Source organism: Phragmites australis, chromosome 12 (assembly GCF_958298935.1).
Source record: "Phragmites australis chromosome 12, lpPhrAust1.1, whole genome shotgun sequence".
Classification (NCBI taxonomy): Eukaryota; Viridiplantae; Streptophyta; class Magnoliopsida; order Poales; family Poaceae; genus Phragmites; species Phragmites australis.
Genome location: NC_084932.1, coordinates 29,260,012 through 29,331,435, shown reverse-complemented (window position 1 = coordinate 29,331,435; position 71,424 = coordinate 29,260,012). Strand labels below are relative to the sequence as shown.

Genomic DNA, 71,424 nt, shown 5'->3' with positions numbered 1-71,424 from the left:
TCTTTTACAATATAATACTTAATGTCGAATAAGTTCGAGACTAAGAAGCTCTTGTGTGATCCTACTGACATCATTTTTCGTGCGCAGACACGGTGAAGCTCTGGAGCTGCGCTCCCTGCCTACTGCTCTTCACGCACCTAAAGAAGTTCGAGACTAAGGCCGGGAGGGCAATCACCCCGTAGTGATGGAGGTCGGGTTGGTTCGATAAGTAAACATGTTGGTTGCTTGATTGATCCTGATGCCTTGCATGCTTACTATAGGACACTCTAGTCAAGTGACCATATTCTCTGGAGAGAGCAAACATAGTAATAACAGATTTGTGTCTGCACTCCATGAATCCATTCTTCCACCTCTCTGAAGTCGCGGCTCTTTTTCTGCTTCACCATCTGGTCTATATATAGGCCAAGGGATTCATACTGTTTCGCTCAAAGCAATTGTTCACCACGTGCATTCCAGCCGAGATAGTTCCTACTTCTATAGCATTACTGCTTCCACTTTACAAACAAGATCTGAAGAGATAAAAGAAAGAAACTAATTGGCAGGAGACTCTGCATTCAGAGGAAATACAAGGAGACCTGGTAGCATGTCAAATAGCTATTGGACACTACGTGAAAATAGAGGAAAAAGTCCTCCAAAAGCTTAATATTTGGAAAAATGGTTTAATGTCTATTGGTGGTAGACTCATTCTCGTTCATGCTAGTCTTTCAAATGTCCCCATTTACCAGATGTCAATATATCAAATGCCAAAAACTATCAAGAAGAAGTTCTTTTGGCAAGGTGGTGGAACTAAAAAGAAGTACCATCTAGTCCATTGGGACAAAATTTGTTTGCCTAAGGAAAAAGGGGGGTCTTGATGTTAAAATTCTTTCTAAACTTAACACTGCCCTTCTCTGTAAGTGATGGTGGAGACTTGAAAAAAGGGGATGAGATGTGGCAGTCTATTGTCAGGAAAAAGTATCTTTAGAACTCTTCTGTTGCTAAGGTTAAACACAAGTTTAGTGACTCTCCCTATTGGGTAGACCTATTCAAAGTTAAGTGTGTTTATCTCCAAGGGAGGAAGGTCCTAGTGGGTAATGGTAAGAATACAAGATTTTGTGAAGATGTTTGGCTGTCCATCCACAAACTCCATTGCTAAAATGTTTTCCGTTCTTTACTCTATCTGCAATAAAAAATGTATTATTGTCTTTGAATGTCACAATATGCGGCAGTGCCTTGAATTTAGAAGATGGTTAACTCTGGATCTTCAATCCCAATGAGATTTGATCCTTATTTGGTTAGCAAATGTTAATCTTGGATGTTTTGATGATGTTGTTTCTTGGTCCTGGGATAAAAAATGTGCTTTTAGTGTCAAATCCATCTATGACTAGATAACTAGGGATGCCCCTCACCAACCTTTTAAGCATACCTGGAAAGCTAAAACCCTCTGAAAATTAAGCTATTCTTATGGCTTATGGAACATGATGCCTTGTTAACTAAAGATAACCTTCAACCTATGACTATTAAGAATATGTTCTTCCTTTGCCCTATTGCCAAGGTGGCCTGGAGTTCATTGACACTTTTATTGGTGCTCCTACAATCCCTAATTCTTTATCTCAATATTATAAGTTGATTGATGACTACTTTTCCAATAGGAAACATTTTGATACCACTGGCCTTGTTGTTGTTTGTTGGTCTATTTGAAAGGCTCGTGATAGGGCATGTTTTGACAAGAAGCTCTTGCGTGATCCCACTGACATCATTTTTCATGCTTGTTCCTTCTTGACTACTTGGGCAGAGCTTCTTAAAGAGATGAGTAAGGACTATCTCTTGCGCGGTGCTCAAGGTTTACCGGAAACAATGAACCAGTTGTTGTCTGCTCGGTGTCAAGCTCATCCTCCTCCTTCCACCAACCAACTGATGAGGCTTCCTGGTGATGCCCAAGCTCCCCCTCCACTAACCAGTTGATGCGCTCCCTGGTGTACCTTCCTCCTCCACTAACCAGTTGATGCATCTCACTGGTGTACCTTCAATTGAGGATGAGCATCCATCTGATAAGGAAGACAAAGATTGATCATGCCCTCATGATGTTCCTTCCTTCAGTCGCTCTGTTGATGATCTAGATATATGCTATATGACTTGAGGATGGCTCTCCCTGTTTCAGAACTTTATTGTTATTCTGCTGCAGTTCAGCCTTTCTAATATGCTTTAGCCTATTTTGAGTAGTTATGACTGTCATCTCGATTATGCTCTCTCTGGTTGTGTCGGTGTTCCTTTTGCTTATAAGCTTTCCTCTCATATCTGGTCCATAATAACTGTATTGAACTATTTCATTGTAAAAAAAAAAAAGAATATAACCTTTCATTATCAATAGAACTGAGAAATGGTTACACAAATAAAGCTTTCAGGAAGTTCAAGCATGTTGCAGTTTAAGCTTGTGATGCGTTCTTTGAAGCGAAACTCAGGGTAAACGTTCTGAAACTCATTATCTGTGTCAAATCATCTCTTTTAATGTCTGAAATTGCATATGCTACATTGGTATTACAGGATCTAGATTAAGAAAAGTACATGCAAGGTATATGAACTGGGAGAACGCTTCCATTGTAGTGTTACTTTTTAGTCAGCATATTGAGATTTTGAGATGCTTAATAATGGCATCGAGGGTATTACCGTATTAGTTCCTAGACATCACCTTCATCTTTTGCAGAGCAACAAAGTGCAATGTTATCTTGTCACTTTTTCATAAGAAGCTGAAATATAAATAGTTCAAAATCTTGATTCTCTGCAACAGGATGTCAGCATGGTGCGATGTACTTGATTTTGCAGCATCACGGAGCCGATTGACAAACCATATCTGTAGGTTTTATTCAGTCTTTCTGACGAATATGTAATGAGGGAAGAATGGCTTGTTAGTTGGTACTAGAAGGAGACCATGGTCTCGCACAGGTGATCCTGATGCCTCACAGACCTACTACAGGATCAAGTGATTCTGTTCTTTGGAAATAGCAGCCATAGTAAGAAAAGATTGGTGCTTGGCTGCAATTCATGTTCACTTCTGCCTCACGTGATTCATTTTCACTACAGGATAAAGTGATTCATGAATCCCATGTTCACTTCTGTCTGACGTCGTAGCTAGCTTCCCCATGTTCTCTCTCTGTATATACACCAAAGAAGACCACATCCTACCAGGTATAGCATGTACAATGGGTGCTTAGAGAAGGTGCTTATGAAAAAAAAAAACACTGCAGTTGCACAAGTGTTTAGACGGAGGGTAAGTTGCTTACTTAAATACCGCCGCTTATACTTAGTGCTATCAAGATAATTAACTATATTTAAGTATATGTAGTCTTGGGGAAGACCTAACACCTCATAAGGTGCTAGCTATCGTCTCCTCGAGCTCTGCAGCTAGGCTGCATCTGGCTTAAGTGGAGAGACTTTGGGCGGCCTGGGTGCCAAATGGAGGAGGCAGCTCGTCGTGGTCGTGAGGCCCTTTCTTCATCCATCCATGCGGTGGTTTGTTCTTCAACAAGACCATGGGAATCTCATGGTGTGGAACATCCCTCGGGGAGATTCTGGCTCTTGATGGGATCTCTAATTCGGAGGATGAAAATGAGTTCGACTCGCCGGAGTTGGTCCGGGAGGCCTTGGCGGCGGGTTTCACAAAAGAAGACCTGATGGCTGCGGAGGCGGATCTGCCGTCGTCCTCTTCTACTGCAGTATCTCCTTTGTCTGTGTATGCAGGGATGAACAAGGAAGGAGCACTGGCGAGAAGAATTGTTGGTGCGATTGTGCAACGAAAGGTGGGTGTTAGGCCATGGCGGGGACGTCTATCGTCACCTCGGGTCTCACTGCCTCTCACGTTTGGTGATGTTCTTGAGGCTGAGAGCTCAGGCACACGTCATCGTCGCTTGATGCCTTCGTCTCCGGTGCCGGCAAAGGTCGATCAATCTGGGAAAACCGGCAATCGGGTCTCACAGCCTCTCATGTTTGGAGATGCGCTTGAGGCTGCGAGCCCGGCTGTGCACCGTTGTCACTTGATGCCTTCGTCTCCGGCGCCGGGAAGGGGAGCTCATCTGGAAATTCCGGTGCTAGGGCGTCTTTGCAGGAGATTTCAAATTCAAATTTAAAGCAAGTCGGTCCGTTGGTTCCGAATTGCAAGCCTTTGGTTTGATCCACTATTCCTTTCCGGCCCACCTTAGGCATGGTTGCGCTCTTCTCAAAAACAGGGAGACACCGACGGGAAAACCCTAAGGTGTCGTATTCCTTTCTGCCTCCTTTACGAACGAGATCGTACGCTGAGGTCGTGAGAGCAGGCATGGAGCATGGAGGGGTGAACCAGGGAGCTCAGCGTGCCAAGGCTCCAATCCGTGGCTTGGCTCGGGGCAATGGCAGAGGTCAAGCAGGCCTGGTTGGTCGAGGCGGTTTTCAACCGGAGTTTCAAGGCTTTCATCCCGGTCATGGCGGCAGGGGGTACCGTGGTGGCTAAAGGGGGGGCTGCTACCCCTACGGTGGTCGTGGAGGTGGACGGCACCTACGTCATCATCGGGGTCATTTCGGCGGATACGCCGGCCGCAACGGTGCTTTCTGTGGAGGTCCGAGTCCGACTACTGCTTATGGTGCTTGTGCTCATCAATGGCACATGGGTGCCTCTGCCGCGGGAGCAGATGCTTCAGCACCTCCTCATTTGAGTGTACTGGCGGCGGTGAATCCTTTGGGCGCAGCAATCGCTGGTGCTGGTCCAGCGATTCCAGACGTCGCGGCACCGGCTGCTGCTGGGTTATTGGTGATCATGGTTCCTGAAGGGACCGGGGGTGTCACAAGTAAGCCAGCAGCAGAAGTGTCAGCAACAATAGTTGGCTCGGGAGCTAAAACTGGTGCAGCTGGTGGAAGTCATTTGGCTGTAGAGATCCCTGACTCTTCTGCACTGGGACCACCAAAAGATGGCAATGGCAAATCAAAACCCTACTGTTTCTGCTGTTATACAAAAGGTCATGTGCAAGATGAATGTCCCACGATTTTGTTTTGCGACATTTGTGAAAGCGGGGAGCATGTAACTTATAGATGCTCTCTCTTGAAAGCAGTCAAACCAATCGCTGTACCTTGTGGCTATGCAGTGGATGGCCTTGAGTTTTACTATATACCACATTCATCTAGCCAGAAAACTAAGAATGAATCTAAAACAACCTTGGTCAAGGTGATCGAGGGTTCCTTGTCCGTTGCTAATGTCACGGCAGAACTCCAAAGGTTGATTCCTGGTAGATGGAAGTGGGTAGTGGAGGAAAACGATAATAATTCGTTTCGAACCATCTTTCCATCCAAAGCAGAATTAAAGCGAATGGTGGAATAAGGTGTCATCCAGATTAAGACACAAAATGCTAAGATGGTAATTGAGGAGAGGGGTGCAAGTGAAGAGGTGAAGTATATTATACCAAAGGTTTGGCTACAGTTCCGGGGATTGTCGAAGGAACTGAGGGACTTTCTTATCATTTGGTCTGTTGGTTCCATTTTAGGAGTCACACAAATGGTAGGTATGAAATTTACAAGAAAGCATGATATAGCTTGTATGCAAGTTTCTGTTCTTGACCCAGTCTAATTCCAGAATATGTCGATGTGGTTATTGGGGACTATTTGTATGAGTTGCAATTCAAAGTGGAACCAAACGAAAATGATGCAAATCCGGCCCCTTTATTTATGGAAAATGCAGAAGATGAGGATGACAAGGGTGAGAAAGGTGAAGACACTTATATAACGGATTTAGAACCGGCCCTTAATGCTCAAGGAGGTTCACGCACCACTTCTCAGGGTCCTGCCGTTGGTGATGGAAAAACCGAAATCAGAAAAAAGGTTAACGAGTTAGAAGTGATGGAAAGTCTCAATATCATGGATGAAGACCACACGGTGTCTCTGGGCACGCAAAGGGCTCGGGAGGACACGCTTCTGCTGACGCCTTTGGGCGGTCTGTGCACTCAGGCGAATGGGGCCCAGTCAGATGTCCTCTGACGGTGCCGCTCGGTGGCCCGTGTGCTCGGCCAGAGGTGTCTAGCGTTGGGCCAACGCCTTCTCAGAACATGCCAGGCGAGCGAGCAGAGGTGGCTCGGACGGCGTCACTGGGCATGATTAGTGCCCGGGTGGATGCGCCTAAGATGGAATCACTAGGTGAGATGAGCACTCGGGCGAGCGTGGCTGGCGCTGGGCCGTATCCAGCGGTGCTTGCTGCGGGAGAGCTGGCGGCAATTCCTGAGACTGCTTCGTCGTACTCGCGAAGGAGCAAGAGACAGGCAGCCTCGGTGGACCAGGAGGTGCTGTAGCGTGCCTCAAAACTGAAGGCAAGTTACAACATGCACAGACTGCTACAACAGATATTATTCAAAGGGGACTGCAAAGGTGTGACGAAGATAAGGACAACATTCGATTTGCATGTCGTGCTCTTGAGACTATGGTGATGCAAGTTTTCACCAATCATGAATAGAGATTTAGTAATAGGATTACTGCTTAATAAATCCTCGATATCCAAACTATGTTGGTTTTTATTGGTTCAAGTTATTCCACCATCACATGTATGATGTAGCAGCTTGAGTGTTGTGACTCTAATAATTACTGCGGCCGGACGCTCTCATGTTGAAAGCTGGGATATTCCATTCTATTATCTTAAAAAAAAGCATATGTAGTCTTTGTTTGTATTAGAAATTATAATTTTTATGTAGATGTTTAACACTCTCTTTCCTTAAATACTTAGTCATCTGTAAGCGCCTAGTATTATTCATGCCGTTAAAGTCGTTTCTGGATCGTGTGTGCTCTATATAACACGGCATGACAAAAATGCATATTACAGATTATTTAAGCATGCAAAATAACGAAAAACAAATGTTGGGGCCATGCATGGTTCTTGCTGCTGATAAGTAAGAAGCATGCATTGCGTCACCAGAGTGAAGTCAAATTTTCATCTGCCCGGCGACTAGTGCTCGAGTCACTCAGCGTCGGCAGTAGCAGCATGGGACGCCCGACCTTAATTTTCTTGGATTCACACAAGATGATAAGAATGCTAAGCTGTGTAGAGATGATTTCTTGGATTCAATTTGCAGGCTGGAAATTTTCCAATCATCCAAATAGAATGGGGATATGGAGATAAATGAGCCTTGGCCATGCCAAGAAGCCCATGTTTATGTGCTCTCAGGCACGGAGCAGAAGCAGAGCATCCTCTTCACACGGTCAGCCGTGGTCACCAATTTCTATGCCCTCGTCAGAGTCAGAGGTGGAGGAGGTAGCGACCATGAAGGTCTCCTCCAATGAGTCCTTCTCTGACTTCTCCTTCGATGAGAAGAAGGCCGGAGATGAGGACCTCAAGGATCTCTTGTGGGAGGTCTCTTCCGCTGCAGGGCTGAAAGGATCGAATAGTCCAAGAGGGAGGATAAATTAGGATATTAAATAAAACTTTTACCGCTTGATCAAATAAAACTTAAAAGAAATACAACTAAGAAATTTAACTAGCACAAGATAACTAACCAAGCAAAAATTCACCAAGAGAGATAATTCTTAAAAAGAACTTGCAATAATAACAAAGCTCAAAATAAGATGCAAGAAAGTAAATAGTTGGAGAAGACAACACCGATTTTTTCCCGAGGTTTCGAGAAGTTGGCACTTCCCCCTAGTCCTCGTTGGAGCATCTACCAAGGATGTCGCTCTCCCTTGAGTCACCAAGGCTCAAGTGCTCCCTCTTGATTACCCCTTCTCCATCTCCGGATTGGCGGGTATCAAACCAAGTACACCTTCTTTTTCCGGGGCTCCCACAATTCCTCCAAGAGCTCACCGAGAAGTCCTTCTATTATCAAGACTATCTAGGTGTTGCCAACCACCAAGAGTAACAAGCCTCAAGCTTCACTTGACAAAGACCAAGCCTAGACAACAGCTAGATGCATACTTGTTACTCTTCAAGCACTCAAGGAAGTCCTTAATCCTCAACTAAGAACTTAGAATTGACACAAGTACTCTCTCTCTTGCTTCTAAATGACACACCAAGTGTATGAGCTGCTACAGGGTCGCAAGAGGGCAAGAGAGGTCCAAATGGGTGGGTATTTATAGGCTAAGGATCGAAAATTAGCCGTTGCCTAACAACTCAGAACTTTTTCTTAACGCCGGAAGGTCCGGTGTGAATAACACGCTTCACACCGGAATATCCGGTGCCAATACATCTGACAAAATAGCCGTTAACTGTTCCATTAGCCGTTAAAACTCCGGTGATTAATCCTGGCCTACAGCGGATCATCCGGTGCATTGAAGTGGGCCAGATGATAGTTTACAACCTCTCTGTAAAAATTCATCCGGTGATCATATTTTGCTACGCCGGACTATCCGGTGTATAGAATTAGTTCTGGACTTCTTGGCTTTCTATTTATCCGGTGATTTCACCTATCGAACGCCGGACTATCCAGCGTGGTCTTCAACAATTTTTCAAGTCTGAACTCTTAGGAATTTACTCCGGCGAACTCACTCTGACATCAGAGGATCATCCGGTGAACTGAAATTTCGCTGATTTTATCTATTTCAAAGCAATTTTGAGTTCTACCTTCGAGATTCGGAACCAATGATTTTTCTAAGGTTAACTTAGTAATGGAAAGTCACAAGTGTGCATCGACTATGTCTAGACTCTCCTAAGTCAAGCTACAACTCTTAACCCCTCTTTATAGTACGGTCAAAAGACTAAGAATAAAAAGAACCTATACTACTCTAAGTGTCATTCATCTCCTTGTGACACTTAGATCTAGAAGATCCTTATCCTTCACATTTCGGTCCTTTGATCATCACATAACTCTTTTAATGGGCAAGAGTGTAAGATCACCATTGATAATTAAGTCTTCCTTTGTTTCTTAAAAGCTAAAATGTTAGTCACAATGATATGGTTGTCATTAATCACCGAAACCCTTACCTTTTTCTTAGGGGTCTAGATGCTACAAGGGCCTAGAGGAGGAGGAGGTGGAGACGGGCATCGATGATGTGGAGAAAGAGTAGGAGGAAAAGGAACAGAAGGAGGAATATGAGGAGGAAGAGGAGAGCGGCCCCGTCATGGAGGAGGAAATGAGCAACAACTCGCCCTTGGATCACGAAGGCTGGTGGTGAACAAAAGGCAGAGGGTGAGGAAAAGGCCGCGGGTGAGGGAAGGAGGAGGTCAGCGATGGCGAGGTCGACGATGGCAAAGCCGAGGCTGAGGGTGATGGCAGCGATGACGAGGCCGAGGGAAATTGTGGTGATGGCAATTCTGAGGGTGGCGGCAATGGAAAGGGCCATGATGTTTGCAACTCCGGTGACAGCAGTGCCGCCAGTCCCTTGTTCACCATTAGCCACTCTGTCGTCCTCAGTATTGGGCCAAGCAAGAGGCATAGGCTATTTTAGGAGTAGTTAGGTGTAGGTGACACATACTAATCTGAATGTAGCAATTCAGATTTAGCAACCTGCTTCTGAGATTCATATTGTAAGATTTTGTGTCAATCTGGATCTTTTGTTGTGACTGATCTTGCTTTAGTGTAAATTCATGATAATATTAGTTAGCAGCTGCAACAACGATGTTGAAGAAGGTTAGGATGGTGTAGAGGGCTAAAATGTAGTAATCTTGTTCAGATCTTTTCTGTATAATAAAACAATCATTCTTAAATTAAATTCTCCTGCGTTACAATTCATTCTTCTGTTTAAGTTTAATCTTGTGTTTAAATACACTTCATATGTAAACATGCGTCTACATGCCTCATATGCATTGTTGTATTAAATTTCTCTTTGGTTTGTGCAGTTTGGTCTTGTGTTTAAATTTGTAAGTGAATGTATGACTTAAATTTGTTCTTGCGTGAAATTATCTTGTGTTTAAATTTTGGCATCAACTGAAAGTAGTAATAGCGGGTTAAAAGGATTATATCATGAAACCCTGTCATGAAACACAAGTCAGCTCAGTTGATAAGAGGGTTTTGTCACGGGTATGTTCTCTGATAGAGCAATCATGTAAACAGTAGGAATAAGAGGTATATTAAAGAACACCATGGTTCACTTCTCTCAGTTTACAGGTCTTCTGCTCCGTATCATCGTATGTGCTCTATAAGAGCCTAAGGAGGTGTGAAATCCTTATATGTACTATTTGATTTGATGCAATGCGATCATTCACCCCATGTATTCGAGTTCTCAGACTATGCCCACCGCTATAGGTTTTTTTTTTTGTTTCACTCTTTCTGCAAAACTGGAAACAAAAGATAGAAAGAAATTACTAATTGTCTGGGAGGCTCAGTAAAAGGGAAATGAGTTACAGATTGTGATTCAGAGAGAAAATAAATTAGATAATTTGGGCAATCAAATTCTCTGGGTGCACAAACTTGTAGGGTACGAGGCCAATCCAAGTTTAGTCTAAATAATGCCCACTTACGGCACATTTCAGCTCTGGGTGGTAGGAAGAAGAACAGTCCAAAAATTCATTTCAGCATTGTGATCTCAAACACTTTGAACAGCTCAACCATGAGAAAAAGTATTGCAGTCTCACAGATGGAATGAGGAAATCTAACATAATCGAACCAAAAGTATTGCTGATCTGATTTCCACATATTGCCTATGTCTTCCAAGCCTACTTGCATGCAAGAAGCAATCACATTTACTGTCATTCTGAATTCTGAAAACACAGAACATGAAGCCATCCTACTACAGTGTGTACCCTCCATTTACTGTCGTCCAGTGAACAGCTACAGTATGTGACCCTCCCTTTGTTGACAGTCTTTTCCATGTGTTCCTGCAGTACTTTCTATCACCATCAAGGTCACCTATTGTGTACCTTGCAAAAATTTTATTTCTAAAATACGCACGATAACTATTGTGTACCTTGCATTAAGAACACAAACCTCCAGACCACCGCTCCATCTGGTCTTGTTCATTTAGACTCTGAAAGATCCGGTGACCATTTTCCTCCAGAAAAGAAAGATTACGAATACATCAAATCAAATGTAGGGAAGTTTTCTGAAATGCGACGTCAACACTCCAGTGATTTATAACAGTATGGCTTGCTGGCTGCTGCCATCACTATAAGTGCTGCGATGGAACTGTACCGACAATCCAATCATGCACGTAAATGCTTAGACGGAGAAGGCTCGCCACCCCACAGCTCTTGTAAAGACATATTTGTTTTAGATTATAGATTAGGATCACAGTCTGTAAGTTGAAATAAATAGATTAAATTATAAAAGCTAGATTGTACAATTCAGTTCTCAAATCGTAACAATCTAGCAACCGGAAGCTAAGCGGGCTAAGAAAAAGACTTGATAAAATGAGTGGGGAAGAGTTGTTTTTTACCATTCACAACTAAAATAAACATATCCTAAACCGATCGCATCCCCTAAGCACTAGGGTTTCTCCGCTGCAAGTGCATGGAGCTCCTCCTCGCTGGAGGCGGGCCAAATCTCGATGAGTGATCCTGATGCATCTCAAGCCTACCCACAAGCCACTCTTGTGGAGTGACCTTGTTTGCTGAAAAAAGAGAACAGAGTAACAACAAATATTCATGCCTACACTCCATGAATCACTTGTCCACTTCTCTATGAAGTCGTAGTAGCTTTTATGCTTCCTTCCCTCATCTGTTCTTATATATGGGAGGAGAAAGAAGACATACATCCTACCAGATGTGCACGTATTGTTCCATTCAATGCAATTATTCACCGGGTGCACCGTGCATCTGACTAACAGCGGGCAATGCCGTGGTGCGGCATGGAACCTGGCGCGAAAGCTGGTGCCCTGCCTAGGTGGTGCTGCCGCCCAAGCTCGCCCCAGTGGTGGATCCGCCCCTGAAATACTGTATTGATTTATGAAAAATGATGTTTACTGAAAGATACTTTCGAAATATTACAGCAATTTTCTAAGATTTCTCTTGTACACAATCATTGTGACATAACATGACTGCAATTCGTAAGTCTTGTGCATTTATAAACGGAGGGGTAGCTAATATCAACTGAGAGTCTAATACTTCAATGCAGGGGCCACTATCCTCTGCTAACATGACAATTTTCTAGCAGCATTTTTACTTTTGATGTCCTCTAGTCTGCTCGCGTGCGTGTCCTATTAATTGCAACAAACTATCCAAATTAGAATACATTATGTGACAAACTATCCAACAAAGGGTCATAGAATACGTTCTGCAGTTAGGTAAAACAGATTGAATCGAACAAAAAAAAAAAGTAAAACTTATTGTCCAAGCTGTAATGCAATTCCAGCTTTCTAGATTAATACTGAAGTAAAGATTAATTAAGATAAGCTTGGAGCTCCAGTAAACTCATGGACGAGCGTGGTAATTTGCTTCACTAATCCTCCGCTCTACCTTGTCCCGGTGGACAGAAATGTCCATTAACAAAAGCTTAGTGCAAATCTACGAAGCAAAGTTCTACTGCACCCATAAGTTCGATGCATGACTCCTCTACCATCTTAAGTCCAAAAGGGTGAAAACGGTCGAGCTACACTGCTTGAGTCTCCCCCTTCACTCGTACTACTTGATAGCTCCATCACCAATGAACCATTACTTATGGGAGAGATTATGAATCCCAAAGCTCTCTTGTTAATGTTCTAAATAAGAATCAAAACAAATCTGAAAGGGAGAAACACGATTCACCCGATTAATAGAGAGATATGATTAGAATTACAGCTTCATTGTGCATGATCGTGGGGATCCACTTAACCCTGTCTGGTCCTGCTCCGCAGCACGGATTGATTCTACGCCGAGGCCACAAATACCAGGAGAAACGATCCAGGTTTCAGAGCAGGGGAAGGCTCCGAAGAATCCGGCTCTGTCTAGCCCAGAAACCGGGACGAGCAAGGCATCATTTTTGGTGGCTTCGGTGTCTCCTGATCACCCTCTCAACTGGGTCAAGGTGGGATGGAATCCGCATTTTGTAGCATTACTGCATTTTGTAGCATTCGGTTTCTTCAGGGCACGGATGCATGAAGTTTATTTGTGTCATTCTGATCCCTATTCCCCCCAAGCCTACATGCAGTACTTTGCTCTAGCTCTACATGGATCAAAGAGAGAAAAACTTTTAGACACCTTTCATATATATGTATCCTGTCACCAATCTTTTTCTTTCTAAGCAAGCCGTTTCTGGTTTGTGTGCTGCATGACCATCGTTCATACAGCGTCGAACTAACTATATGCTGATATCTTAAGGCACTCGTAGAAAGATGAATATATTATGATAATTGTGGATTGTATTATTGAGTTTCGTGGATGTGTTTATATAGAGTACATTATTTGTATCGCAAGACAATCCTAGAGATAAGATCAAACTATATCAAACAGATTACAATCAATTCTAATCAAATCATATCCTATCATAACAATCGGATATATTCTAGCATCCTCCTGTAGTCATAGCGTGAGCATCATAGGTGCTCAGACTAGTAGATTATAAGTGAACGAGTTTGCTCAAGTGGATGAGTTTGCACATGAAGCCACATGCGCAAGGAGGCGCCATGTAGCCGGGTCGCAAGAATGCACCTAGAAAGAAGACGGTCACGTGATCGAGGCAATTATGAAGGAAGAGGTCGATGCCAAAGGCGATGGTGTCGAAGCCATCGAAGACGAGGCACCCCACAGATTTGCCAAACCCGAGCATGTGTCATGGACGAACACACACATCAATGTTGCCAGTACCTGACGTGCAAAGAAAGGGACCATCACGAACCGTGTGCCAGTGTTGGGGGACTAGCAGAGAAGGCCTCAGAGATGGTTGCGGCGTGCAGAGCGGCGAAGAGGGATGTGTTGATGCAGCCCATGGTTGTCAGAGTAGACGAAATGTAGTCGGGGAAGAGATCGTGACTCTGTTGATGAGTCTGAAGGTGTGGCAAAACCAATGACATGAATTAGTGATGTTGATAGCTTAGAGAATCACGGCAGTGAGGCTCCATGCTCGCGGATGACGGGCCGATGATGATGATTCGGCGTGATGACGACATGGAGACGGGGTGCTCGAAAGGGCATAGAGAAGGGTCCACTACGTGAAAAAAAGTTATTAGTGACGAGTGATAACAGGTATTAGTGATGGTTCCTATACTCTTCACTCTTATCGCGTTACTAATAATAGGTCATTAATGATGGATGATGACCCGTCACTAATGACCGATGAACAATTTTCGTATTTTCAAATCAGACATCAACTTCATCGCTGGCATGCAACAGATGCCAATGGTATCTTGTTACTCTCTATAATAAATGAAACACAGATAGCACCACAAGCTAAGCTCGTTGCTTGAGTGATCCTGATGCCTCACAGACCTATCACAAGCCACTGTAGCCGTGGTGACCCTCTTCTCTGGAAAGTTTAACCAAAGTAACAACAGATTTGTGTGTGCACTCCACGAATCCCTTGTTGGTTCACTTCTGTCTCAGCTCAGATCGCAGCTCTTCTTCTGCTTCCCCCATCTGCTATATATGGGCCAAAGGAAACCACATCCTGTACTAATATGTGCTGCTTCACTTAATGCAGTTATTCACCACATGTAGTCCAGTTCAGAATGTCCCTACTGCTGTGGTTTTACTTCTTTCAGATTTGAAGAGAAAAACAAAACAAATTAATTGCTAAGAGATATTTTTCCTTTGGGGATGAAAACCATAGATCTTCTGGTTATCATTAACTATCCGGCACTTCTGTCCATAGAGCGAAGCAAGAAATTACATGGAAGGGCTTGCCCTGCTAATATCAGACTTGGAAATTCTATTAGAAAGGACAACTAAGCGAAATGAATTATTGCTAGATTGATCGGTAGGGATTGATGAAGAGTGAGCTGATAATGGAGTTTTTCTAAGATAAATAGGTTATCTTGGAGACATGGAAGCATGTCAAATGGCTATGAATTGTGACTAGTGAGTTGAGTTAGGGCTGGGAAGGGTAGTGCAAGGAGTTAAAGTCCATGGGGACAAAATCTTGCATGGACAAGAGGCCCGTTCGTTGATCAATCTAAGAGACAATTTTTTAAATAATAAAGCTTAGGGAAATAGTATCTATTGTGGCATGAAACCACTGCAACAATGTGCTCTCAAGCTTCCATGGAGTGGGAGCGAGAGTGTGAAGGTGATAGAGGGAGAGTGTAATGGTGGAGAAAATGGCTCAATCAGTTTTTTTGTTGAGGTCATACCATCAAAACCGAACCGAATTGCTCTTATACCACTATTTTTTTTTCATGATTTCAGATTTAGCACTCATTTTCATTCCGTTCTTGCCCCGTCTAGCATTCCGTCTAACAACCCCGGGGACCCCTTTTGATTGGCCTAAACCGTTTTGACTGGGCCACCTGCATTGTCTTCAACCTCTCGCTCAGCTCCTTGCTGCGCTGCGCATCCCTCCCCTACAGCTCTACTCCTCCATGTCACGCTACTCTTCCCTTCACTCCAACAGCCGCACTGCTCTGGACTGTGCTCCCTGTCGCGCTGTTGTGCCCATCCCTTCCCTTAGTCGCCATGAATCGAAGCATTGGATCGTCTGCGACTTCTGCGCAACGGTTGGTGCCGGAGCTGCCACTTGTGAACTGCCTCGACTGTGGGATTCAAATGCTAGAGGCCAGGTCCTGTAGCATTGAAAATCCAGGGCGGATTTACTACAAGTGCAAGAATAATCGGCAGGTTAGCTCTTTGCTCAAATTTTGGGAATTTTTGGGTACCCTAGTTCATGTCTTCATCGTTGTAGCTTGTTCTCATTTAGGTGCTTGGTAGATGCAAACAGTTCTGGTGGAAGGAGGACTATGAGGATTATATTAATGATTTGTTTCGGCGTGGTGGAGTTCTTGGGGCAACACCAAAGGAAGGAAGGCTTGTTCGGGTGGGGGGGGGGGGCGGTGAGAAAATGGTTGTTCAGAACAAGAGCATCGATAAGAAGCTGAAATTGACAGAAACAAGAGCATCGATAAGAAGCTGAATTTGACAGAAACAAGAGCAATTGAAAGGATTACTGATGGCAAACATCGACAGAAAAAGAGCAATTGAAAGGATTACTGTTGCATTGGAGAAGTTGGTTGTGTTTGTAGCCATAGTGGTTGTTGTGGTTTGCAATATGGCTATGACACTATCGGAAACGATATGTATGCCGAGTGCCTACGTGTATGCCGAGTGCATTATATCGGACACTCGGCAAACAACCACCTACGCCAAGTGCCCGACTAACGCACTCGGCAAACAACTAAGCACTCGGTAAATACCTCAACAAACACTCGGCAAACAACAGCACTCGGCAAAATAGAGAAAAAACACTCGGCGAATTTGGGCACTCGGCAAACAACGCGCCACGTGTCCCTCCGTTCGGCGGTTGACGGCGAGTCGCCGTCTAACGGACACTCGGCAAACATTTATGTTTGCCAAGTGCCCGATATGAAGCACTCGGTAAAAGATTTTTTTCTTTGTTTTCTTTTTGGTTTCCTTTTGTTCTCTTTTCTTTCTCATAATAACAACCAACCAAAGGCCACCACACATCGATTCCGGTACTACTACAGTATGGTTTAAGGATGATATTGTTATGAACTTGGAGTTAGAATTCAGTCGTGCTTCAAGATTGAGATGCAGCAGATGTGGACTCCTGGGAGCGGCCCTTGGAATCAGTTGTGCTCTGAAGGAGAATGACAATTCTTCTTCCTTGCCTTAAAAAAGGAATTTCTCTACTATATACTATCATTCCAGCTGTCATCCAGACAAAGAAGGAATTTTCAATGCTTGCCAAGTGGAAGAAGCAAAAGCAGATCAGCTTGACACACCAAGCTGCCCTTCTGATCTATGGGTTTTGCTTGGTTCATCATTAAGTGCATCAGAGAAGGTAGCTGGTAGCATAGTGAGAAGTGGTGGAACAAAAAAATGACTTCATTTGGCGATTCTTGGATGAATAACATGTTTGCTATGTTCCATCGAAATCTAACTTTATGGACAACTCTTTTTCATAAGAAATTATTTGATGGATATAAGTCAAATTTGATCTGCAAGTACATAAAATAACGAAAAAAATGGGTAGAAAAACATGAGACTTGCCATAGTGTCATGATATGATACGTAGAGGCTGAGATAAAAAATTGAGAAGGTTTCGCAAAAGTTGTCACGTACGATGCTTAGAAACCAAAGCATCTCCGAGGAAGAATCGTGGTTTCGAGAGGGAACGGATCAGATTTGAACCCAAAGTGACGTTTGAATCGTCGTTTGACCTTGAAACTTTTTCTACACTCAACATACAACATAGCATATTCGATGTTAAAATTTGGCATTTTTCTGGGTCCGTTTGCTATTTTTAATTCATTAAGTGCATTTCTAGGCTTTTAATGGATATAAGTCAAATTTGATCTGCAAGTACATGAAATAATGAACAAAAATGGGTAGAAAAATCATATTCATGTTGTTGAGTCTATTTTTAGGCCTTACCCAAGAAATAAAAAGAAATTTGAAACATCTGGGCGGCAACACTCGACCAGCAACATGTAGCTTATTGGTTTTTTAATTCCAAAAAAAGCAAACGAAGTCAGAAAAACATGAGACTTGTCATAGTGTCATGATATGATACATCGAGGCTGTGATAAAAAATTGAGAAGATTTCGCAAAAGTTTTCACATACGATGCTTAGAAACCGAAGCATCTCCGAGGAAGAATCGTGGTTTCGAGAGGGAACGGATCAGGTTTGAACCCGAAGTGACGTTTGAATCGTTGTTTGACCTTGAAACTTTTTCTACACTCAACATACAACATAGCATATTCGATGTTAAAATTTGGCATTTTTCTGGATCCGTTTGCTATTTTTAATTCATTAAGTGTATATGTAGCCAAAAAAAAATTCAGGTGTTTGCCGAGTGTTCTTGCTTTCACACTCGACAAAGTCGACACTCGGTAATTTACCGAATATAGGGTTTCCCCACCCCGCGCGTGGGGACAGATCGAAAACTATCCCGCGCGCGACTCCCCTCCTGCCGCCGCCGCCTCGGCCCGCCCCCGCCCCCCCCCCCCCCCTCCGCCGTCGCCGTCACCGCCAGCGCCCCCACGCCCCTGCAGGCCGCCGTCGCCTCGGCCCACGCCCCTCCGCCGCCAGCGCCGCCGCCCCCCTCCGCCGCCGCCGCCACGGCCTCGGCCCGCCGCCCCCGCCGCCGCCGCCGCCAGCGCCCCCGCGCCCCTCCGCCACAGCCTCGGCCCGCCGTCGCCGCGCCCCTGCGGGCCGCCGCCGCCTCGGCCCGCGCCCTTTCACCGCCAGCGCCCCCCCCCTCCACCACCGCCTCGGCCCGCGCCCCTTCGCCGCCAGCGCCGCCGCCCCCCTCCACCACCGCCTCGGCCCGCCGCCGCCGCCGCCAGCGCCCCCGCCCCCCCTCTGCCGCCGCCTCGGCCCGTCGCCGCCGCCGCCGCGCCGGCCAGTGCCACCCCACGCTGCCCCCCTCCGACGCCCGGGTACAAGGTACCGCCACACGCCATGCGCCGTTGAAGCCATGTGCTCCTCCCTCCTCCGGCCACCCCCCCTCCTCCAGACAGTATTGCCATAAGGACTTCATATGTGACTCATGTCATTGTGAGCATGTGTTGCTGGTAGCACATGAAGTAGATCATATGGAGTCCTCGTGGCAATACTATCCGGGGAATGGGTTATGAAAGTTGATTCATATTTCAGTCTGGGTTGTCCTCTAATTAGTCTTTAGATGGTTGTATCATCCATATTTGTCATGACTGTGTTGTTGTGTTGTTATGCTTGTGTTGTTATGCCAGTTTTGCTATTTATTACAAAGGAGGTGCCGCCGAAATTTTGAATTTTGGCTAATTTAGGCTTTAGGATGTGCATGTCGCGTAACCTATGCGTCTCCCCTTTGAAAGAGTTATGGTTATAAATATGCAAGTCTTTGCATATCTATAACTGTAACTGTTTCGAATTATCCACATTTTTTGGACAGCCCAAGGATGTGTAGATTGGGTTCGTTTCAATGCTCTACTCCGATCCGAGACAGAGTTTCGGCAGCGTCTCCCCGTTGTTCTCCGGATACACATTCTCTTAGCTTGTTGCCGAGACGTGTATTTGGAAAACAGCGGGGAGGTGCTGCCGAAATTCTGTCTCGGATCGGAGTAGAGCATGGAAACGGCCCAATCTACACATCGTCGGGTGGGATTAGGACCTATCTTTACCTATTAGATAGTTTGATGCATGCCGATTCCCTCTTATGGTAAAACACAAATATTTGATGGAAATAATTAATTGTATAGGTAGATGAAATTGATTTTTATATTACTTGCTGAATAAAAAATATTATATGTGTATGTTTCCCAATATGTTAGAGGATGGATGATCGTGAGTGGATGTACACTGGCCGCTCTAGTCAGGGTTTTTTGACCAATGAATGGATCCAAAAGACCGATGCATTCTTGGAATTAGCATTTGCTAGGCCTAAGGGACCTCGTGGAACTTGGTGCCCCTGCAGTATTTGTGCAAACGCGCATCAACAAACAAAGGAGGTCATGGGTCAACACCTTTGTAAGAATGGGTTTATGCCACACTATACCCGGTGGACCTACCATGGTGAGTCCGAATGTGCCAGAGAGGAGGTGGTGCGTCAATGCACCAACGACTATGATGTCGGGGTCGGAGACATGCTAGATGACTTTCATGACGCACATTTTAATGAAGCACGTATGGAGGAAGTGCCGGAGTCAACCGCAAATGACTATGCCATCGGATGCCTAATGGCTATCAAGTCCCAGTTTAGCTGCAGCCGAGAAACCTTCGATGCAATGCTGACAGTTGTTGGTAGCCTTCTCCCGGAAGGTCACATTCTGCCAAAGAGCATGTACGAGTCGAAGAAAGTCCTCCGTGCACTTAAGATGCCATATGAGCAGATACATGCTTGTCCAAAGGGATGCATCTTATTTAGGAAAGAACACGCGGACGCAAAGTACTGTGTGAAGTGCAATTCCTCTAGGTATCTTGAGGTAGACTCTGGTGATAGTCAGAAGAAGCAGCTCGCAATCCCCGTGAAGATCCTTCGGTATCTTCCATTCGTACCGAGAATCCAACGGCTGTATATGACTGTGGAATCTGCTAAACAGATGACATGGCACAAAGATGGGCGTCGATGCAATCCTGACAAGCTGGTACATCCATCGGATGGTGAAGCATGGAAGAGGTTCGATCTGATTCATCGTGAAAAAGCTCTAGAGGCTCGTAATGTACGAATTGCGCTCGCAACTGATGGGTTCAATCCATATGGTATGACTTGTGCCTCATACAACTGTTGGCCCATGTTTGTTATTCCCCTCAATCTCTCCCCCCCCCCCCCCCCCGGCATCATCTTTCAACGACAGAACATATTCCTGTCGCTGATAATTCCGGGGCCTGAATACCCGGGGAAGAATATGAGTGTGTACATGGAGCCGCTGATGGATGATTTGGTCCGTGCTTGGGAGGATGGGGTCTGGACATACGACCGAGCTACAAAGACAAACTTCAAAATGCATGTTTGGTACCAGTACTCCCTGCATGACCTACCGGCGTATGGGATATTCTGTGGCTGGTGTGTGCATGGGAAGTTCCCATGCCCAGTATGCAGGGCGGCTCTGATGTTCATTTGGTTGACAAAGGGTGGCAAATATTCTTCCTTCGACAAGCATCGACAATTCCTTCCTCTTGACCATCCATTCAGACTAGACGTGCAAAACTTTACGAAAGATGTAGTTGTCGAAGGCTCAGCACCACCTAAGATGACCGGTGCCGCGGTTCGTGCTCAGTTAGATGCTCTCGAGGCCAATGCCCAAGGAGATGGATTTCTGGGATATGGTGAGCAACACGCCTGGACTCACAAGCCATGCTTGTGGAATCTCCCCTACTTCGATGATCTCCTTCTTCCACATAACATTGATGTAATGCACACTGAAAAGAACGTCGCTGAGGCTATTTTTGGCACAATCATGGACATTCCTGAGAAGACGAAGGATAACGTTAAGGCTAGAGTCGATCAAACGAGATTATGCAATAGACCAAAGCTAGACATGGCCCCTCCCAGAGGCGGAAAATTGTGGACGAAGCTAAAGGCCAATTTCGTTCTTACAAGGGCCCAAAGGAGGGAAGTACTTGAGTGGTTCCAAACCTTGATGTTCCCTGATGGGTATGCAGCGAATCTGAAGAGGGGAGTGAATTTAGCTACTTTGCGAATCAACAGGCTCAAGAGTCATGACTATCACATATGGCTTGAGCGGCTACTGCCGGTGATGATTCGAGGCTATGTCCCCGAGGATGTTTGGCTAGTGCTTGCGGAGTTGAGCAATTTCTTCCGCCAGCTTTGTGCTAAAGAGTTATCTCATACCGTGGTAGCAGACATGGAAAGACTAGCGCCTGTGTTGCTCTGCAAGTTGGAGAAGATCTTTCCACCCGGCTTCTTTAATCCGATGCAACATATGATTTTGCACCTCCCGTATGAGGCACGAATGGGGGGGGGCCCATGCAGGGCCGTTGGTGCTACTCAATTGAGAGATTCTAAAAGATTCTTCGAAATAAATGTAAAAATAAATGCAAAATTGAAGCATCCATACTCGAGCCATACATCCTGGAGGAGGTGTCAAACTTCACAACAAAATACTATGCTGACAATCTTCCCAGTGTGCATAATCCACCCCCTCGTTACAATGCTGGCAACCCCGAAGATGAATCAAAGCTTAGCATCTTTAGAGGGCAACTTGGCAGTGCAAGTGGTGCGACTAACAAGACCTTGCAACATGAAGAGTGGCGCACTATTATGTTGTATGTCTTGACCAACCTATCCGAAGTGGAGCCGTACATGCAGTAAGTGCTCAATACATTATTTCTCAACTAGTCACAAGTTTGTGTCCAACTCCGCTTCTTCTCATTGCTATAGGGAATTCAATGAGCAATTCTGGCATGAATCAAGGGAACCTACCCTCGAGGAAGCTTCGGCCCTTCTTAGAGATGGTGTGGGAAATGACATGCCCGATTTCATTTCTTGGTTCAAACAGAAAGTACTTTCTAACTTGGCTATTACACCAACTTGATTTCATTTCTAACTTGATTTCATTTCTTACATGCGACTAATACACCAAGCTATCCCGCTTAAACTTGTAGGGAACAACCGACGAGTCTATGAGTGCCGACCAAGCTATCCATACTTACCATTTCTGTTTACTTTCAAATGCATACTTCTTAATTAGCATTTCTGCTCCTTAATTGATGCAGGTTAAGGTGGTAATCAAGTGTTGAGTCCGTTACGGCCTGCTACATTTTCTTTTTGTTTGGACTATGTTTTGCTATCTTATCACGACAATTTGTCATGTTTGTGTCACTTGCGATAGTTTATGCGCTGTTTGTGGCATATGTGATGTTTATGCGACGGTTTATGTGATGTTTGTGTAATATGCGATGTTTATGTGATGTTTATGTAATATGCGATGTTTATGTGAAGGTGGTAATCTGTGAAATATATATAAATTGTTTTGAATTGCAGCGACAGTTTTGAATCTGGTATGGATCAATTGTCGATCTGGTAAATAACAGTTTGCCGAGTGTAACACTCGGCAAACACGGCTATGCCGAGTGTTACACTCGGCAAACCGGACACGTGTCGCAAGGCTGTTCAATCTGGCATTTTGGATGCCAGTTTGCCGAGTGTGCTCCAATACACTCGGCAAAGAGTGCCACGTGTCGCCAAACTGTGCTATCTGGGCGCTATTCTGTGCTCACTTTGCTGAGTGCCCTCCAATACACTCGGCAAACGTGCCGTGATTTGCCGAGTGTATTCGACGGACACTCGATAAAGTCGGCAAACTGCCCAAAAAAAGGGACGATGTGCGAGCGCCATGTGTCCTCTTTTTGCCGAGTGTATCCCTTAGACACTCGGCAAAAAGACCGTTAAAGCCCTGTCGCCGTTAGGTCACTTTTTTTTTGCCGAGTGTCGTATTTGGCTCTTGGCAAATATGTTTGCCGAGTGCGCGATATAAACACTCGGCAAACATCTGTTTGCCGGCATTGTGTATGCCGACAGTGCTTTGCCGAGTGTTTTTAGGCCTTTGCCGAGTCTCGAAATCCGGTAGTGTGAATGTCAGGCACTAATATGAATGTAACCTAATACATGTTTTGCCATATGGCTATGAATGCCAGACACTACTGTGAATGTAAAATAGTGCATGTTTGTGCCATATGTATGTGATCAATGGAACTCAATTTGTGTTTTTAGAATTCTCATAATTGCTAGTATGCATGCAGCCAACAACACAGTTCATGGAGGGTTAAAACTTGGCACATAGAAGAACAGTCACACACATATGTCATCCAAGGTTTGAACTGAGAACAATTTGTCTTAATTTGGCACACACCATGACATAGTCTTACACAAGATAGCATGACATAATCTTACATAACATTTCTTAACTAATTCATCCCTTCTTTGGTGTGAGAGATCCTATCTAGCTTCTAGTCATTGGCTCTGGGCTACATGCAAGAGTAGAGCTGCTAGTTGGCTTTGTAGGTGTTGTAGCAACAGCAACAACTACTTTCATCCTTTTCCTTGGTGTTTCTAGAGCAAAATTGCCCCTTTTGGTAGGTGTAGCAGGTGCAGCCTTCTTTTTAGCTCTTTTCCTACAAAGCAAGCATTGGAAATTATAGTCAAGCTCTTGGCTAGTTGCACAAATAGTCAATTGAATTTCCTACCTTTATGGTTTGTTTGGTGGCCAATGAGGCAAGGTGTTAGGATGTGCCATCTTGTTATTGCATCCTCTAGCAATGTGGCCATATTCTTTGCACCTAGAACACACCCTTGACTTCACTATTGGTTCACTATGTGATCTGATTCTTTTCTTCTTTGGCCTTCCTGCAGACCTATCAAGTATGGGTGGCAACATATGAAATCCAGGATCCACCATAGACCAACTTGACTTATTTGTCATAAGTGGGAAAATACATGATAATGTTTCTCTAAAGAAATCAGTTGAGTAGTGCACAGAAACAAAATCTTTAATATTCAAATTTGGTTTGGAGAAGATGACTGCAAGTGCATGAGTGCAAGGTTTGCCAGTCAACTGCCACTGCCTGCATGTGCAAGTTGCTTCGAGCAAATTGACAACAACTCTCCAACCTTTCTTGTCTTTGCTCATCCCTTATACCTAAGCAGCACAATCTGATCCAAACTCTACCGCATAGTGTAATCCTTTGCTCTTCTTATTTAACTCCGTGATCACATGTGGTAGAATACCTCCTTCTAGATTGATTGCAATCTTGTATCTGCTTGCAAGCTTGACCATTATCATTGTTCTAAGGGTGACTAGAACCTCAACTAGTGTGTGCTCCTTGATCTTTCTAATCCAATTGTTGAAGCTTTTAGCCAGATTATTATTGACATACTCAACCTTTCTCAAATCAGAGAGCATGGATATGGACCAAAGATGCTTGTGGTTCTCTTGCAAATATTGAATAGCATCAGGTATATGTCTAGCTATCAAGTCCATATACTCAATATGCTTTTCCATTGTATATGCCCATGTTGCTGGTCACATGTGCTGCAGAATAGTGCCCTTGAACTTTTTCTTGAAGTTTGCTAACAAATGTCTGAAGCACTCTCTATGCTCCACCCCAATGTTGAACACCCTCAATATTGCTATCTCCAATCCCTTATTTGCATCACTACGAATTACTAAACCATGTGGAGGGTTGCCGATGCACTTCTTTAATTGAAGGAGGAACCACTCCCAATTGTCTATAGTTTCCTTGTCAAAAATAGCAAAGACAACAGGAAACATCCATGTATGTCCATCAAGTGATGTGGTTGTAGCCAACTGTCTAGTATACCTTCCTATTATGTGAGTTGAATCCACTGCCAGATAAGGCCTGCATCCATTCATAAATCTATCAATACATGGCTTAAATGCCACAAATAATCTCTTGAACTACACATGGTCTTCTTCCTTTTCTTCATCCTTACACCTCTCCACTTCTATTTCTACCACCCTACCAGGGGATTTCGACTCCACCTCTACCTTGAAACTCCACAAGGCTTGAAAGCTATCCTCCCAGGCTCCTTGTAGCTCAACAAGAGCCCTTGATCTACTCTTCCAAACCATATTGTAATCTAGCTTGATGTTGTATTGGCCTTCTAACTCTGCTTGTAGCTTCTTGGCATCTAGATTTGGACCTTTCCTCAATATATCCATAGATCTCTCTGCATCCTAAGCTTGATTTGCCATTTTCTCTATTTTCTTGTTGGATGATTCACAATTATGAGCACAAGGTAGCCTCTTTATCTGCATAGGTACAAAATGTGTCAACATGAAGTACAAAAACAACAATATGAAATAAAACAACAACATGAAATACCTGAAAAGTGCTTTCAGGCTTCAACCTAGAAGCATGAATTCTCCACTCACACAGCTTGTTAGTGCATTTACCTCCAAACCTATCACCATCACTATATTCTGTGTTAAATTCATACTCCTCCTTTATTGCATGTTGTCTCAAAGCTAGAACAAATGATTGCTTGTTTGAAAAGGTAGCCTTCAACTTGATCACATGGTTCTCTTTGTCATGTGCAAAATCAGGAAACGTAGGATTATCATTGTCATGCTCATCAATCTCATCCTTAAACTACTCATCCATAGGCTGCTCATCCACAATCTCCTCTACCTCAACCTTATTCACCTCCAAAGGCTCTAGATCAAATAATCATTTGTATTGGCCCTCTTCATTAATGCCAATTTGATCAGCATCATCAGGTGCAAACTACCCTAGTATCTCAACACCAGCCCAGCATTCATCTGGTGGTGGAGGTGCTAGTGGGTAAGAAGATGGACATTCATCTGCTACCTCCTTTGGTGTTACTTCTTGGGCAGAAGCTTCCTTCGCTAAACCTTTGAGTGTATCTTCTTTTGGAGAAGTTTCTTTCAGTGAAACACTTAGTGGTGCTTCTATTGCTGCTACTTCATATGTTGGGTTTTTGTGTACAATTATCACCATAATAGACACAACATGGGTGCCAAATTTGAACTGTGTTAAGTGCTTATCTGTTAAAATGCTCACCATTTGCCCACCTAAATTACCCAAATACGCTAGTTTCTGATCTGAAACCTAACTGAAATTGTCTTCCACCACTATATCAAGGTTATTCATTGTAAACATGCGTGAAATCACAGACCAATCCCAAGTTTTCCCCCTAACATACTGCTTCCTTCCATTGCAATTCACAAAATAAGACTCCATGGACATACTAACTTGTAATGTTGTTCCTTTTCTAAAACAACAAAGTTAGCTCAGTGTTAGGGAACCACTAATAGTATTTAGGGAGTTACAAATGCAAAGAATCAATATCCTAGTCAAGATTCACACTTCAGCTTCCTAATCAGTGCCCCTCAACGAAAAATTGCAACAAAAGAGACAAAGGATTGCATACCCATGTTGATCTTGCAGGTTGGGATCCATCTTCCCGTCTGATTTGAACTTCAATCGGGGGTGGCGGCAAGGGCACTAGGAGGATCCCTGGAGGAGGGCGTAGGGGGAGGGAGCAAGTCTAGAGCTGCAGCGGACAGATGCACGATAGGGAGGCGTAGAGCTACAAGGAAGAGCAACGTGATAGGGGGTGTAGAGATGCAAGGGAGGGATGAATGAATGATCAAGAAGTAGCGCGAGAGGTTGAAGACAATGGAGGCTCAGAAAAAGGGTCGTGAGGGGGTGTTTCACGAGGGGGTGTTAGATGGAATGCTAGATGGGGCAAGAGCAGAATGAAAACGAGTGCTAAATCTAAAATCGTGAAAAAAATAGTGGTATAGGAGCAAAATGGTTTGGTGATGGTATGACAACAATTTCTCCTCTTTATAAATGTAAATGGCTAGCCAATTACATGTTTGCCCTATTTGGATGTTACGAGAATGCCATCGGTGGCTCACCAAGCCAGGGGCATGGATGTAACTTCTGAGAGGTCACAAAGGATATTTACAATCATGCCTTTATTAACTAACCCTAATGCTTGGGACGTGAAGAGCACTGTAGCCCACATTCCGAATCTCTCACGCAGCAGCCCATGCTATCGCTCCATGTGGGAGTCAAGATGGTCGGGATTCGTGGTGTGTCCTCTAGCTTTAGCGAGTCCTGAGGAGCGATGGAGTATCTAGCTTCAGATAGAGGAGCCTTCAAGGGCGACTCTCGAAGCCAGGCTTTGCCATCAAGGCTTAAGTCTAGTCCACCTTCGCTTGGGCTTCCGTGTACTACCCTTCAGAGCCCCTTACAAGACCTCGTGGGACCCTTGCATGAAGGGGGACGAAGGGCTCTCACCTTTGTCACGAGCAAAGGCCTTAGAGCTTAGCTTGGGGGAGGGGGGAGGGGAGCTTCGCTTACACCTGTCATACCCCTGAAGGTGGCATCTAAGGGGTCACCCTATGGCTGGGGGATGGCGAAAATCCATCTCCCCAACAATAGCTCCTTACGAGCAAGGGTACTAGCTTTGTAGAGCTGAACCCGCGAAAACACCTTCTAGGTTTGGGCCTTGTCATCCCCTTGGGCCTATGAAACTCTAGCAAAAGCTTGCCACATATTTCCATCCCCTTGGGCCTTGTCACTTGGCTCGATGGGATGTCATATCGCACTTCGTTCCCACCTCAGACATCATTTCTAGGGCATCAGACGTGTTCATAGCAACCTGTCATGATAATAAGGGTCTGATTCCATTGTCCAAACAAATAGACAATTAAATAGGGATATTCTGCACATTACATATGTGCATACTTAAATAATAGGTTGTTTGCGGTGCTTCATAGCATTTTCCTAAGGGATGTTTTCCTACTGCAAATCTTGATCCAATTACGTACACATCTTGATGTTGATCAGCAAGAGCATGAAGCCATGAAGCTTGACATCAAAAGTCATGCCATGGGAAAATGGCAAAAGACGAACCCTTTCTGTTGCTTGCAGTTCTTTTTAGGATCCTGAAGGTAGAGAGGCACTTCTTTCGTGTTATCCTCTCACTCGAGCTTGGGCTTACTAACTTCAAGGCAAACTTAGCCCTTTTTTGGATGCTGTTTATTAGTGTACGTGCTCATATGATCCTGAACTATTTAATCTTTGTTTCCCATCTTGCTATGTATCATGGTTATCTGTTCTGTGCAACACTTTATTTTTCCTCAAGTTGTGATCATCAATGCAAAAAAGGCATCAACTTTGATCATAGAACATGATTGTTTTATGCCCAAATAGAGCCCATGTGATATAGTTAGTTTCTTCTATAAACTTCCATGATCTGCCAGGTGGCAACGCCACGGGCTACTGACTAGTTTTTCTTGGATTCGCCCGAGAACGCTAAGTGGAGCATCCGGGCACTAGCCCGTTGGCAAGGACGACGCTCGCACAGCATGAGCGCTTGAGCCAACCCGTGTTTGAGCCCGAGCGCTCGCACGGGCATGAACGGAGCGAGCACGTATGGAGCGGTCTTGCTCGACCCTGCCTCCAAAAAAAGACCGTAAAAATGGATCCCACTGTTTTTTTTAAAAAAAGAACGCTAAGTGGGCTCTCACATTAGTTTGCAAGCCAGCAATTTGACCGCCCAATTCGATTGATCTCAAATGGGCTAACCTGAGAGCCCGCTTCGTCATTCATGGGCCTTTTCCACCCCCACGTAGCACAATATTACTACTACAGTACCTAAGGAGATTTCTTGTCACGGCCTTGTAGCAGCGACCTGATCGGGTAGGAGTGGGCAGTAGCCGGCCTGTCTTTCACCGGTTTTCTACCCGTGATGTTGATGGAGGAAACGCCTAGGGCGTCAGCTGGATGGAGACGATAATAGCAATGGAGATGAGAACACAGAGAATTGAAGATGAGATAATAGAATTGTTTATTGCTTGCCTTTGGATACACAGCTGCAGCCAAATCTCTTCTCATCCGATTACAACTCAATATCTTAACTAAACCGGATTAGACTCTATCTTTTATTTTTAACCGAGCAAGCCTACTTTAAATTGCCTAACTTATATAACTCTGCCAATGGAAACTCCACCGCCACCTTGATTGCCTTCCTTGGTTGCCTTCCTCCTTCTATATGTAGTGTCGATCATAACATCTCTCCCCTCCTCTGGAAACAGCTCATCCTCGAGCTGAAAATCAGGATATTGCTATTTGAATGTTGGCACATCCTCTCAAGTTGCATCTCCTGCAGGCAATCCTTCCCACCAAACTAAAATCTGCCAAACACCTCTAGTAAATCTGCTGCGAATCACTTCAGATGGCTTCGGTATGGCACGACCATTAAATACTGGAGGCAAGCGAGGTTGTTCTGTAGGTGGCTGCCCATAAAATTTCTTCAGAACACTGACATGGAATACATCATGTATCTTTGTTCCAGCTGGAAGGCGCAAACGATACGCAACATCTCCAATTCGTTCCAACACCTGAAAAGGACCATAAAACTTTGGGGACAACTTCCCTTTGGTATGCGAAGGCAAGGAAGCTGCTGGCCTATTAAGCAATTTAAGCCAAACCCAATCTTCGACGTCAAATGCTACATATGTGTGCTTAGCATCATAATAAAGCTTAGCATACTCCTGAGCTTGAAGCAATCATTCACGCATGTCTTGAATAAATTCATCCCTTTCAGATAAAGACTGATCTACTGCCGCCACTTTAGCTTCACCTGGTTCATATGTCCACAATGATGGAGGTTCCCAACCATAAACTACCTTGAAAGGTGTATCCTTTAAGGCAGAGTGATATGTCGTATTGTAACAATATTCAGCCCATGGAAGCCAACGCAACCATTGCTTAGGCCGATCACCAGTTAGGCAACGAAGGTACATAATGATTACCTTATTAGCAGCTTCGGATTGGCCATCACTTTGTGGATGAAAAGCAGAGCTCATGTGCAGTCTTGTTCCTGACAATCGAAACAAGTCTTTCCACATATTGCTAGTAAAAACGACATCACGATCACTAACAATAAAAGCTGGTAAGCCGAACTATTTCATCAAAGAATGCTCGTGCCACGGAGGTTGCTGTGTAAGGATGTCCCAAGGGGATAAAATGAGCAAATTTGGAGAGATGATCGACCACGGTAAGAATTACTGACTTGTTGTGTACCCGAGGAAGGCCTTCAATAAAATCCATTGATATATCACTCCAAATTTCGGTTGGAATTGGCAAAGGCTGCAGCAGTCCAGCCGGCTGCAAATGAGTAACCTTATTTTGTTGACATACTGAACACTTCCGCACATAAGTTTGTACTAAGGATTTGTCACCTGGTATTCAAAAATTCGCTCACAATCGCTGCAGTGTACGTTGAACGCCTTCGTGACCCATATCATGTGCTTGCGCAAGGAGCCGTGATACTGATGGGATGAAGATGGCACATAGACTCGGCGACCCATCATAATTAAGCCATCCAGAACTGTCCAAGCCGGCCCCTTTCGGCCATCAGAAATTTCCTTGATCAATTGTTGGAGTTTAGGGTCTGAAGCTATCTCTTGGCAAAAGTTGTTGAACACATCAAACACCAGAGAAGACAAGGCAAAGGTTGTGGCCTCCTCAACATCGCGTCTAGAAAGGGCATCGGCCACCACATTCGTATGACCGGGCTTGTACTGGACCTCGAAATCAAATCCCATAAGTTTGCTAATCCAGCGATGCTGAGAGATGGTAGAAAGCCGTTGATCCAGAAGAAACTTGAGACTAAAGTGATCGGTCCTGATGATAAACTGTCGTCCCCATAGATATGGACGCCAGTACTTGATGGCCTGACCTAACCCAATAAGCTCTCCTTCATAGGTTGCCAAACCCGCGTGACGAGGTGCCATGGTACAACTGAAAAATGACAAAGGGCCGTGGACCTGGTGCAGCACGACGCCCATGCCAGAGCCTGAAGCATCACACTCAACAATAAACATTTGCCGAAAATCTGGTAGCTGTAGAACCGGAGCTGAAGATAATGCTTGTTTGAGGGCGTGAAATGCCTGAGTCAACTCTGTAGTCTAGGAAAACACCTCTTTCCTTAAAAAAAAACTGAGGGGGACCAGGAAAAAGAAGCAGCACAAGGTCCTCTAAAAGTAAAACAAAGAAGCAGAAGAACAGCATCTATTGTCTTGCTTTTATTCGAATGAACGGAGGCAAGTTCAATAATGCTTAACTAATTATATAAACTTCATTTTTTTTCCAGGAACAAAAAACAATGCTAGGTCAGCCCAAGCAAATCTATGGAGCAAGTTCTAAAACAGCCCAAGCTTAATGGAATGCTAGCCCAACGGCTGTGCACTTCAAAACATTCGCAAATAATTCTGTGATGTCCTGCATGTTGGAACATGTGAACATGCAGAACTCTATACAAAAATTTATGATCATATAAGCACTAGATAAAAAAGACTGTTTGCGTTGCAACAATATTGATGTGATATAACAGGACTTGCTGGGTAATGCCACCCCCACAAGGGTTCTTCCGACAAACCAATGAGATTTCAGAATGAAGTCTTGCACTCCAATTCTGATTGAACAAACCAGTCCGAGTTCAGGTTGGATCTTCCTGCTGTCCTGATTATTGACCTCATTCTGCAAGGACAAATTGAGGTGCAACCGTAAGGACTAGTTTTTAGTTTTTACCATCTCAAGCTCTAAAAAGGTAACAACCGAGTATTGCCTGTTAGAGAAAAAATGGTTAAGTCTTCCGCAATGCTGCCCCAGAAAACAACAAGAAAGCAAGTAATATTGCTATAGCAGCTTACCCAATTGATGATGTTATTAACACGGCTTTTCATATAATATTTTAGGAACTGAGCCTAACTTAGTTAGTTGAGGGTGTAGATGGATCTCTAGACCATCCAAGTTGGTGTCATTTTTGACGGATTTTAAGTGTCTATTTTTTCTTAATATCAAAGCCACCTACTTCGACTTAGGTTGGTTGAATTTTTTCCATAGAATATGTTAATTGACTGGTGATACAATGTCTAGTGACTGTCACTTTCAAAAATTTATAATTTATTAAGGTTAAAATCATTGAAAATAACAGTAAAATATTTAACTTGATAAACGGAGTAGCTTCTTATATGAACTGATATTTAAATAGGATGTTGCAGCGAGCACTATCCTGACAAGACAACTAACCAAAATGAGCAGTATTTTTGAACGCTAAGGGTAACAGATAAAAAGTAAATCATGTGTACTTTCATTCGAAGAAACAGCATTACGTAGATAGTCACATATTCGAATGAACAGTGTTCTGATAAAAATAAAATTATGTAAAATACAACCAGCAAGGACCTATTCGAGAATTATATATTGTCAGAACTCATAACCACATACAAGAGAAAAATATGCACAACAGAATATTGAAATATCTCGTACAAATTTTAGGTTAGCAAATAAGAACATGAAAATGGAGTGTAGTACACATTACTCAATATCTTAATTAGACGTCTTCAAGAAGAACTAGGCCGGGGTTCAAAGTTGTTTCTCGACCTCCTCGTGGCCCTGACATGTTGAAGAACCAGGCCGGGGCAGAAAGGTGCTTCTTGTCCTCCTCGTGGCCCTGCTTCTCTATTCCTGCATCATTTGTTACCATCTCTGCAACACCAAATCTGTGTAAAGCATGTTTAGGATGGTTAGGAAGCATGCTGGTTCCAATTCGGATAGCAGCCTCTAACGCCTCCACCTCTTCAATCCTTGCACCTTCACAGTGAACATTGACAACGAGGTTCCTGAGGGCGGAGAGGTGGCAGATGCCGAGATCGGGGGGTCCAATTCCGCATGCAGTTTGTACCGCATGTGCTATGATTTGAAATTCAAGGGTTTCAAGCATTGGCATGGCTCGTTCTTCAAACATCAGATTTACCCAACCGACAAAGCTAAACTTCTTCAGACATTGGAATCCATTGTTGCTGACGACAAGGCACCTTTCTACGGGGCCTGCTGGGTTTGAGCATAACTTCAGGAATTGTAAGGCAGGGAAATCCCCGAGGATCTGGAGTGTTTCCTGTCTCATTTTAACCTCAATATCAAGGTAGGAGAGGTTGGCCAGTGAGGCCATCCATACTGGAATGTTACTGAGATACCATCCTTTGATCCCTAATTCCTGAAGGAGGTGAGGCGGTGGGGACCAAGAATCCAACAAGAAGTCTAGTGACCAGGGACTGATGAGTGTTAAATATTGAAGGTTGGACCTGCCAAGTATGTCAAGCGACGAAACAAAATTATCCGCATATGTTTTTCTATCCCTGTGCAGGGCACTGATGCGCCAATCCAATCCAAGAGTTCTCAATTTGGTCAAGCTGCCCAGCTCTTGTAACAAGGTTATTGAGGTAGTGTAGTCCACAACTATAAGTGAAAGAAACTCTAGAGCTTGCATGTTCCCAACTCCATCTGGCAAGTTCACAGGAGGAGCAATTAACCATTTCAAATGCCTAAGTTTAACAATACTTGCAGGAAGTTCACTTAGACCAGGACAGTTTAGAAGATCGAGTATTACCAAAAACCGCAGCTCTCCTATCTGTTCTGGAAGTGTGATATTACTTGCTTTAATCCTTAGGTATCTCAAATGAAATAACTTCCCTATATCTTCAAGATAACTGTTTTCCAAATTCTCATTACCATCTAGATCAAGCACTCTCAGGGCCCGAAAGTCTGAAAGAGGCATTTGTTCAGAGTATCTAAATATGTTCAGAGTTCGAACATGAGTGGGAACCATGGAATATGCTATCACATTTTCTTGACCATGGTGGCCTAGTGAGAGTCGATGAACCTTGTCTTGTGAGACCAACATTTGTTTTCTGTCAGTAAGGACAGTGACAAAATTTTCTTCAACTGCCTTGCATACAATGAGATCAAGAATCATATCATGCACCCGACATGCATATACTCTACCATCATACTGGAAATCTACTGGTTGGATCAAGCTTCTGTTTATAAGTTCATTAAAGTAGCATTCCCCTTCATCCTCTAAACTTCGTCCACCATGCAAGTTGATGAATCCTTCTCCTACCCACCTTCTTACCAAATAATCCCTATTGATCACATAATCTTCTGGAAACATACTTAAATACAACAAACAAGTCTTTAAATGACGAGGAAGATGATTATAACTCAGAGATAATATCATGTTCATTTCCTCCACATCCCAATTTTTTTCGAGTCCTGAACCAATTGAATTGCAAACCTCTACCCACTCAGTCCTCGCGTATGATTTAGTAGTCAACAAACTAGCCATAGTAATGATTGCCAATGGTAAACCACCACACTTCCTAACTATTCCAATTGAAACCTCTTTCAGTTGGTGAGGGCATTTATCCTCAGAGCCAAAAATTCTTCTGAAGAATAGGCTTTTAGAGTCATCTTCACTTAGCATGCTTAAATCATATACAAGATCGTGGCGAGGGGAGGAACATAACTTGGCAACAGTACCAATTCTTGTTGTCACTATTATTCTACTGCCACAAGTATTCTCAAGCAAAGCACATTTAACTATCTTCCATGCTTGGGTGCTCCATATGTCATCAATTACAATAAAATACCTATAAAATGAGATAGAGTTGTGATTCCACTGAAACCTATAAATTGATATATGCACTATATAATGCAAAAACGTGTGAAGAAGCCTCTTATCACACAGCTCAGAATCTAACCTGGTATGTTTTGCAGAAGTTAATTTCTAGTGTTTCTTATAATTTATTTCCTGTTAGGACAGAAGTACTGATTTCAGGAAAGTCTTCACAATTTGATGTACAGTTTCATATCCGGCTTTTCATGATAAGAAAAAGTAATTCTAAGAGCTGGCAGCTTGAACTGATGTGTCAATGCAGAGTTAAATATAAACTATTGATTAAAAGAAACAAAATAGTTTATTTCAAAAAATTGTAGGTTAACTTATCATAATTAGATACCTCTTGTCTTTTAAGAAATCCCTCAGTTCATTGATGAGCTGTTCCTTATCACATGAGCTGGTGCTGTCACACTCATCCTTCTTGACTTGCGATACTATGGACCGAAAGATCATCCCCATGTCAGGATTTTGGGACAACGACACAAAAGCTTGGCAATCAAATTGCTTGGCAATTTTTCTGTAAACCTGATTAGCAAGTGTAGTCTTTCCTAATCCTCCACACCCCACAATTGACACCACCTTCACCATCTGCTCCCGATCATCCACTAACTTGATGAGCTCATTTATCAGACCATTGATACCGACAAGGTCCCCCAACTCCGCATAGAGTGCTGGCAACCGACGGTCAACAGGAACCATGCTGGTTCTACCAGAATTTACTGCAGAGTCAAGCTTGTACCTCTTCCTTCTATGGTTTGCCTCAACAATGCGAGCCTTAAGCTCTTGAATCTGCTCAGCGATCTCATGGCGTGTAACAAGCTCCTTCACTTTCTGCACATAGCCTAGGAAGAATCCCATGACTCCACTAGGCCTCTGTGGCTCATGGCGTAGTTGGCGCATGTATTCGTCAACACAATCCTCAATGTCGTAGGTCATCTCCCTCACCTGGTTCCTCCACTCCCTCGTCTGTGGGTCGAGCGCCTCCGTGTCGGCCAGCCTCTCGAGGAGAGAGTTCATGCTGCTCAGCTCATCCTTCAGGAAGGCTATCTCACGCCTCATTCCCTTCTGCATCTGGTAGTCTTCTCCCAGCAGCGCAGCGAGCTTGGTGAGGAGAGAATTCATCACCCCTGTCACGGCGCTCGCCATGATCCCATTCCCATCCATCTCTTGCCCTTTTCTCGCGCAGAATCAATGAAGCGCCAAGCAATCGTTTGTTGCTACATCAAGCAAGAACAAACGAGGTGCCAATTAACTGCTTTCTGCAAACAAACTTGCTTGACGCTGGCAGTAATTTGCATCTTATCAATAAAAATTGCATACTTCGACGGGTCTGCAAATATCGAAGTACTCTCATCAGAAACAGAGAACCCCCTTTTTCAACAATCTGCTTGACGCTTACTGCGATTGCAGAACGCTGACGACACATCAAATATCCGCAAATCAAACCGTATGCTAATCCATGAGAAACCACGAATAACAAGTATGCGTGCCTCGTTACGCACCTTCCTGACGCCGTGGCCAAGAACGGAACCCGCTCCGCCGCCGCCTTCCGTCTTCTTCCGCGCCGCGCAGCGAAAGGGATTTGGAGGAGGAGGCGCGCCAAGAGGCGGAGAGAAGGAAGAAGAAACCCAACCAAATCTTGGTCACCGTTGGGTCAACGCGGGTACGTGGCGGCGCGAAATGTGGGGCAGGAAGAAAAATCAAACCCGCGTCTGATTGAGTGTTGGGGGTGTTGGGATTGGTTGGGAATTTGGGAAGGGGAGCAGACGAAACTGACCCGGCCGCTGCACTCGCCCGCGCGCCGGCGTGGAGCCGAGCCCCGCCGCTTCCTCCTCTTCGCGTGGATGCCGCTCGCCATTGCCACTCGCCTCGCGGGAAGACGAGCGAGTCGTGGTGGTAGTAGGTTGCTAGACTACTCTACTGGTACGAGCCTCGTCTCCAAGGAGGGACTGCCATGTGGGCCCACCTTGTTCCGTTGGGCCCACACGAGTCGTGGACCCACTGTCAGTGATAGTGGCTCCAGGGAGCTGCATGTGGGCCCCATCTTGATCTGTTTGGCCCACACGAGTGGTGGACCCACTGTCAGTGATGGTGATAGCGTTCAGAGGTGGGAAGGTGGGTGGGGGCAACAGCCACTGGAACAGCGCCGCGCCTTCTTCCCTCCCCTTGGAACATCTTGGCAAAGGTGAGTTCGTGATCCGAGCTTTTCTTCGTCCTCTATGTCTTGCCCTCAGAATCATGGCACCCTTTTCAGATTTCATCCGTCAAGCTGGTCGCATTCCACTCTGTGAGTTGCCGCGCGCGCGCATAAGGTGTTCGACGGTTTGCCTCACCGAGCACGAGCACACTCAGGAGCGCGTTCTCGCTGCCGTCTCTAGATCCAAATTCCATGCTCTCTGTTGTTGCAGAGAGTAGCGTAGTACCTTGGTGTTTGCATGGGCAGAGGATCCAAATCCCATTGCTGTTGCTCGAATGAATGGTCGTCTATTGTTAGTCATTTGGTCTTGCCTTTGCTGATTTGCAGGTGAATATGGTATGGCCGGGCTGATCAACCTACGCGCCAGCCTGGGGAATTTGTTGTCTGCTCATTGGTCATCTTCAGTTCGACAATCGCCGGCATCACAAGTAACAGTTCAGTTTAGCTACCCACTGTCTCGTTCTGCTAAGCTTTGTCGAACTCGTTCTTTAGTGGCGCCAGCACTGAAGGTCTCCAAGGACGGCTCCTTGCCAGGTTTGGCTAATCGCCAGCCTTCCAAAGGTTGTTACTGATACTGCATATTACGCAGTTGATTAGTTTCCATACCAGAAAATCGCAATGTTTGCACACTTATTGCTTGCCTGTGTTTCCAGTGGTTATTGAGACCTCGCGCAAAACTAATGCAGTATGTTTCGATGTTGATAGCACGATCTGCCTGGATGAGGGCATCGACGAGCTTGCTGATTTTTGTGGGGCAGGGCAAGCTGTTGCTGGGTGGACAGCGAAGTAAATGCTCCATTGTGTAAACTAATTCATCTGGATCGTTAATTTTATCAGAACAGCTAATGTTGGCTTACTGCTCTCAGGGCTATGACAGGGACCGTTCCATTTGAGAGGCGTTGGCAGCTAGGCTGTCTTTGATCAAGCCATCTCTATCCCAAGTTGAGGAATGCTTGGAGAAGAGGCCGGCAAGGTAAGCTCAACTAAGTCTCAACAGCATGTTAATCGAGATGGTGGCCAGTATGTTAATCGGGCTGTTGGGATGACCCCCTCAGCGTTAGCCGCGGCGAGGCTCGACGGAGGCCAAGGCCGTCCGGAACCGTGTAGCAGTGGTCAGAGGTGGAGTCATCATCGGAGCCGAGGGGCGTAGTGTCGTGACCCCCTTGAGGCTCGACGGAGATGAAGTGGTCCAGAGCCCTGCAGCGTCGGCCGGAGGCGAGGTCGACCTCGGAGCCTAGGGGCAGCGAGGCTCAACAGAGATGGTGTGGTCCAGAGCCCCGCCGCGTCGACAGGAGGCGAGTTCGACCTTGGAGCCGAGGAGTGTCGAGGCTCTATCGAGACAATGTATTCCGGAGTCTAACAGTGTCGCACACCGATGAGGGTGGTGGTGTGGTGCCAACCCACTGGGGTGCCAGGAACACTGCTACTATTGTCTTCGCTCGGGATGAAAGGATGGGAGGCGGCCCTGTCGAAGAGCTGGCCCCCCAGCGCAGGTAGATCTTCGGCGGTGGCTTTTGGAGGTGACCTGAGGCGCGGAGGTCTGAGGGCCTCCGGCTGGCTCTGAGGGCTTTAACTGCGGTGTGGGCCTAGTTCTCGTGATGTGGCCCGCCTAGCGACCGCACTAGAGCCAAGCGTCAGCGAGCTGTTGCGAAGCCTTGCTGCGCGCCGGTCTAGGCTATGCGAGGCGTGACCGCACGCCCAAGGCCATTGTCAGCCAGACTTCCGGGGCAACTGCATGCACGGTTAGCCAAACAAAAATGTGTGCACTCAAGCCGCACCACTCCCTACCACTATGCGCGCATGCAAATAACTGCGAGCAAGTGGAGCGCGGGCACACTGGGTTGCCATAACCTCATCCGCCTACCTCTGAAAAAAAAGATAAGCTTGTTGTCGGCAAGCACACGTGGGCACCACAAAGGTCAAGAGCTACCTTTCAGTACCATCTATATGCTCCCTTGGATGTAGACCATAGTATGTAGAGACTCTGCACGCGTACGACAAGTAAATAATATACTGCTATTTTCTATACAACATAAATAAGTATCCCAGCGACATGGTCTGACCACATGAGGACTCTAGTCAAGCACTGCGGCCTCCTACCCTGCTGTGGACGGTGCATGTGTCAGGAGCCCACACTGAGTGGACACGACCTTCTCCTTGATTTTTCGCCTTATGCGTGCTAAGCTTGTTGCGGCTTTCCTATACCCATTGTCGAGGTAGCAAAGAGCGGTGAGCTTGCGCACGCGGAGCTGCGCGATAACAGGCCTCCACGCCTGTTGTTCGTCACGCCGAGTTGCGCGGCGATCAACTCTGAGTTTGAGTATTGCAAGGGTGTTGGGCTTTCATGTTCTTCTCTCTTGGTGTATTCTCAATTCCTTTTCTTTCATGACTTCTTGTATCTCTATCCTTACAAACAGCGTCATCTGTTGGGGCACGAAAATATGCACCAGATAGAATGCAGTGAGAGTCTCTTCTAAGAGGGAGAGTCTCTGTTGGGGCTCAAGCTTAGGGAGGAACATCAACCTAAGAGGAAGGAGAGAGCAGCGAAAGAGAATCTATCTCAACCCAAAAAGTTATGTTACACTCATGTACATACATGACTATTGCTGGCCTTTGCTTCTTTTATACGGGTTATGTCAATTTGAAACTTATAATTGCCTGTTGTACCCCGCTGTACATCGTCAGAGTACCCTTGAGCTCGGACATTTTCCCAAACATGGACATTTTCCCCAACACGGCGCAACCAGGCTGCCATACCATCCACCACAGGCTCGAAGGTTCGCAGGGTGGGAGCCGGGTCCCCACCGCTGCGCACTCCTACTGCTGCTGTTCGGCCACAAAATTTTGCATTTGTGGATGTAATCTGACACTGCATTTGGGGAAAAAAATTCAGATTTGGATTTTTTGGATAGATGGATGCCTTACTGCACGAAGCCTGATCTAACGTTGTATTTGGGCTGGCAATGATGGATGGATGCTTCGTCTTCCTTTCTGCTCATGGTCCTACACTTCTGCCCAATTGAGTCTGGATGAGAATTCGGTGGTCCTAGCGGCATCGTGGATCAATTGAGGCAACCGCGGTTGCTGAGATTTTCTCGCCGGTGAGGGGTGTCCTCGGGTGGCGGCGTGCTCCTCTGTAGCGTAGAGGAAGAGTTCACCTCTAGCGTACCATGATTGAAATGCAGCAGAGATGATGTTCAATCATCCCAAACGAAAACAAAATTCGCGCTGATGGATCTTGCTTCTGATAAGTAACAAGAACTTACCTTTTTCCCATGGTTTTTTTTAAGAATACTTTTCCCATGGTTCGTAGCTGGTGTACGTGTATCGACCTGGGTACTGCAAGAACATACTACTGCTTCTGATAAGTAACAAGAACTTACAGCATCTACTGTAGCAAGGAGGGGCAGAAGTAGAGCAACATTGCTCTCGGCTCCTTGTTTATATTTCTTGGAAAAAAAAATGGAGGCGAATTGTATGAACTTAAAATTATCATTTTGTCTATGCATATGTCCATGAAGCAAAAGCTTAGTGCAACCTAGACCCCAAGCAAATCTACGAAGCAAAGATTTAAAACAGTGGCAGAACAGTGAACTTCATGCACCTTGGTGCATATGCACTTGTCTAAGCTGCAGAATTTTCTCTGACAACATGTTGAAACATCACTTTCAAAAGTTTGTGTAAAAATATAAAGGTATATGTTGTTCCAAAGAACAATAGAGAGGTAGTGAATCTACCTCTTCCTCTCGGATGAACTAGAGAGAAATGGATAGAGGAGCTAGGACTTTGAGATAGAGTATGAGTGAGTAAAGTGAATGGAGGATCTCTTGCCTTTGCATTCTTGGGCTCCTTATATAGAAGAGGGAGGATGTTATTTCCTCCATCATGCTCTCATTGTGCCCATAACCACAGTGAAAAAAATAAGGGTAACATGGTCCTTTTGCCTCTCGAGTATAATAATGAGGCAGGTACAATGCCCACTACCGTACTGATCACTGCATCCTGTTCAGTCCTCACGCAAACATCTCCCTACAGCTAGGTCCATTTTCATGAAACCATATGAGTTGGGTCTTCTCCAACAGCATATGAACTATACAGAAAATATAGAAGTTTCGACATGTCTTTCTGTAACATAAATAACAGAACTTGCTGGTTGCTGCTGTCACCGTGTTGGATGTTGACCGACAATCACGCGGGAAATTTCAGAAAATTGTCATGCCCTCAATTTCTGAAATGATTGTAAAAACTAGTCTGATTTAATGTCAACCCTGCCTGCTGCTATGACCTTTAACCTCATTTTGCAAGGAGGAATCCAGGTGCACACCCGTAGCAGCTAGTTCCTACCTCCTACCCTGTTAGGCTTTATAAAGCAATCTCTGAATACAACAAAGGTAGGAAATAGTAAGAGCTTTGACGATGAGCGAGGTGTTGGGGAGCTTAGGCCATCTCCAAGGGAATCGGCATCGAAGGCTGTATCCCTGTGCCTGCCGAATTTGCCAATCGCAGCTGTCGCGAACCAGTTCCAACGGAATCGGCAAAGTTACTTTTTCAAAGCTATAGGGATGTGGGCTACAGCTGGAGTTCGGCAAATATGCGGACCGAAAAGGGAGCCCGTATCACTGTGCACTGAGTATGCGTGTGGATCCGAGGGGAGGAGGAGAGTAATAGAAGGTAGGAAATAGAGTAACTGTTGGAAATGAAAAGAATAAAGAATGCTATAATAGTGTTATGGGATACTATAATAGTGTTCTAAAGGATGAGATTTTAGAGTATCTGTTGGAGATAGCCTTAATTAAGTCTATAAGGGATCAATTAGTTATGACAATGAAGGCCAAGCTCTGCCCATTAATGTCGTGTCCACGAGCTAGTGCAGTAGTAGTACTTCATCTTTACTCAACACCAAAATGGCGAAAACAATAACTTGCAGATGAAATGCAGATTGTTGCGTGCATGATCCCGATGCCTCACAGGCCTACCAAAGGCTACTACAATGGCATTTGTTAATGAAAGAGAAATCATATCAACCATGACTGCGTGCCATATTCTCACTACACAGCTCTTCTGCTCCCCCATGATTTTTATAGGAGCCAAACTGGACCACATCGTACCAAATATGCACTATTTGCTTCGATGCATTTATTCACTGCACGTATTCAAGTTATCGGACTGCGCCCAGCGCTGCAGTATTGTTTCACTCTCTCTGCAGACGAAGAATTGAAGAGAATGGAAACTATTACTGGTCGGCTAAGACGCTCAGTAACATGGAAATAATTGAGCATCTGCATATTAAGAGAAATAGGATAGTGGCGTCCAAAGTGTCAAACTCTATAGGTGCATAAACCCTATGGGGCCTCTACTTGTGGACGTTAATCAACACAAGTATTAACCATGGAAGCGAAAATATTTCAATCTTTGGGAAGCTAATATTATATAGTATCAAACATATTGCAGCTGATGTTTATTCATCGAGTCTGGTTTGGTTAACCACAATCTGTGTAGCCAACAGACAATATTTGCAGTTGATGTTCATATATGCTATAACTAGTGCATCAAATGATATGTTCACAAGGATATTGTTTCAATGAAACCAACTACAGAGTATTCTAGCAGATTCAGCACTCTATTTGCATCACCACGAGACAGTGGTTTTCATCCCACAAATATACAATTCGCCAAAAATAAAGGATTCCGCACAAACAGTCAATTAATTTATTGCTTTATTCCTCGCTGCTGGAAGCCCGGGATTTTAATCCATTTTTGCGTACACACATCCATAATTTCTTCATATTGTAGCGGCCACTACCCACTGCTAATAAGACAACTAACATGACATTTTTAGAGCTTTTTAATTTTGAAGTCCTACATAACCGAACCAAAATTCTGTGTGCACAATATCCTTTTGATTGCAACCTCATGTAAATGGTCATTTTGGGACATTATTCTGTCAAATGACCCAACAAAGTGTAATAAATACACAGTCTGCAGCTAGATAAAACATATTGAATCGCATACAGAGGGCAAAACGTATTTGTCACCTAGCTGTACTCCAGTTCATGTTTTTTCGGATTAATACAGAGTCAAAGATTACTTGAGATACGCTTAGAGTTACAGTGCTCTTATGGAGTTGTAATACCCTGAATTTTAAGAAAATAAAGAGTTGAAAATTAATACAGAGTTAAAGATTAATTGAGATACGCCTAGAGTTACAGTGCTCTTATGGAGTTGTAATACCCCGAATTTTAGGAAAATAAATAGTTGACTGGACAAACTAAATAAAGGGCAAAATTTTGATTTTTGTTTTTAGCCGTAGCTTGGATGGACGACCGAAGAGCACTAATGTGTAGATCTTATTGAAATAAGTCCATTTGACTATTCATGTCCTGTTTAGACAAAGGATGAGTCTGCAGCGAGTCCAATAAATTTAGTTCAGCGATTTTTGCATTACTTTCTTGTTCGATTTCAATTCAATAAAAAGGATTAAAAAAGAGCCGACCGTCCAAGCCCCTGTTCGTCTGGCTCCCTGTTCACGTGACCACCCCATCGTGCCCAAGCCTGCTACCTACATCTCTTGCTCCGGCCACCTCAATCACTGCCAGACACCAACCATCTTTCCATCGACTGTGTCACTGTGGCCACCGCCTTCTCCACCGGTCGCCACTCCCTGGTCGCCGGAGAGTGCCTTGCCCTAGCCGATCAGTCCGATTGCGTGCAGTCGGTTTAACTTCAAAAATTGTTTTAATCGATATTGAATTTGGTCATAAGCTTACAAGGAAAGTTGTATGTCTCGTCGATACCTTTCCAACGTCATTAGTCTTTTTTCAAATCCAATAAGAAGTAGAGGCCAAATCATCAAAAGGGTGCTGCCATCTGGTTAATTTTAATCTGCATAGTAATCTATTTATCTGTTTTTTACCTAATTAGAGCAAGATTTTGCCCAAAGTTGTAGCAGCAAGTTATAGGAACTTCTCTGTAGATGTCTGAGATGTACGTCTTTATTTTCTAAAATTGGTTTAGAGGTTTGAAAGATATGGACAAAATAGTGAGCAATTAAGAAATAAATTGAATTTTCGGATAACATGTGAATCGGGTTTTTATGGCTTGGTTGAGCTAGTTAGGCCATTGAATATATAGACTTGTGGTCATTTTGAGATAGATCCTAAGCATAGTTTTGCTCTATACCGGTGCCAACGGCGTGACGCTGGGTTCTTGTCAAGGTTGAGGCAAGTGCATATGGTTTGGTTTTCTCTACTTGCTCCGTTTTCAATTTCTTCATGATTTACATGTTAACGTGATTTCCTAATTCAGGATTTCATGATGTTGTTCATGCTAAATGATTCATGTTTCACGGTGGCGTTCCTTTCATTCATTCATATTCTATGAATTATTTCGATTCATGAATGTGTAGTCTGATTCTTATATTCATTTTCCTGTTAGTAGGTTTCAAATATTGGTTGGGGCAAGTTCTCTTTGTTGGGCAATTTGGTTAAACCATAATGATGTAGTTTTTGACAATGCACCAATTCACTCTTTTATGCAGATTATTTTTAGAAACATGTACTGGATTCGCTTCTGATCCCTATTATAAAAGGAAGAGGAGCGTCATCGCATAAAGATTAATACCCAAAGCTTGCCATCCAGGTTAATGCGCACCTACCGCTGCGTTTTTTTCCCCCTTTTTCACGAGCGACGCAGCAAGAAGCTGGCTTTATATTATAGTACACACTCAGGAGGAGTCATCCTGGTGTCTATAAAAAAGCAGAGGGAAATCAGAAGATACAACGTGAGAGAAACATCAACTTGTGTTTGATAAAACTAAGACATACTACAACACGCAATGCAGTTGGATATTACTCGACTGACTTGATTGGGCGGCTATCCCAACACGCACGAGCATATAAAATGCAATCACAAATGCTATATCATAGCCGATTGTAGCTAGCTTGTTCCTTCTCTCGGTTTCTTTGTATCTCAATTATTTTTCTGCTCCATTATACAGTGAGGTGTCAAAGCCTGTGTAGGTGACCGATGCCTGAAAGAATATATGATTTCGTTAATTTATTTAGTTGGACAAAGATAAGATTTAATTTGCTATGTTACGAAAGTACAACTCGTAGTCTATAAAAAGAAAATCTGCTTACCAAAAAGCCTTAAATGGCAGCTCTGCTAGATCAGAATAAACAAGGCATACTAAGCTGATGTTTCGATCTGTCGCATTGCAGTTCTCTGAAAAAAAAAAAGTGAAGCTCATTTGTCCTTTGTGCATACATGTCTGATTCCCTTGAAGCTTTTGCGGGAGCTGATAACTGCAAATAAAATCGAGTTTTTCAATGACAAACATCAATCTAGTATAGCCTTTCTCCAGAGATGCTGTACTATAGAAAATGACTCCAGAAAACATTTTTTGAGAGAAACCCCTGAAAACATTGGCATTCGCATGACAACTTCTGTATTGCAGTACCATTTGCAACAGCAACTGAATTACTTACTGTCATATCTAGTGACACGAAACATACAAATATATACAAGTGAGTCTTAAATTAACTTGCCTCTAAATTATTAATTTGGAGAGTTTCTTCATTCGATAACTATCTTTTTGTTGGATCATAGGATTCTTCCTTTAAGTTGCTATCTTTTGTAGCGATGACAGCGACCCGGTCTGAAACAAGACGTTGAACATGATTGACCCCAACCCTCGATTTGTAGCGACATCGTAGGGTCGTGGAACGCGCCATCCACCATATAACTATGATCTAACCTAATACAACATGTCCCTTTTATTCTTTTGTGAAGGTAATACAACTACCTAACCTCTCTATCTCCAACTCCAACTTGAGAACCTTGTGCTTGCAATAAATAGATATGTGGCAGCTAGCAGCAGCAGATGCCACATCCCTTTCTCCAACTTGTGGCCTAGCCTTCTTTTTTTTTTTTTTATCTTTGATGCTTTCTCCTACCACAAGCTAGAAGCCACAGGTTGTGGTTTGCAGCTCCAACTTTGTACCAGCATTATCAAAATATTCTGTGCTCCACTACAGTGCTACATGATTATAGAGATGCGACTACATTATCATCATGTATGTCTATATGTTGCATGTGTAGCTTCCATTGCTGGTGATCAACTTGAAAATCTCATCTTCTTCTTCTTTTCATTCTAGTGGCACATAGAGATTCAGATAAATTTAGGTAGGCTTAAAAGACAACCTATGAGAGAGCACTATCACACGTTCTAAGTCGTTTTGTTGTCTGCACAATATATAACGTTTCAAATGGTAGCCTAGCAAGGTCGCAGTGGTTGTGTGTGTGTGTGTGTTTTTTTTCGGAGGGATGGATTTATATTAATAAAGTAGCACAATACATCCTTATTTTGTAACAAAGACTCTAGGAAAAACAAAGATTATATTAAAGTCCTTATGGGTCAACTCCAACAACAATATCTGCTTCTCCAAACACTGCCGCCGAAGACGATCGCCAGCGCCAAACCTTGGATATTGCCGCATCATCTAACACTCCAGCTCCACTAGGACACATCTAGACCACTGAACGCACATCGGCTGCCACCTCGCTGGACGCCGCAAGGAAAAGAACCAAGATCTATGACGACTCACCGTATAAGCACCAGCCAAAGCTACCTAGACTTCCATACAAAGTCGCCAACCCGAAAACACAACCCAAATATGGGGATCGACAAAAGCTCCATCTCCTTCGCCAAAAAATCCAGCAAAACTAACCTCCCTTGGCCAACTCTAGATAACGCACCGTCACCATCACCGGAGTTGGTGAAGAGGAACCGACCACCTTCGAGGCTACCAATGATGAAACCAGCAACGACAACGGCAATGGAGACCGCGAAGGTCATGGCGATATCACAGTAGAAGCGGTCAGCAGCCTAACCGGGAAGAAACACTCAAACCTAACTAGAAGAACTAGCTACAAGCCTACTGGTGACTGGGGCCAGCCCCTCCCTCTCGTCACCAGTGAGGACGCCGGTGAGGGAGAGGGAGGGGTGGGATCTGACTGAGATTCAACGATCACCTTCATTTGCCTCTATGTATTGTAGCATGGGGAAAAAGTTTGTTCATATTAACACATGTGATCGGTGGTTGTGTTGACACTCAAGAAAAGGAACATATTATTTATTTATCTTTTAAAGGAAAAGGAACATATTAGGATTGAAATCCTTAGCAGGTTTCGCATAAATTTGAATTAAATCCTAAAAACTCTCGGAGCAAAAATTTGTTGGAAACAAGTTGTGCGTCGTTTGATACGTGACACCGCCATCTGTTCACCACAGCGTGCTTGACAGGACCGTCAGTCGATCAAGGTACACGCGGCTCCGGGCGGCGGCTCATCCCTTAAATAGGACTGTTAAAAAAGTTCGAACGTTATAAGTTTGATTCGAGCTCGATTTGTTATAAACTCGATTCGAGTTTGACTTGAGATCATAATAAATTAAGCTTAAATTTAGCTACAAGATTGCGAGTCTATTGAGCTCGAGTTCAAATAGTTCATCAAAAGCTCGGCTAACTTCAACTATTGTTCGTCGAGAAAAGCCGGTGTATATTTACTTTAGCCAAGTTTATTTTTTTTAACCTCACCATCTAACCCAATATCTAATCGTCTAACCTCAATATTACGTGACTGCATATATGGCTCATAGATAGTGCTATCAAAAAAGCTTGAGACTCATAAGCTACTCGAATTCGACTCGCTCTTGGCTCGATTCGAGCTTGATTCGAGACCCTAACAAGCTAAGCTCAAGTCTAGTTCTAAGCTCAACTAGATCTTTAGCTTGAATCAAGCTTGACTCGAATTTCTATCAAACTTAAGCTTGAGACGACGGGCTCGCTCCAGCTTGACTCATTGACAACCCAAAGCTAGACTACCTCTTCGGTGGCGACAAGTGATGGTCACCTTCGGTTCAGACTTCAGAGCTGAGCTTGCTCAAGAACAGCAGCGCGTCTTCAGATGCCTAGTTTGTAGTTCATGACCTGCTCGTTCTATGTTTCCATGGATGCTAAAGGAATTGCTCATCTCTGTAATTTTATTGGTGTGTTACTGTCTTGTGTGGTCTGCAGCTGCTCATACGAGTATCAAAAATTGACTTGTCTGTAACAGTTAATAGATTTGATCTCTTTGGATGCTGCATTTTATACATGCCTTTTATGCTTGTTCTTGGGTCTGTTCATCAGAAATTGTGTCAAAGGCTCTATAAGGATAATGTTTTTTGAAACGAAAAACTGGCAGGAGGTCTGCCAGGCTTCTGGCAGGAGGTCTGCCAGGCTTTCTATTAAAAGAGAAGGAGAACAAGTTAAAGGCCGAAGCCAAAAAAAAAAAAAAAGTAGATGTACAACGCTCAGCTATAAGCTAGGGATAATGTTTGCAAGTCTGTTTGCTCATGCCAGACACCATGCTCTTGCTTCCTCCTTTATTTTTGCGAAAAGCGCTTGGGTCGTCATCTGCTTTCGCTGGCAAGTTCGAGCATTGCACTCCTTCCAAAGCTCCTAGCATGATAACTGACCGCAGTGCCTTCATGGGCGCTCCTTGTGTGAATCCAATTTCAGCTAACAATGCGTAGACTAAATCTCAGATGTGATTGAGAACCTACACCTGACGAATAAGTGAAATGCAGTCTCATCGGTGGAGCAGAAAAGATGCAGTCTCATCAAATGCAGTCTAATTAGGCCAACCTTGATTGATCAATCTATCGGCAGCAGAGCCTATTTTGAAAGGCGAGCCACGCAAAGAATTTACATTTAAATGGAGCCCATGCGCACCAAATGAGTTGTTCCATGTACGTAAGGGTGGAGCCTTGGAACTGAATTTGATATGCCGAGGCTGCCGAGTATTCCCAGTTGGCTGTGAATTTCCAAGTGATCTCGTCTGGGGAGTTCGGCGTGAGTTGTACCTGCTGTATTTTCTCCCACAATCGAACAAATTCAGCAAGTATTCGGGTAGAGGTGATTGCTGCAAGGTTGATGTCTTGAATCCAGTGGTTGTTTTGCAAAGCCTCATATACCTTTCTGCTCTTGTTCCTTGATATTGCAAAAATGCTGGGCGCCATAGTTTTTGGAGTCCCTGTAACCATGCCGATGGCCAGAAGGCAGCCTTCTTCCCATCACCTATGTATAAGGATAATGTTGCAGTTGCAAATGCTTGGAAGCTGTCACATTTTGATGCACTAGATATAATGGTTGCCTACAGCTTCCAACTTGTTAACCTGTGTACTGTCGCTAGCGAAAAAAGAAGGCAACTGCAAGCAGAATTCAGAACCCTACACCACCTTACAACTCCAAAGTCCAAACCCGTGCATGTGGTGCCATCAGACCAGCAACATCGATCAATTCGTACGCCACTTTAACACACCAGTACAGTACACAGCTTATCCTCAAAATTTTGCCGGATTGAACAACTCATGGTGAAATGAATGACAGAATTCGCTTACAAACAAGGCAGACCGACCTCATTGACAATCACCCCCCCAGACTTACAAGGGTCGGACCGAGAAATGATACGAAAAAAGGATCATCTGGAGAATATCAAACTACAATCACTCTTGGTTTGTCACCATGGATCACAATCAGCAAGACCACAAAAGTAGCACACCTCATAGATCCAATCCCATGGAACCACTACAATGCCATGGAGCAATTCATTATCTGGAGCCAAACAGTTATTGCAGGAACCAAGATGTACCCCAGAACCACGGGATTTCATATGATTATATGAACAAAGGTAGTTAATTTTACAGCTTTCTGGTGAAACTATCACCAGAAGATCAAGGCGCCTCCGAGTCTCAGCAACGCAGGGGCCCAGACAGACAAAAGGGGAAAACTTTCCCCTGCTGTCTATTTGAAAGAAAATAAAAAGAATGTTTATGTGCACCGTTCCAGCATTTCAAGAACACCGGTGTGGCGAAGAGGAGCACACTACTGATTCATTACTTACAGGGCGTATATACAGAGAATTTGCTGGGCTACTACCATATGAGAGGTTGTTAATCCAATGTTTCAAGTCCAGCCAGAGGATTAAGTTGTCTCATCGAACTCCATTTTCTGCATAGGATTAATGAGAAAGTTAGAGGTCAATTAAGAGTCCGTACAAGAAACACAGTGTGAAAGAATGGTATAATAGACTGCGATAGCCATAAGCTATAAGCATTTATTTGTTGGAGGTTACTACTGCTTAAAACCTTAGACAACAAAGGTAACTTACAATCCACAAAAATTAGATATAATAACACAGCAAGGATCTATGTTCCATCTTTCACCAATTGTCCTGCTTCATTAATTTTTACTAATTAATCAACAAATGGATTGGGTGGCCAGGTGAGTACATTTCTGCCAAAAATAGCATTCCCCTTCCTATCTGTGTCACATCTGTAATACACACAGTATAATCCAAATGTTCCAACAATCTTAACACAGACAGAGAGAGAGAGAGAGAGCAGGGGGCCTCCAGGGATACAATGACTAGTATGAAACCGCTGGAGTTGGAGGTTCATTCTTTAACACTGATAGCATGTAAAAGAATACAAATACGACAGATGGCTTCAATGTCTACATTGCTCCACAGTAAATTCATGCTACGGACCTCATAGTAGAACAATGTGTAAAATCATTTTGATTTGGTACTAATAAAATCAAGAGGATAAAGAGCTAAACCAAATTACCTTGCCACAAACAGGGCATGCTTCACTTCTTTCCATCCACTCATAAATACAGCCAAGGTGGAAATGGTGTGAGCACTGCATTACTATCCTAGGATTCTCAGAAGTATAATCTGCAATTTAGTGATCATATAACAGTAGTGAGAACAAGGGTACAAAATTTCAAAGAAAAAACACTAGCAATGCTAATATCAGGTTATTTCATGGTTGAGAGTACATTTCAGTTAACCGGCATAAATCCTGTGACCACAACATCATGAATATGATGGAAATTGTGTATAGCCCATCATGTTTCACGAAAGTAAATTATCGCATTTTGCAAAATACAAAAGACATCTTTCCAATACACTGACTGAAGAATGAAAATTAGCAAGTAATACCTTCAAGACACGTTGGGCAGACATCTTCATCTTCAGCAGATGGGGAGAAGTAGGTGAAGTAACTTTCATGTTCCTTTGTTGGTGGCAGCCTCCCTCCATATGCAGAGCTGCATCTTTTCATTTTTGTATCATAGTTTGTTTTACTTGACTTGTCTATTGTGCTTGGTGTTTCCATTTCCACATCATCATTAGCTCTAAGTGGTTCCGATTCCTCTGGGGATTGGCTTGAGGTGTCACGCCTCAATGCAAACAAGTCACAAACAGGAGGGGAAAATCGAGGGGAAAATCGTGGATCATCGTAGGCCAGCGGTCTTGGGGGTGAGCAATATGTATCAAAGGAACTTTCAGTTGAATCAACTGGAGTGGCTTCTATAGCCTGAGAAACAGCATGCACCTCTCCACCTCGGAATAAAACAGTGTACTGAAAACAAAAAACAAGCAAGATCAAAATGTAATGGTTTCCTATCTGTATCAGCTCAACATATATTAATAAGGTAATTATTGCATCAGATAAAAATCAGTTTAATTTAGTGGAAGTGTGGAACACCTATTTTTTGTAGAAGAGTGACCCCATGATTGCTATCAGACTATTAAACACACTTCATATTCTTTACGAAAGGACTAGCTACTCGAGAATTACAGGATCGTTTAAAGTTTAAACTGATAAACCGTACACATCAGAATTTGCTACTGTAGCATGTATCAATCTTTGCCAAGCGACTGGAAGAAAGAATACATTGTTACAATGAGAACAGTATTGTGTATACAAGTTCTCCACTATTCATTCTTCGAAACAAGTTTTCAACTATTTCTGAGATATGATAAATGATTATTGTCATTGTTTAGTTTTCAATTATTTACCACGGGATACCTTCGGATTTGACAGAAATGGTTAACAAAATTCTCTATTTGCACTATAAAATGACGCCTAATCTTGTAGGACTGAGATAATTTGAAGCCATAAATATCAACTAATCATTCTCATGTAACCAAGAAGAGAAGAGCATACCGCATTGATCAACTGCTGGGTAAAACATCCGAGGCACATGCAGTTCCTAAACGCTGAAGACGTGTTGTTCCCATGGTGATCGGAATGATCAGCCTGCAGACATGAACAGAAGGCTCCCATAATCCAAGGAAACCTCACAAAGAAGTTCCTTGAACCAGAACTATAGAATCACCGAGTCCAACCAGCTACCAAATATTCCAAGGCAGGAAACTGATGTGCAATCCAAGTCTTCCAAATCCCAAATCCTTCACTGCAAAGAGGGGTCGAAAGAAGCAAATGGTCGTTGACACCTATCAATGGAAGCAACAAGGTCATTTCGGACAAGTTGTTGGGTAAAATGCATCCACCAAAATCTAGAATTGACAACAAAGTTTCGTCTTTTTTTGCACATTGAGACTCGTAAACTATATTTCTGATAAAATATCAGTCCATAATCTCCATCCCATAATCTCCATTCAACTATATTTCTGATAAAAAATTAAAATATACGATACATAAAATTCCCATTTCCCATCCCCTAAACTCCATCCAGCTATGTTTCTGGTAAGATAGCGTAAGACCGCAATCCACTCTGTTCCAAACTCAAACTGATCATGGCGGCACCCAAATCGACTGTACTCAGTTTATTTCCGAGAAAAAAAAATCACCAGATCATCCAATACCAGAGGACCAGAGAACAATCCCCATCCCAAACAGAACAGAGAAGACAAAAATTTGCCTCGCCTACCCAGGAGCGCCACCATGCCCTCCAAAAATCCAACCTTTCCACAACGGAGCCCCGCGAAACCCCCTCGGAAACGAGACCAAAATCCCACCTTTCCCCGATCACCCACCTCTCCCGCCTCGAAGAAGGTAGGATCCCGATACCAATCCGTCCCCCCAGACAAAATCAAGAACTGACGAAGGTAGGATCCGGGGAGAGGAGGAGGAAGAAGAAGGAGAAGGGGCGACAAGGGATTCACCTGCAAGAGGGAGGCCGGGTTTACGGAAACCTCGAGAGATGGCAGGCGATAACGCGATATTCTTGCTCGCGTCGCGTTGACCGATCGGCTGAGGAAAAAGGAAAGATCCCAGCGTGGCGGGCAGGCCGGCAGTGCCAGATTTGGGGGTGGATTCGGCGCTGTTCCTTGCGACGATTCTAGCTGCTTCCCGTTTGTTTCTTTATAGGTAGAAGAAGCCAGAGCCGGACGAGGCGAGCCTTATCGGGTCCCTCGCGGGGCACCCGTTAAAGCACCGGCGTCGTGGCAGTGACGCCCACGCCGACACGCGAATGAGTCGCCAACGAGAGCAGAGGAGACGACGCAGCGTCGCGCTGACTCCGTCGCAGCGAGGGGTGGTCAGATTCTCTCTCTCTTCCGTCTCTGGGAACAGGGGAGGGGACGGCGAAAGGATTTGATGGGGTTGCGCGTGTTGAGCACGCGTGAGGCGGAGCTTTGACGATGCGGCGGCGTGGCATCATGGCGTGGAGTGGAGTGGCGGCGTTGTGGCGACGTGGAAGGATCATGAGTCCTGATGTCTACGGGTGGATGTCGATGCAAGGGCGGTCTCCGCCATGTAAGGATTGTTGGTCGGCTCCAACTAAGAACCTCGTTTGCCGGGCCAAACTCGCCTAGCAGAGCAAGGATTTGCTTTGCTTGCCCTGTGCGTGTGGGCAAGCTAGGGATGTCAATGAGGATCCGATCTCTAATTTCTATGAAAAAAATTTTATTAGGAGATGGAATGAGGAGATTTTGTCATCTGCTAGAATATAAATGGTACAAATTATATCCTATCGGATATGAGGAAGTATTCTCTGTCCTTGTTTCCCGCGGGGATCCGTTTCGATCCAACGATGGTGGCCTAGGCGTGCGCGACTGGCCTAGGCGGACGCTAGCGCGCAACCTAGTCAGGCACGGCCTGGCGCCGTGGCATGGTGTGGGTCGGCCTAGTGGGCTGCCTCGATCTAGGTGGGCGGAGACGGGTTCCTCGTCAGGTCTCCATTCCCCGTGCGGGGATAGGGATAGGGAGAAAATAGTCTTCGCGAGCAGGAGCGAGGACGGGAACAAGAATTTTTTTTTCGTGCGGGGACAAGAATAGAGAGCCATTCCCCGATGAGAAATTCCCTATTGACATCTCTAGGGCAAGCTTTGTTCGCTCTTGCTGCCCTCTGCTCATGATCAAGCTCACCATTGAACCTCCATGGCAACTTTGTGATCGAGCTGCTCGCTTCCCAAATCAGCCTCCTTGAAACCAAATCGAGCACTTACAACCAAATCGAGCTCTACACCCTCAGAGTACTAATTCACATGTGTTAGATAGGTCGAGCTTGTCCGGAAGTTGAGGTGAAACATTTGCACAAACTACCTCTTCATTTGGCAACTTGGCAACCGGTGCAAATGTTTTTTTCCTCTTTTTAATTAGATGATTAAATTGGGTGAGATACAATTTTGTGCTCTCAAAAGTTGTCAATGAACGTTCTTTTTAAAGAAAAATTGTTGATAAAGGTATTGCTAGATCTTCATGGTTAGATTTTTCTTGAAAAGAAAGTCGTCAATGAAAGTCTTGATAGGTTTCCACGGTTGTTTTTTTTCTTTTAACCTAGCCCTGTGCACTTGTCTTGCTAGATCGATCTACATTGGCTCTTACATCGCTTCCCCTTCATGCGTTGTGTGCTAATGGCAATCAAACACCAGTAAAAAATAGTCCAATATTCAGTCTACCATACCCACCATCCCAACCTATACATTCAACAGTCAAACACTGTGCATAGTCCACCAAACACTTACTCATACTATCATACATCTACATGCTCAAAACGAACTGGTTCTAACATGTGCTTATGAAAGATCAAGCAACTTTTATGTGCAACTTGTGTTCATGGTTACCCCAAAAGCAACCACTCTTTAGTCTTTACATGAACAAATTACTTAGTTGCTTATTTGACACTCACAAAATGCTTCCATGTCAACGCTATAGATCTCATTTGGAATGCAAGAATTTTATAGGATATATAGGGATTATAAGTACTTATTTACCATGTAGTTCATGCAAAATCCATGTGTCTCAGATTGACCCAACTTTTCAGTTTTGCTAACAAATTTGTGTGAACTATTTGACCATATGTCCATGAACTTTTGCAAAGATGGCCCTTTGCTTGAGAATTCATGTCCAACCATGCCCCCACAATGTCCTTCTTTATGAAAACAAGAATGCTCTTTCTAGCAGCTTCTTCATAACAAGTGACCAGACATATGTTATTTTGCATGCTCCATCAAGTGCGAACTTCACAAGAAAAGTGAGTAAAGAGTTTTAAAATATACATGTTGAATAAAAAAACTATATGCAGCATTATGTGATATGTTAATTACAGTACCATGCAAGTTATTGGTGTCATGTGTCACTCGAGTTTGGTACAATAACAATATTACTGAACACAAGGGGGGAAAGATGATTATGAGGTCTTAGCTGATGATTGAGAAAATAGATGTCGCAACTGACAAAAAAGATAATTATGAGCTCTTCACTGGAATCCGGTATCTGCTTGCAACTACATACCCAGACTTACGCATGGCTTTCATCCAAGTTGCTACGGAATACAAGGTTTTTAGGTGCAGGTGGGAAACTAGGGGGGTTGCTTTCTGTGGTTGATGAGATGGCTAGAGAATCATACTCACCAGAGAATGACATCAAAGAAGTCTTAGAACCTGTTCATCTCATATATGGGGCTTTCCTGTTTTTCGTATCAATGATGCCTACAACCGGAAGACTGTGATTAAAAAAAATGGTATGTTTGTTCTATTTGTGTATTTTGCATTAATAAATGTTAACATATTAATGCAGTGTTGTTTTTTTTTTTGCGTTAAAAAGAGAGATCGATAAGAGAATTAGCTTTCCCAAGAATGTTTTTGTAAGAATTGAAGGATCTGATGACAAACTAGATGCACTTTGCAGGCTACTTTCTGTTTTACGACCTTCGTTTGTGATTGTGCTCGTAGGTTTACATGAATCGTCATTAAAGGTTAAGGCTGCATTGAAGATGTGCACTTGCGTTGAGATTGATTGTACATACAACATTGTTGAGATTAGTTCCTATGATTGATCTTTGAAAAAGAATACAACCCTTGTACTGATAAATAGGTGTGAAATCCCATCATTTTCTGCAGAGAGGAGTCTATTAGATATATATGATAAACTCATTAGTCCTATATCTTATAGCCCAACTTAGGATATTTCGGGTGTATTGACTTTAAAGTTTGTTGCACATGACGAGAAAGACCCCCAATCAGAAGAGGTTGCCCCAATTCTCTATGGGTTTTTTGGATTCATATGGTATGATTTGCCTTTCTCCAAATGATCCACTTTTAATTCTTATGGGATCGTATAATTATGTTTGATATGTGCCTATAATACTACTTCTGCATAACTGTATGCTAAGGACCATGAGTCATTCACTGTCATGATGTACAATATTTGCAGGCATGAAGATCATAAGCTATGTGAGAGAATTTTGCTTTAGAAGATCTGGTCGAGGAGCACAAACTTGACCTAATTTGTTTTTAGGATGTATCTCCAAAAATTCATTTGCAATATAATTATTTAAACTGGATTGATGAAAAAACTATTCTTGCTCACTATAGTACCCAGAAGTTGTTGATAGATCACGTTATACCATGCAAGTTTGCTTAATGTTTTTACTTACATTTATTTTGATTTTATCTTTTTAGATCATATTATGTTATCCAAAGGAGACTTCATAATCTGATTAGATTACCAAAGCTATCATTTATTTATTTTTTATTGTTGGTCCTATCAATAGTACACTTCCCATCAGGAATACCTATTTTTGTTCCTTTCACCAAACTTGCATCAAGATCACAATATATTATGCATTTACTGCTCTATTACTATCATCTACCCCCCATATTGATGTCAATTGAATAATAAATATGTAATATTTAAAAAGTTTAATGCATACTTGGGAAACTTCTAGAGAGATTGTGAACATACATGAGTCATGTTGCCATGCTTCATGGCAAAGTAAGAAAAATTCTAGAGCTAGATATTTTGGCATGGTAGAAAATATCTAGATTTTAAATAAAGATGGAAAAATTTCTGGAGTTTGGATATTTGTGAGAAGTGTGTGGAATGCCACTTGTTAACATTCCAATGATCATGAGCACCTATAAATAGGGGTGCTCCCCATCACTTTCATACCATGGCATAAAGAATTCCAAGTAGGTGTCACCATACCATAAGTCATAGTAGGAATAGCCATCATAAGCGTCGCAAAGTTGTCATGATATGTTGTAGAGTCTAGGAGTTTTTATGGTGAGTCCTCAGTAGTAGAGTGGTCGGAATAGCTACTATAAAGAGAAGTGTAGGAGTCTTGTGTTATATTAAGATGCTATTAATAAAGTGTTGAGTTTCATTGTATAAGTATGGTCTCTATAAGCCACGTCTCCTTGTACTTAGTCCATACTAAGTTGTGATTAATCTGAAGATTGGCTCTGATACGCGAGATCACGTGATCCATCCGAAGCCTAGCTCTGTCACCTGGATTCACAAGGGTCTGGGTTTCATCTAAAGGTTGGCACTGCTACCCAGAAGCCAGCTTCATCTAAAATAGGCTCTGACACCTGAAAGTGGGAAAGCGGCTCTACCGTTGAAAGGACTCAGTGCACAAAGATATTCAAGATAATGAGAAATGAGCTGGGAATATCATTAGCATAATGGGTGTCACCTGAATAGGCATCAACCGTAACATCTAAGTCGATATTGTAACATCACAAAAATGGTGGCACCCGAATAGGCATAAGCTTACATTTTGTTAATGAATGAAACTAACAAATTCGACTCAATGAATCAATCGATGTCTTTTTCTTTCTTTCTTTTTGTGAACTAAACACTATATTTGAAGTTAGCTCATCCAAGATGTAGATGAAGATAAAGGATTTTAGAGCTCAATAATTTTTTAGAATTGCGGAACTTCCCTCTAGGGTTGCAACCAAACAAAGCCCTAGTCATCACAAGCCCAAAGATCTTGCCGCACACCTATCCTAAAGTGTGGTAATTTGGAATTCCCTTCAAACATAGATTAGATCTTACTTTACAATGGAAAAGGAAGAGCGATGCAGAAGTATTCATCTAACAATAATCTTGCAGGTTATTCGTTTTTCAAGGATGCAACTGGTTGTTGCCTTGCAAGATCACTGCATAATACTGGGCTTTGTTTACCAAGAAAACAACGTGTATTCTAGAGAAGTAAACAGGCAATTCAGACTTGAAACATATTCTCCAGAGTATAACACAAGACTATTCTCTCAACATACCCAACATAGACTAATAGGTAAAACAAACGGCCATAACAAATTTTTCAAGGGTTACTTGGACTTGATAATGATCTAGTCTAGCAAAACCTTCCATGCAAATTCATCTATTGCTTGATCTCAACCCTTTTCTTCTGCCACAGCCTGTCCAAAGCATCACCCTGCGAAACCAAACAATATAAGAACCTCAAACAAATTGCAGCAACAATCAATGTTAGCATAGCCCTCGAGTAAGATAAATAGATCAAATCAAGAAAATAACGCTACAAATCACTACCATATAACTAGACAAATTTTCACTATCATAAGTTGGAATTGTTAAGACATATCATCACTCAACCTCAACACCAAACCAGTGCCGGCCCTGACATTTTGGTGGCCTGGACGAAACTAAAAATGGGAAGCCCATTAAATATAAACTTCAAAATATTTATATATCAATTGCAAAGACAATATTCTAGGTATTAAAAAAAGTGTTACCTCTAACGGTCATTAGATGAGAAGCTTGATATCTAATTTCTTTAACACTATTGATTCGACTCTCCCAACCGATATTGCTTAATGATTTTACAGTTAAACTTGGAACATAGTTAAGCAAAACTTTCCATCTTTTAGTATAACCAGAAAATAATACATATATTCGTTGCACAATACCGAAAAATGAAACAGCTTTAACACATGATTTTGCCATGTCACAAAGAGTAAGATTAAGACTGTGGCAGACGCATTGCATATACAAAGCTCTTGGATTGATATCAAGTAACCATTTTTTACCCACTGGTGTTTTCCTTTTATATTTGAACCTTTGTCATAACCTTGACCCCTTATATAATTAATATTAAGACCGAAAGACTTCATGGACTCAAGCAATACATTAAAAAGCCCCAAACTAGATGTGTCATCCACATTCAAGAACCCCAAAAAGTACTCTCAATTTTTTGTTTTCCTCTCAGACATATTAACACATCGAACTATCAAGTCATTTGTTCTTCATGACTCACATTTGGGGTACAATAAAGGATAATGGAGAAATATTTAGCCTCTTTGATATTCTTTAAAATAGTATTTGTAACATTGGAAGCCAAAAAAAAAAATTAACTCATTCTGAATTTTATGACTGAGATAATGATAATGAATTTCATTATTTTGAATATGCCTAAGGTGGTCTTGCATTACCAAATCAAATTCTGCAATCATCTCAACACAAACTAAGTAATTACCATTATTGTCATTGCAAAGCTTCTCATTGGATCCTCTAAAAACCAAATTTCGTTTACCACGATATTTCACAATAGCAACTATTAGTAACAAAACTTGCTTCAATTGTTCTTTCTCCTTTGTGATTTTCTATTGGAAATCTTTGTCAATTGTTTTATTTTTGCTCAATCTAGTTCTTAATTCATTCCAAGAGTTCATACTAGTAATATGCTCGACACTAGTTTTATGTTCTTTGAGCCTTTCGCTGAGATGCCTTCAATCTCTAAATCCATTATCTCCTAATGAACTCTTGCTATTGTTAGAATTGAAAATCTTACAACAGAAGCAAACCATTTTGTCAACATGCTTAGAATAAAAGAACCATTTTCTATCATGTAACTCTCCATTGCTCATTATTATGCAATAATAAGCATATGAAAAATATCTTTAGTTACCATCTAAAGAGAATTTAAGATTTTCTTCTCTTATAGGTCCCGTCTCAACTAATATATCCTTAACTTTGTTATCAAGATTACCCAAATTTCATGGATCGCAGATATCCATAGGAAAATCAATTGTTTATCAACACTGGCAGATGAATTAAATATATGCTCATGATCACTCACATTGTTATCGTCCTTATTGGTGTTAATATTTTTTTTCTGTAGGGACTTGGTCTTCTGAATTTCCATTAGGTTGTTCCTCCACAGCAACTATCACTAACTCATCCGGGTTCCTTAAACTGCCCGTATTGCTCTTAAAAAAATTATCAATGGCTCATTTATGTGATTCTATCAACTCATCTGCTCGCTTTCTTTTTTCCTTTTTTCACTGCCAGATGCATTATTTCTTGAAGACATGATATCAAGAACATGCTAAAAATCGAAAAAAAATTACATTAGTGGATGAAACAATGAAAGGATCACCAACTAGACGTCTAAGCCGAGTCACCGTCTCACCGAATGCCGATTGCCGAATTATCGATCACGAATTCACGATCAGTCACGGAGACGAAGGCCTCAACCCTAATAATCAAAATCAAGCGACACCAATTAACGCAATTAGATAATAACATATAACCACATGATTAAATTAGAACCTATAACACCAATTATCGGCTTACATCTTACTGCGATTAAATTAGAAGCTCCGGTTGGCAGAAGCCAAACGGATCACGTATTCAGGAGCCACTCGCCAGGACTCAGGAGGCAGGAGCCAAAACGGATCACGTATTCTTGATGCCAGGACTCAGAACTCAGTCGTGAGCAGGCGAGCAGCGTGGCTGCGGAGGCTGCGGCCTGCGGTCCTGGCGTCCTTCGGAGCAGCCGAGCAAGCCTGACGGGAGTCGAGGAGATGGCGCCTCAACGAGACGCTGGAGAGCGACTAGATGAGATCATGAGAGATCAGCGATTCGGCACCGCTGCCGCAATGCCGCCGAGTGCCAGACGATGAGACGCCCAGTCCCATACCTTCCTTTTGCTTTTAGGCCGGACCAGATCAGCACAAGCTTGATTAATTCTTTTGGCCCGGACCAAAATATGTAGACTGTACTGTGATACTGATACATCATACATATGAGGCCCCTGGGATTTGGGGGCCCAGGGTGGCCACCCCGCTCGACCCCCGGGCCGGCCCTGCACCAAACTGAAAGCACTATAGATTGTGATAAACTTAAACAAAGAACATGACTGCAGGTACATATCACTTCCTGGGGACGTAGATGTCAACTAATCAATGCAATTACGAAACGATTTTCACATATCCAAATTAGTACAGGAGGTAGAACACAAATCTTTCAATGACAACCAAATCCACATATCCAAATCACACCTCCAGAAGGAGGAGACGAGACAGGCGGCATGAGGAGCAAATGCAGAGCAGAATACCTTCCTAGAGAGCGGGAGCGTTGATGGGAGATGGCAAGCGGCAAAAACCCTAAAATCACCTTTCAGTCACGAGCGGTTTATTTAGGCTTCTAGCTTCGAGGGATGAGAAGCCAGCTAAAAACTCAAACAAACATAGCCTAAATCATGCAATGAGCTTTGATTGAAATGCTTGTGTTCTGGAACTAAAATAGTGGTAGAGACATAGCACATCGTCACTTACTTCCAACAAACTTAAGTCATGAAGCAAATATAAACACCAGACATGGTTCCCCTCAGATGTCGAACAATAACAAGAAACGAATTACAAGGTCAAGGCACATAGATACAAGCATTTTTCATGGCTGTATCCTACAAAGATTGAACGGGTTAAAAGGTCAAATAAAATGACGCAACATTACATAGCACACTGAAACCGCATTGCTCTTCTGGAGAGTTATATACATGAAGGAAGGCACATCAATCTACGTTTCTAGCACAGGTGCATTCTAGCGGCATGTCGAAATGCCTCTGGCCAGTCCCAAGTCTCAACAGTGGGATTCTATGAAGACTCTGGAGTTTCCAGAAGGCGGTACATTGTGATCTCTTGCTGCTTGAAGTACCTCCGGTCTTCCTCATCAACAAGTACCAGATTCAGGTAGTACTTGACGCTGAACTTGTTGTTTATGTTGCGGTAAGTCGGGGTTAGCTCATACGGAGTCAAGAACAGTCTCACTGGAATAGATTCTCCTGCACAATGATTTTAGGTAACCTCAGAACCCAGTGTTAGTATAATACTTGTGTGTAGTTTTTTTTTCTGATGTCGGTACTGTAGCAACAGGTAGCGGTACTGTGCCAAAACTCCGTCCTGTGGTAACGAACCACCGTACTGTAGTGACAGTAACCGGTTGCTTTTGCTACAAATAGGGCAGCACCCCTCCCAGTAGAGCACACCTTTGGATGATGAGCTCAAAGAAGCAGAAGAGGTTGCGGTAGCTATAGGCTTTTGGGTGTTTGAAAAAACATTAGAAGTTACTGACAGCGATCATCCAATAGTAGAGATTGCTAGTAGCTATAGGCTTTTGGTTGTTTGAATAAAACATCAGAAGTTGCTGGTGGTGAGAAAACTCATATAGTAAACTGTTAGCAGCTATAGACTTTTAGGTGTTTGAATAAACATCAGAAGTTGCTAGCAGTGTCCAATGTGGGCTCATATGTGTTCTTACAACCCACCTCTCGTAGGATCGATTCCAACACCCAGTAAGTAGAATATCTACTTAGATAAGATGTAGGCATCTCAATGGACACCAAACAATGTTTATAGGTTACCACTAACGGTTATGAATTGAGGCAAGTGACAGCAAGTTTGCCTGAAACTTATGTATGCCTTCGAAAAATTCGAGAGGGAAAGAAAATCTGAGTAATACCTCTAACTGGGGCACCATCCATCAGCTCAAATTTCGCTAGTGTCTCAGTCTCAACATATGTGTTAGGACCAGATCCTGTAGATTCACGACGACGAATCTCAAGCTCCATGTTCTTTATCTTTATTCTGACTAGAAGAAAATAAATCTTTCCTACAATGACATCCTTGAGATGATACCTGAGTCACGTTTGATCCGTAGCAAAGAATATCAGAATTCTGGACTTGCCAAACAGGGTGACCATAAGAACAGACTGTCAAAATGTTATTTAGTGCTTACTTGCTTTTGCTGTACTCAAACTCAATATGCAAGCAATCTTCAATGCCAACTTCCATCTGAAAAAGGCATGATCAATTATACTCATCACATTATAAGGGTACATGCAAGCAACAAAAGTTATGTAAACTGGTGCTATCATCAACTCACCAGTCAATCTACTAGCGTGTACTCTGCTCTTCTCTTTAAGCAATTATCAACGTTAATATAATTTTTTGAGCTTGACTAAATGGTAGTTCATATTATTCTGAACAAGACTTGAAACATGCAACACCATCAGTATATGATTCTGTTAACTGAACCACAGTAAAAGCCCTAATTGATACGTTTGACAAGCATCACTTAGCCCAAAAAGCACCATGATCTATCAACACAGTTCAAATTGTAAAGCTTTAGAATAAGTTAAGCCATACAGTTATGAGGACACACCTTGATGCTGTTGTTGATTGTGGGAACAGGAGAGTAGTTTCTTACCTGAAAAAAAAATAGAAATATGACTAAATAGTGCAGAAAAAACACCAACAATGAAACCTGAAGAAATCCCGAGGAACCATTCAAGAACAATTTACAAAGGGTTAATACAGCCAAAAAAGAATGTCATGTGACATTTAATCTGCCAAAGATCAACTGAAATTAAGATCAAAATGGTTCCAAGTTGGAGATACCAAAGTGATTGCAGTGACCAACACAAATAAAAGATTAAAGATCAATGAGATGAAGTCCACACTTACACAGAAATCCCGGGATTCCACAATATTGCCAACATAATTTCTGCCAATTGTCACTTTCAGGATGTACCTGCAATATGAAGTTCGGTCTTTAGAGACAATGTTACTAAAGTTTTTACATAACTGTGCAAATCATACTGCAAGAATTTTAAGGTGTCTTTCTTACCTCAATCTGACATTCGTCCCGTTATATGACTCATATGGCATTTCAACAGTAGAAAACTCAAATGGATAAGTCTTTCTTTCATAGATTTCACCAGGAACATCTAATTCACGCACTGCATAGACAAAACATGCATTTCATGGGATGCGATAGACATAGAGAAATAGTAAGCTATCTCCAAAAGGAGAAGTGTTATGGTATATGTGCAATCATTTTTAGTAAAGGAGCCACATGAATAAAACAACAACAAAGCCTTATCCCAAGCAAGTTGGGGTAGGCTAGAGATGAAACCTACCAGATCCAACTAAAAAGATGATGAGAAAAAAAATGATAATGAAGGTACTAGGAATAGTAAAAAATAAAGTAATAACAGTATAAGGAGACTGAGGTATAAGTTATAGTTCTAACATGTGGATTGCTAACTTCTACGGGCTTCTATCTGTGGATAGTTCTTTTGGGATATTCTACTCCTTCAAGTCTCTTCTTAAAGACTCCTCCCATGTTAAGTTTGATCGACCACTGCCTCTCTTCACATTATCAGCTCGCCTCAGTATCCCGCTATACACAGGTGACTCTAGAGGCCTCCGTTGGATATGTCCAAACCATCTCAACCGATATTGGACAAACTTTTCTTCAATTGACGTTACCCCTGTCCTATCATGTATATCATCATTTCGGATCCGATCCTTTCTTGTATGGCTATAAATCCATCGCAACATACGCATCTCTACTACACTTACCTGTTGGACATGTCGCCTTTTAGTTGGCCAATATTCGGCGTCATACAACATCACGGGCCAAATCGACATCCTGTAGAACTTACCTTTCAGCTTGGCGTCATTTCATCCATCCGACTTTGATTATATGACTAACATCTTCATCGATATCACCATCCATCTGTAGCATCGATCCCAAATATCGAAGGTATTCTCCTTGGGAACCATCTCTCCACCGAGATTAACACATTCTGCGTCATACCTAGTATCACCGAAATCGCATTTCATATACTCGATTTTAGTCCTACTAAGTCTAAAACATTTCGATTCTAAAGTATATTTCCACAACTCCAGCGCTAAAATTTAACGAGTGCTAGGGCAACAAAAGAAAGATGGAACACATAACAAGAGTTTGTGGCAGATGTGGTATCTCATCGAAAAGATAATTGGGCTATTGTGCAACTGTATATTAAAAATCAATCCAAGAGATAACCTACCTAATGAAGTGAAGTCATAGAAGTTGCCTTTGTCGAAATAGAGCTCTGTAGTAGAAATTATCACAGACAACAATGTTAGGACCTATCAGGATCAAAAGTATCAAAGAGCAGTGGTATATTTTTATCATTGGACAAAGATAAACAATACAAGGAGCAGTTCTCAGGAACAATTTTTTTCTTTCTTCCTATTTTTACACTTTCTCCAGCAATGCAGTACTAGACTTTATCATGATAATGAAAATTCAAGATAACTCTGGCCGCGAGTCCAGCACAACAAATTGGTTTTTCAACAAACAGGTAGCACATTGAACAAACTGAAGCCATAGCCATACTAATACAGCACCCTATATCACTACGGCAGTCACTAGGAATCCTATGTTCAGAATAAATCAGAAGAGCAAGGGAGAAATTGAGGGAGTAGCACAATTTTCACCTATCTGACCCAGCAGTTCGATCTTCACACCCGTGTGCTCAAGCTTTTTACCTGGGACTGGCGCAATGGACACCTGCACACCATTTCATCACAAAATTAATCCCCACACTCAAAACTCACACACCAGAAAAAACATAGAGCAAGAAGCGCCACCACTGGCACTACTACTACCTCTCCGGCTATGGTTTCGAGGCTCTGGAAGGCCGGCACCATGGCCGTCTTCCCGTTGTCCTTCTTGATCGGCACCTGCAAGAATCACAACACCACGGAATCGACCGATCAATCCAGCAGCCACTCCGACAATGACATGCGACATCAAGATTAAAGAATGCGGAGGGACGGTACCTGCTTTCGGGTCCTCTCATCGGAGAAGGTGACGAAGATGTCGCAGGGCGGCTTGAAGGCGCCGATGATGTAGTTCTGCGCAAGGAAAGTGGAAATCAGAGTGGGATCTAACCATATAGAGCTCTGCGCATCCTATGGTGTTAAAGATGCAGTCTTGGAGGGGGAAGAATCAAGTATCAAGCGGTCAAGATCAGATGCGTGTGCGCAGATTACCATGGCTGCTTCTGAGGGGATAGAGGCGAGCGGTGATCCCGGAGGAGGCGGCCGAGTAAGGTCGCCGGCGCCGGGGAAGGAGATCGCCGGCGTATTGATGCCTTCGGCTCAGTCAAGGGGGAGGAATCGATGGGCTGTTGCTGCTGATGCCGTCTACTGTGCCTGCTGGGTGGGCCTTGTGGACGGGCGATGCGTTCTGGGCCGTTCATCTGGTGAACCTCGACGAATCTGCCCCGTTCATCTCGTATGGCTTGCCCAACTGCAGCAACAGATGGGCTTCAAACTAGGGCCAATTACATCCATGCCACTGAAAATTTGCCGGTTCTAAAATATGCCAATACAAAGTTGGAAATTATAAATAATGCCATCATGATTTACTTCTTCCTTTGCGATATGGCATCATGTAATTTTATTTTATTGGACCAAATTACCCCTGTTTCTTCCTTCTTCCCTTTCTCTCTAGCCAGCAAAGGAAGAAGCAATGGCAATTTGGTCAAAAAATTACATAATGACGTATCTCACATAAGAAGCAAATCTTAATGGGTATATCTTGAAGAAGAAACAAATCTTAATGACTTTTTTCTATTTACAATATTCAACTTTGTAGTGATATTTTAAAACCAACAAAATTGCAGTGGCATGGATATAACTAACCTTTGAAACTACGATATCACTCCCTATATATTCATTCGACAACACTCTTATGACGCATCCACATCTTCATATCTTGAATTTGTGATTGATATTACTACGTCTAATGTTTATATTTTTATTACAATAGACAGACATTTTACTAATATTTACTTGGTTGGTGACTAAATGGACCATGTTGCTTGTTTACCTTTGGCATTAGATTGTTTCATTTTCTCCCTTCTTTTGGATAGCTTGTTGTTGGCCACATTACTGCGTGATTTAGCTTTGGCATTATCCTCTCCTCTTTGTTTTTATATCTTGTGTGGAGCGTAATTAACTACATGGCTTTGTAGAAATCTTTTTTTAATGTCTCTTTCTCTCCAAATTAATTAAATACACATGGTAACTTAAGAAACATTTATCTTTTTAATAATCTTAAGTAATGAGAAAAATAACAATCTAAATCACTAATTTGGCTCCCATATTGTAATAGTGTATATTAATAAGACATATAATCAGAAATAGAATCAATTATGCGCATTTTTTTTTGTCATTAGTGCTCTCAGGCACAAGCTTCCAACCAAACGGATATTCTTATAACTTAGCTGGTCAGGCAAAAATCATCAACTTAATTTCCAGGCTACTCCGTGGCAGCAGTTTCTGCCAGACAGGTTGCCCAGACTTCCAACCAAGCAGGCTTCAAAGCCATGTCCACAGCACATAAAAACCTCAACAACAGCAGCAACAACAACAGCGGCAGCGGCAGCTGTAGGAGCAGCAATAGAAGTTACTATAGCAACAAGCATTTTACTTGTATTATATTATTGCCCGGACAGAGCGAGAGCAAATGCAAGCCATGCATAGGCTTGGGAAACATTGGGAACTCAAGCCGTCGATAGAAGCTCATCCCGGCGCCCATATATGGCATCCATAGGCCACGGTGATGGCACCTTGCACAAATGCACCTTGTGATATTCCTTCAAAACGAAAAACATATAGCTGAGTCTCTGAGTTAGGGGTCGTAGGCTCGTAGCTAGAAGCGCTTCTCGGTGCCCATGGTGATCTGGCATCCCCACACAAACAAACTGTAACCCTGCATAGTATTTCTGTCTGCAGAGTGTAGACTGCATTATGCTATCAGCTTGGTCCGAGCGAGAGCAAATATAGGCCATAGGCTTTGGAAACATAGGGAATTCATCAGGTGGTTTATGATTGCAATTTGGAGTTTCAGAGCCTGCTTGTACACCTGCTGAGCGTGAGAGTGAATATGATGTATTTCCATATTAGAGTTTTTCTCAGGCTGCTTCTATAAGATGAGTTGTTATTCTGGATGTAGTCAAGTGAGTATTTGTGAACAAATAAGGAACACCATTTCCCTATTGTAGGAAACAAGGGTTGAAGATCTCCTTTTCTCACTTGAGCAGCGTTGAAATACGCTAATATCGATTCTAATCCTTTATCAATCTTTTTCTAGACCTGAAGCTGTGGCAGGGAGCTGAGAGATTTATAATTACATCTAGGAGGTTCAGCTTTCTGGATGCTACAGGCTGAACCCCAACGTCCTCCACTTTATGGGTTAAGTTATTGTTATAAGCTGTAACCAACTTACCACTGTGCTTTATTTTCTCAAAAGAGAGAATAATCAGTTGACAGGAAGCTTTTAAATCAGCTGAGAAAAAAATATCAAATATAATAGAGATGACAATTCCAGCATTCTAGTACAGTTTCGCTGTTCATAGCTTCGAGTACAGCATGCATAGCATAATACAAAATTGCAAAGGCATCTTGTAATTTTATTTCACAAGATAAAAATGTTGGGAGTACTGCTTTAGCTGCTCAATGTAATGTTTAAGATATGGAGATGCTGTTCATAAACTAGGTCTCTTTAGATGAGCTGGCAAGAGGCCTCCTCGGCCAGGAAGCGCGGCCTATATAAGAGGTAGTGGCCCAAGGACCGTCGCTAGAAACTCTTCATAAATGGCCCTTATGGTTTCCTAAAAAAAAGGGCCTTACAGTTTCCTTCAAAATGAAAAAAAAATGCATCTGGTGGTACCATGCATAATATCTCTATTTACATCCAGACTAGGTACGTGGAAAGCATTGCTCCTGCTTCCACCACCAAGCAAAGCCATGTCCACGTGAGATCATGGAGTTGCAGAGTTCACTCTTTTCCCTTGCAGGACAAAAGTGTAATTAGCTTTTAGGCGTGTACAAATACACTGAACCTAGCTGTTGTTTCTCAAAGAAGTTGAGTGAAATATCTTGTGACCAAATATGTAACACTGTTTTCCTATTCTGTTTAGTTAATTTCTATTTGGATCAAGCTGGGTGTAAGAAGGATCTGAATTAGCTAAAGGTTTCTTCGTCTTACTCAACATTGCACGGTGGCAGGCTAATGAGCATTAATATACACTAGTATCTGTTCTAATTCATTCAAATGCTGTGGCAGGAAGCTGCTCAGATTATCGTTTCATTCAGGAGCTTCAGCTTTTTGGAAGCTACAAGCTGAACCCCAACCTCCAATGAGATTAAGTTATGATTATAAGCTGTCATCAACTTACCACTATGTTTTCTTATGCAAAAGAGAGAATAAATTGAATGGATGCTTTGAAATCAGCAGGGGAGATAGTTCAAAATGAGATGCCAACTCTGGCATTCTAGTGCAGTATTTTTTAACGGAAAATTCTAGTACAATTTCACTTTTTATAGCTAGTACCGTGTTTGTTTGGCAGCATCTTGTAATTTGGGTTCACAAACTATAAATGTTGGGAGTATCTAGACAGCAGTGCTCTTGCTTGCACCACGCAGCAAAGGCTTGTCCATGGTACAATAAAACCTCAACTGCTGCAACACCAGCAGCAGCAACAGCAGAGGTTAAATCTATGTGACTTGTTTGTTTGACACCATGAATTTTCCTTGGATTATCGGCTCGATCCGAGTGAGAACAAATACAGACCGTAGGTTTGGGAGGCATAGGGAATTCTAACTGTCCGTGAACGCAATTTGGAGTTTCAATAATGTAGGCGCTTGCCCTTGCGAGGCAACAGAAAGTGTAGGTGTACACATATTGTGTTAGAGTTTCTATCACACTGCTGCCTCGTGTCATGAATCACTGTGTAGCTGATGAATTCAGTTGCCGTTTCTCGAAGAAGTCAAGTGAAAATCATGTTTTGAAGCAGCAAAGCAAGTGATAAATCCACTCACATGACAGAATATTCAGTTATTCAAAATTTACTAAGAACTAGTTCTTCCAGGATTTCGCCTTCATCAATAATGCAACAAACATACCGTTGATCGAATTAACCTGATCATTTCTAACATGCTGAAACATTGTCTTCATTTCTCACTTCTGTTCCTCTACTGCTACTACAAGAACACTAAAGTTGGATTTCAGCATGACTGTCAGAATTAACCTGTCAGCACATTCTTAATCTGAATGATCATGTAAACACGAACACAATAAACCCATACTTCACATTATTTACAGAGCGACATCTGTGATAACTAATCAAATCCGTGTGAGCTGGATTTCGGCATGATTTTCAGAGTTAAACTGCTGTTGTGTTCTTTACCTGGATTTCTATGTATGCATGATCATAACCGATATTGCATTATTTGCAAAGCTACATTCCTACATGTCTCAACCAAATCCTTGTTGTCAAGGACTTTCTACCTACCGCTAGCATCAAGATCTGGAGAAGCTGTTAAGATCTGCTTGAAAAGCATATCATGTCCATGGATGCGTGTAGCTTCTTCCCCTGTTTCAGCATTGTCGGATAGCTCTCAGAATCAAACAGAGCTACAACAAGTTTTTCTTTTCTTTTCTCGAACACGGATCACCGACAAAGTCAGTCACTGCAACCGCAAGTTTGTGAATAATCGCAATGCTATATACGATTGAGGCACTTGTCTCTGCCCTGCGCCTCACAACAAATTACTATGGGCTTGTTCTATGTTCAGACTCTTCTTGCATTGCATGTAAGCGATCTTAACGAGTTGACATTGCACAGTGTGCTTTAGAAAAGGGAGTTTATTTCATTAAGTTAATGAAAATGTCCTCGTCTCTACATCCAAGGATGTATATGACCAAACCTTATTACAAAAGTTAAGCCTTTAGGGTAAACTCCGTCTACCCAAAGGCCAACACACGACACAACTTGAAAGGAGATTTAACCAAACAGACATGTTCATCAATAATCACTTATTCTATTGCTAAACCTCCACTCAAATTTAGCGAAAATGTCCATCGAGATGGTCTCCAAATGACAACATCCCGCCCTCATTGATTCTCTGTTCTCCTCCTTTTAGAGTAGTGACCAAAAGCGAATCCAGTACGTGCTCTTGTATATGTACTTAGCAACATGACAGATGGTGATGAAAGCCTGACGTTTGTAGGGGATGGAACATTTTTGGACGAACCCAATGTTTGATATGCACACTGTCTTCTTCTACTTTGTATGATTTTGTTTCTAATTCCCGGTTTCGTTTCTAATTGCCGATTGAACTTCAATTTATCAGATTGGAGAAGATTTGGGCGGTTGATCTGGTGGAGCACGACAAATCTGTGCCGTTTTGGTTGTGACACTACGGAGTCGATGGCGCATCCATCTCCCATGGCTTTTGGCCCAACTGCAGAGTAAGATAGGCTTCGAACTGCGGGCCAGAGTAGAAAACTTCATGGGCTTCAGGCCCAACTTAGATGAGCCGGCGAGAGGCCTCATTGGCCCAGAAGCGTGCCCCATATAAGAGAGGTGGTGGCCCAAGGACCGTCGCTAGAAACTCTTCCTGGCGCCCATGGCACCCCACACAAAGCATTGATCCTGCTTGCACCACGAAGCGAATCCACATCCTTAACACTTTCTATAAATCGATGACGACGATGACAATGGAGGTTAAATCTTTGCAACCTGTTT

At 43.0% G+C, this 71,424-nt stretch overlaps 4 protein-coding genes across 9 annotated transcripts; 1 reads left to right on the top strand and 3 right to left on the bottom strand.

Annotated features, from left to right (window-relative positions):
- Positions 1–31,058: 31,058 nt before the first annotated feature.
- LOC133886576 (disease resistance protein RGA5-like) lies at positions 31,059–36,384 on the bottom strand. 2 transcript variants are annotated; one of them, XM_062326248.1, is made up of 4 exons: positions 35,970–36,384; positions 34,808–35,881; positions 32,329–34,438; positions 31,059–31,484 (listed from the first exon to the last, which is right to left on the bottom strand). In XM_062326248.1, the coding sequence occupies exons 2-3, from the start codon at positions 35,629–35,631 to the stop codon at positions 32,341–32,343; spliced, it is 2,922 nt and encodes a 973-aa protein (XP_062182232.1). In that variant the 5' UTR covers positions 35,632–35,881; positions 35,970–36,384; the 3' UTR covers positions 31,059–31,484; positions 32,329–32,340. The 2 variants fall into 2 exon arrangements, with proteins under 2 accessions (XP_062182232.1, XP_062182231.1); XM_062326247.1 differs by having other exon boundaries at positions 34,808–35,797.
- LOC133886577 (uncharacterized) lies at positions 36,251–39,651 on the top strand. 5 transcript variants are annotated; one of them, XM_062326253.1, is made up of 5 exons: positions 36,251–36,652; positions 36,992–37,225; positions 37,370–37,450; positions 37,531–37,637; positions 39,350–39,651. In XM_062326253.1, exons 1-4 carry the CDS (start codon positions 36,556–36,558, stop codon positions 37,536–37,538), a joined length of 420 nt encoding a protein of 139 aa, XP_062182237.1. In that variant the 5' UTR covers positions 36,251–36,555; the 3' UTR covers positions 37,539–37,637; positions 39,350–39,651. The 5 variants fall into 5 exon arrangements, with proteins under 5 accessions (XP_062182237.1, XP_062182236.1, XP_062182234.1 ...); XM_062326252.1 differs by having other exon boundaries at positions 39,082–39,651; XM_062326250.1 differs by having other exon boundaries at positions 37,318–37,450.
- A 9,703-nt stretch (positions 39,652–49,354) lies between these two features.
- Positions 49,355–53,022, bottom strand: LOC133886256 (E3 ubiquitin-protein ligase At3g02290-like). The gene is made up of 5 exons (XM_062326002.1): positions 52,682–53,022; positions 51,720–52,009; positions 50,711–51,131; positions 50,334–50,443; positions 49,355–49,716 (listed from the first exon to the last, which is right to left on the bottom strand). Exons 2-5 carry the CDS (start codon positions 51,837–51,839, stop codon positions 49,690–49,692), a joined length of 678 nt encoding a protein of 225 aa, XP_062181986.1. The 5' UTR covers positions 51,840–52,009; positions 52,682–53,022; the 3' UTR covers positions 49,355–49,689.
- An 8,362-nt stretch (positions 53,023–61,384) lies between these two features.
- Positions 61,385–66,047, bottom strand: LOC133886255 (vacuolar protein sorting-associated protein 26A-like). The gene is made up of 11 exons (XM_062326001.1): positions 65,879–66,047; positions 65,666–65,740; positions 65,492–65,566; positions 65,321–65,393; positions 64,888–64,932; positions 63,678–63,789; positions 63,515–63,581; positions 63,213–63,257; positions 62,787–62,842; positions 62,511–62,686; positions 61,385–61,833 (listed from the first exon to the last, which is right to left on the bottom strand). Exons 1-11 carry the CDS (start codon positions 65,879–65,881, stop codon positions 61,646–61,648), a joined length of 915 nt encoding a protein of 304 aa, XP_062181985.1. The 5' UTR covers positions 65,882–66,047; the 3' UTR covers positions 61,385–61,645.
- Between the last annotated feature and the right edge of the window lie 5,377 nt (positions 66,048–71,424).

Bases quoted from the DNA above. Each gene is read 5' to 3' on its own strand.
- LOC133886577 (XM_062326250.1), top strand. From the start codon at position 36,556: ATGGTGATAGCGTTCAGAGGTGGGAAGGTGGGTGGGGGCAACAGCCAC. The intron at 37,226-37,317 runs GTTGTTACTGAT...CTGTGTTTCCAG, and splicing joins TAATCGCCAGCCTTCCAAAG to TGGTTATTGAGACCTCGCGC. The intron at 37,451-37,530 runs GTAAATGCTCCA...TACTGCTCTCAG, and splicing joins GTTGCTGGGTGGACAGCGAA to GGCTATGACAGGGACCGTTC.
- LOC133886256 (XM_062326002.1), bottom strand. From the start codon at position 51,839: ATGGGAGCCTTCTGTTCATGTCTGCAGGCTGATCATTCCGATCACCAT. The intron at 51,132-51,719 runs GTATGCTCTTCT...TTTTGTTTTCAG, and splicing joins CCCAGCAGTTGATCAATGCG to TACACTGTTTTATTCCGAGG. The intron at 50,444-50,710 runs GTATTACTTGCT...ACTAAATTGCAG, and splicing joins CTGCCCAACGTGTCTTGAAG to ATTATACTTCTGAGAATCCT.
- LOC133886255 (XM_062326001.1), bottom strand. The intron at 62,843-63,212 runs GTGTGTCCTCAT...TGCCTTTTTCAG, and splicing joins CAATCAACAACAGCATCAAG to ATGGAAGTTGGCATTGAAGA. The intron at 62,687-62,786 runs GTAAGCACTAAA...AACGTGACTCAG, and splicing joins TTTGAGTACAGCAAAAGCAA to GTATCATCTCAAGGATGTCA.
- LOC133886576 (XM_062326248.1), bottom strand. From the start codon at position 35,631: ATGGATGGGAATGGGATCATGGCGAGCGCCGTGACAGGGGTGATGAAT. The intron at 34,439-34,807 runs GTATCTAATTAT...CTCATTTTATAG, and splicing joins GATTTCTTAAAAGACAAGAG to GTATTTTATTGTAATTGATG.